The sequence below is a fragment of the Schistocerca piceifrons genome, chromosome 11 (genome assembly GCF_021461385.2).
Source record: "Schistocerca piceifrons isolate TAMUIC-IGC-003096 chromosome 11, iqSchPice1.1, whole genome shotgun sequence".
Classification (NCBI taxonomy): Eukaryota; Metazoa; Arthropoda; class Insecta; order Orthoptera; family Acrididae; genus Schistocerca; species Schistocerca piceifrons.
Window position 1 is genome coordinate 28396898 of NC_060148.1, and position 72089 is coordinate 28468986.

Below are 72089 nucleotides of genomic sequence, written 5' to 3' on the forward strand. Positions count from 1 at the left end.
ATTTTCTTTAATTATGTGCAAACCCCATCCATAATATTGAAGGATGAAATGTAGATGGAGCTTTTCAGCTTGTATAGAATATGTTGGACCATAACTTGATTTTATATCCATAACAATATAGAAAAAAAACTTTTTTTCTGGTACAGAGATAAAACATGGTGGACCTAACTTATTTGGACTTGCCGAATCTGAAAATGCAGTTAGATTTTCGCCATCACCCTCCAATTTTTTGTTACAGTGGTTTTTAAATGCCTATATCTAAAAACAGAGACTATGGTGATCTACACTAAATTTAGGCAATATATAACACACTTAATGCCATAAAACTATCTTACTCTAGTGTCCTGGGCCTAATGTACATTTTTACAAGAAAAATTGCAACATTCATTTGCTGATGATGTTGACAGTGGAGGGTTGAGTCTTTGTGATAACTTCCATCTGTGGGATGCATATCTTTGACGCTTCAAAAGCCAACAGTAGTCACTTAACATTGAAGTGCTCCACTTACCTTTGTTAGTGGCTTTCCATTTGCAAAATGTCCTGATGGAACCTGTGTTCGTCACTAACTGCTTCCAAATTGGTAGGGAAGAAATCTAAATGAGAATGAAGGAAGTGCATTTTAGTGTCATTCTGCATCCAAGATTTTCATAGTTCTCTAGAAGAGTTCCCACTCATACATCATTGTTTTCTGCTCTTGTATTCCCTAGGAAACCTGCAATGACATCCTTAAAAGAACGCTAGGCTGCAAGTTCTGACTGACTTTTCTTCTTCTTTTTTTTTTCTTTTTTTTTTTTTTCAAAGTTCTTATCATGCATTGACTAACTAATTTGTGGGCCAATAAAAATCCCCTCTTTCAGTTTGGCATCACTTAATTCGGGAGCACTTCCCATAGATAAATGAAACCATTAGCATTTGTCTCCATTCCCTTGACAGAATTCTTCATTAGGCCAAGCTTAATATGCAGTGAGAAGCCACATTAACGTTTTCTCTCCCTGGAGCCAATTTGTCTCTTGGTGGCCACTGTTTAACTGTATAATGTTTATCTGATGTACGGCTGTCCCAAGGACAAAGGAAATAGCAATACCTTGTGAAACCACTTTGGAGACCAGTTAGTAAACCAATGACCTTAAGATCACGGTGTATTTTCAAATTTTTTTGTCCTTATACTTAATAGCTTCAACTGTCTATGACAAATATATGTAGTTCTCTTTCATAGTCACAGAGTATCCAACAGGTCCAGATGGAAATGTATTACCATTATGCAATAGTACAACCTTCAGACTTGTCTTGGAAGTGTCAATAAACAAGCACCACTCAGCAGCATCGTATGTTATGTCCAACTGCTTCATTAATCCTACTACATCACTACAAGCACAAACGTTACCTACCGTGCGGTAATATGTCATCAGATCTTTACTACATTGCCTAAAGCGAGTAATTCTTGTTTCTTCATGAAGTACGTTCCATTCCTTAAGACATGAAGATAAAATTTCTACGTACTCTTTGGATAAGCATAAATCACAAACTAGGTCATTCAAGTCTACTTGTGTAATTCAATGTGGTCTTTGTTCTGGATAGTGCTCCTCTTCCCTTGATTGACATTGTGCTTCCCCAGAGTTTTCATATTCATGATCACAATTAGGTACTTGTTCCCATACTAGTGGAGGAGTTGCAATTGGCGGGTCTTCACCGTGGGGAACAGGGCTAATTGCTGAGGGTGGGTTAGGGTACTTAATAATCTCCTTATTCTTTGATGAAAAGCCAGTTACTGTAGTCAAACAGAAGTAGCAGTCATCAACACGATTTTGAGGCACTCACCAGATCATCGGTATGCTAAATGGTAAGTGCTCTTTTTTTCCTTTCATCCATTGTGTTAGTTTAGAATTGCACCTAGTGCAAGTTATATGAGGTGTCCAATCTTTATCCTGATCCCCCAGTTGGCATCTGAAGTATAAATGATACGACGTAAGTTAGAAATTGGTCGTCTTTTTTCCCTTGGCGTGAATTCACCACACATATAACATCAATCGGGATGGTTTGTACGTCCACATTTTGATTTCTTCGTGTTGTATTTTCAATGCCTACAAAACACTTTTCTTTTGTATGAATTTAGCTGGATCAATTTCTGAAAAAGAAAAGACTTGAGGTAATATAGAAGGAAGAGTAAGCAAATGTATGTGACATGACATTATAGAATTAAGTTTTATATGTACTTTGTCTGTACCAAAACCACTGTTGACTAGTGTAATGGTAGCATCTGCATGTTATGTCTTACTGCTCATTTCCATTTTATCAATTATGCTGCACTTACATGATTTGGAAGTTTTAAATTGTTTTCTATTACTAAAAATTTAGCTACAATATATGTCAAGGACGGTGGTGTGCTAAAGTGACAAAAATAGTTGTTTCATGCCTTCTCCCTATGATTTCATAAATCCTTTATGGCAGACCACTCAGTTTTAAACATACATGTCTTAGTTACTTGATGCACTATTATGTTTTATACACCAATGTGAAACAACAATATTTACAGACATGTTGATCACTTAGAATTGTATACTAGTGATTAGTAAAACAAGTTTTGTAAATACTATTTAATGTATAATTAGTGTATGCCTTACATCACAATATTTTATGAATGGATGTAGGATATGTTCACGTGTCTTTCACATCTAACTTTCCTTCCGCAGTTACGTCTTTCACATTCTTCATAAATAATGAAATGTACATTATCTTAGTTTGTTATAGGTTCCTCTTACAGAAATACTACACTGAGAAATAATGGGATTATGTATAAGTATAAAGGAGACACTGAATACGTTTATTGCATCTTATTGAGGTGGTGCATTTCTGTATCATGGGTGATCAAAAAGTAATGGGAATTTTTCTTATTCTTAAAGAATCTTCATTTATTCATCATCATCATCATCATCAACAACAACATCACTTTTGTGCCCTCCAAAGTAATCTTCCTCACTACCAGCACCGTTTCCAATCTTGGAAGATCTTCTGCAGCTCACTTTTCGTTACGATGTTCAGCTCCTTCAGCGATTCTGTATTTATCTCAACAACAGTGGTAAAATAACGATTTTTCATGGTTGTCTTCAGACTCGGGAATAGAGAGAAGTCTCAGGGATTCATGTCCATTGAGGCAGCATAATGGTTTTGTTTTTTGCCAAAAAATCATGAATGAGCATTGAGATACGAGATGGAACATAATCACGATGCAATTTCCACAAGTGGTTTTGCGACAGTTGTGGTTGTTTTCTTCGAATTGCTTCATACAAATGACACCTAACTTACAGTTAGTATTTATTATTGATCGTATGACCATAAAGCAGGAGCTAATGATGCACTATCCCATTATAATTGAAAAAACAGTGAGAAGAACCTTCACATGTGATCAGACTTTTTTGGTCTTTGCTCTTCAGGCAGTTTCCATTGGCACGGTTGGGTCTTAGTTTCAATGTCATACCTGTATACCCCTGTTTCGTCACCTGTTATAACCTTCTTTAGAAGTTCTGAACTGTAGTCGACTTCATTCAGCAGTTCCTGAATGATTACACAATGTCGTCTTTGGTCAGAATTCAACAATTTTGGAGCAAACTTTGCTGCTACACATTTCATTCCCCAGTTGCCTATTCTCTTTTTATAATGAGTTTTTGCTTACAGTGGAAATTTATTTCTGTTATTAATACGTTACATTTTGCACACTCAAAAAAATTTCTTGGCGTGAATCAAAGGACATGCCAACATCATCAGCAACCTCTCTGACAGCGATTCGATGTCCAGGCTGGTCGTCATCTTCAATGTCTTCTTGACACTCTTTGAAACGTTTATACCACTTGTAAACTCTTTGACTTACTTTGCAGGATGAACTAGGATCAGAATACCAGATCACCAATTTTTTTAAAACCTAGTGCTGGTCTGGAGCAGGTAACAGAGGATTTAGGATCACTTTGCAAAGATTTCACTAAGGAAGGCGCTGTGGTTATAGTGGGTGGGGCAGGTAACAGCATTGGCAGAGATCCTGGCTACAGTATAGAGTGTGACCTGGCAAAGATTGTATCAGCATCGAAGCATACTAGTGTTGAATTTGTATCTGTTCTTGGACGCAATGACCGACCACATTTGAACTCTTCTGTCAAAAGAGTTAATTTGGAGCTGGAACGGCTGCTTATGTCGGGTGCAGGGTCACACATTGGTGTGGTTCCTGTTGATTCTCTCAGTAGGTGGGATTATACTAGGCATGGCCTTCACCCCAACAGGAAGGGGAAGGGTAAATTTGCTGGGAAAATAGCAGGAAAGTTAAAGGGGGGAGGCACTGTCATGAGTGGTAAAATATCAGTGGGTATGGGGTTCAGAAAAGACCCTTTTTTAGGGTAGGGAGGACAGAAAGCAACCAAATTATAAGAGAGGTTAGAACAGAGAAAAACATTCAGCTTGAGAAAGAAACCAAAAAACATAATTCTAGCTTATTACATCAACATAAACAGCTATTGGTTAAGAATTTTTAACAGTCAACAGATATTTTAACTCTACCCAATTTTAACTCAGTCAATGTGAAATGTTGGCTATCTTTATTGCATCAAAATATTCGAGGACTGGGAAATAAAATTAATGAATTAACTATCTACATAGATGAATTAGAGTCTTCACACCCAGCTGACATAATCTGCCTCTCTGAACATCATGTGACCACTGGTATAGAACTTTTAAGTGTTACAGGGTTTAGGTGAGCATCTCACTTTTGTAGATCAGAAATGGAGAAAGGAGGAGTTTCCACATTCATCAGGAACTGTCATACATTTAAGAACATAGACATTCATAAATTTTGCCTAGAACAGCATATGGAAGCATGTGCAACAGAAGTAGAATTTCACAAAAAATCCTTCATAATATTAAGTGTATATCGAGCACCTGCAGGTAACTTTCATCTGTTTGTAAACCACCTTGAAGCTGTACTGGCCCATTTAACAACCAAAAACAAAGAAATAGTGGTTGCTGGTGATTTCAATGTAGATTTCCTTAAAGACTCTCCCAATAAGAACTTATTTGAGTTAGTAACACTATCGTTCAACTTAATTCCCACTGTAAAAGCCGGCCACGGTGGCCGAGTGGTTCTCGGCACTTCAGTCCGGAACCGCGCGACTGCTACAGCCGCAGGTTCGAATCCTGCCTCGGGCATGGATGTGTGTGATGTCCTTAGGTTAGTTAGGTTTAAGTAGTTCTAAGTTCTAGGGGACTGATGACCTCTGCTGTTAAGTCCCTTAGTGCTCAGAGCCATTTGAACTTTTTGAACCCACCGTAAAGTTCCCCACTAGGGTAGCCAATTGCTCACAAACAGCCATTGATAATACCTTTATAGAAAAGTCCAATGAACAAAATTATATTACAAAACCAGTAGTCAATGGCCTCTCAGACCATGACATGCAGTTCCTTCTGTTAAATGTTAATACTGGACAGGATATAAAATCTGTTAAACCTGAGCTGAAGAGGGTAATCAGTAAGCCAAAAATTGATTATTTTAGGACACTCCTCAGAGACATTCACTGGACTGATGTTTACAGTGCTCATGGCATGAATGAAAAATATAACACTTTTGCTAATAAAGTGCTTACCTTATTCGAACACTGTTTTACCCCAAAACTTAACAAAGGTTAGAGCAAAGTCTACAGAGAAGCCATGGATTACTCAAGGAATAGGGGTATCTTGTAAAACAAAAAGAAAACTGTATCTGTCAATCCGAAACAGTTACGATGTTGATGCTATAGCACATTACAAGAAATACTGCAAAATATTAAAGACTGTAATACGGACATCAAAGCAAATATATTACAAGGAAAAGATAGTCATATCAGATAACAAAATAAAGGCAATATGGGATATAGTGAAGGAGGAGACCGGTAGAACCAGACATGAACAAATAGCATTAAGAGTAAATGATACATTGGTGACAGATGTGTATAGTGTTGGAGAACTTTTTAACAAACATTTTATAACTGTTACTGAAAAGCTGGGGTTGTCAGGTTCAGTAGATGCAGCTGTGGAATACCTCAGACCAGACATTTCAAGTAACTTCCATAATATGAATTTTACCCTCACTACCCCAGCAGAAATAATTAATGTCCATCATAAAATCTTTAAAATCAAAAATATCTAGTGGGTATGATGAAATATCAGCTAAGGTAATTAAAGAATGTGATTCTGAGCTAAGTAACATATTAAGCTATCTGTGTAACCAGTCATTTATCAGTGGAATATTTCCTGAATGGTTGAAATATGCTGAAGTTAAGCCACTGTTTAAGAAGGGAGATAAAGAAATAGCATCAAATTTCCATCCAATTTCACTGTTGCCAGCATTCTCAAAAATTTTAGAAAAAGTAATGTACAGTCGTCTTTATAACCATCTTATCTCAAATAACATACTGTCAAAGTCACAGTTTGGATTTCTAAAGGGTTCTGATATTGAGAAGGATATCTACACATAACAGTGAAAATGTGCTTAATTCATTAGACAAAAAATTGCAGGCAACTGGTATATTTTGTGATTTGTCAGAGGCATTTGACTGTGTAAATCACAATGTCCTTTTAAATAGAATAGAATTAGTCTTTCAGTATTTTTCATACAATTGGATTCGTCAAAGTTTACAGAGGGTTTTAGTTTCAGTACAATATTCACAAATAAATTAGAATATTATAGTGTAACAGGAAATGTTGCAAAATGGTTCAAATCTTATATCTCTGGGAGGAAACAAAGGGTGTTATTAGGAAAGAGACACGTATCAAGCTATCAGGCATCATCCAACTGGGAACTAATTACATGTGGGGTCCTACAAGGTTCCATTTTGGGGCCCTTACTTTTTCTTGTGTACATCAATGACCTTTCATCAGTAACATTACCAGATTCCAAGTTAGTTTTGTTTGCCGATGATACAAACATTGCAATAAATAGCAAATCAAGTGTAGTCTTAGAAAGATCAGCTAATAAAGTATTTGTGGACATTAATCACTGGTTCCTAGCCAATTCTTTGTCGCTAAACTTTGAAAAAACACACTACATGCAGTTCAGAACTTGTAAGGGGTGTCCCATGAGTATATGCCTAACATATGATGACAAGCAGATAGAAGAAGTGGACAGTGTTAAATTCTTGGGATTACAGCTTGATAATAAATTCGACTGAGAGGAGCACACCACAGAACTGCTGAAGTGTCTTAACAAATCTCTATTTGAAATGCGAAATTTGTCAGACATAGGAGACATAAAAATGAAAAAGCTGGCATACTATGCTTACTTTCATTCCATAATGTCATATGGGATTATTTTTTGGGGGCAATTCATCAAGCCAAGCTGAAGTTTTCCGGGTACAAAAACGTGCAGTAAGAGTTGTATGTGGTGTGAACTGAAGAACATCCTGCAGAAGCCTGTTTAGGGAACTAGGTATACTAACTACTGCTTCCCAATATATTCATTCCTTAATGAAATTTGTCATTAAAAATATATCACTTTTTCAAACCAACAGCTCAATTCATGGAATCAATACCAGAAATAAGAATAATCTTCACAAGGATTTAAAGTCACTTAGTCTTGTACAAAAAGGTGTACATTATTCAGGACCACACATTTTGAATAACTTGCCAGCAGCCATAAAAAGCTTAAAAACCAATGAAATTCAGTTTAAGAGAAGCCTAAAGGATTTATTGGTGGCCAACTCCTTATACTCCATTGATGATGAATATCTCAGTAAAACCAACTGATAAGCACAATATAACTTCTGCACATTTCAGTGCAGTAATGTGTTCATTGTAAATAAGTATTATAGTAGTTGTATTACACGTTTATTAACTTATAAATAAATAAATAAACTTTTTTATTTTAAACTCAGTGCATTAGTATTTGTAAAATGACCCTTTCATATAGTGTTCATTAAGAAAATGACGATCATTCCACTTGGGACCTGTGGAATGGTACATTAGCTTATTTTAGTCGTAAATATTTGTCATGTATTGTTGTTTTTCTGACATGTTCTACATCCTGGAGGACCACCTCACTATGGATCAATTGGAATGAAAGTAAATCTAATTTAATCTAATAATAGATTTGCCAGAAGCCACAGTCTACATTTCAAATGCTGCACTGCACTTTATTCTATTTTTCAAGCAAAATTTAATACAAACCTTCATCCATCTTTTTCAAAAGTAAAAATTCACTGAGCACTTGAAAACACCTGTAACCTTTTCAGCTGTCAACAATAAACTAAATATTCAAAACAAGTGAGACTGCAAATACACAAAAATGTTCAAATGTTTGTGACTTAACTGCTAAGGTCATCAGTCCCTAAGTGTACACACTACTTAACCTAAATTATGCTAAGGACAAACACACACACACCCATGCCCGAGGGAGGGCTCGAACCTCCGCCGGGACCAGCCGCAAAGTCCACGACTGCAGCGCCTTAGACCGCTCGGCTAAGCCAGCGCAGCTACTGAAAATATACATCAGGAATATGTGTACCAATAAAATAAAACAAATTTGAAAAATGAATGCATGAAGCCCCCAAAATTCCCTTATTTTTCAGTCACACCTTGTATGTACTGCATTTTAGGTAAAGAATATGACAATATACATCCCTCTCTGATCCCCATTTTTCCTTGATAAAACTAAAGGCATGCAAAATATTTTATCACCATGACATGTTGTTCTTATAACTGTTCATAATGTGTGTCACTTAAAATACATACTTGGATTTATACCTTCAATATGTTTAAATACTGAAACCGTTCTTCTTGATTTCAGAGATGTGCTGTTAGGTACCTAGGCACTATCTTTAAAAAAGGTGACAGAACTGTGATAACTACTATGGAACATCCCTTCTGTCTGCTGCTGGAAAAATATTTGTTCGAATTCTATGAGACCTCCTGGTACCTCTCACTGGAGCTTGTTGACTTGAAACACATTGTGGATTTCGACCTAATTGCAGTACCACAGATGTGATTTTTCCGTGCCAGACAAATGTGGGAGAAGTGTAAAGAATGACTATGTCCTCTATACATGATATTCATAGATCTTGTAAAGGCTTTCAATTCAGTCATGAGAGATGCCTTGAGGAAGTTCTTAGCTAAAATAGGTTGTCCTGTGAAGTACATTAGCATTCTTAAGACTACTGCATGTGCAGTGTTACGTGGCTTTATGCTTAATTTCAGACTTACTATTTTATCAGTTGATTTGTTTTCACCACGTAACGCCCGCTGTTTACGTCCTCCTTCGTTGCTGAGCGATGTATCACTTTTCGTTCTGACACCGTAACTCTTCCTTTCCTATATCTTTACTACTTTTTATCTATATAAATGGTGAACTATTGGTTTTGCCGTTTAACAACTTTTTAATAACTGTGGAAGTATTACAGGCATTCGGTCCTACTTACTGTGTCACCCGCCTATTCGTTTTACATGAACCTTTCGCGACTCGATCGATCTGTTTACAAAGAGAAAGCAGAAAATCTCTTCCTTTCACGTTGTCCAACAATGATGTAGGAAGCTCGACGCCCTCGTGGCCCAGGCTCTTCCACGGCTCGCAGTAGTTTGCAGCATTCATTTTATTCCTTGCCCACTTACCGCTACGTCGAACTTTCGTGGTGATCGTCAGGCAACGTCTTCCACGTTATCTGCAACATAAATAAACTTTCTTCCCACAGTATTTCTGAAAACCCAAAAACAAACTTAAAGAACATAATAATAATAACTGTTCTTACAATTATTTGTATAAGTCTCGGTCGATTTAATGAGGGGTGGGACAGCCCTAAGCCATGTGACACCACACATGATAACGCCAGCAATAGCCCCAGAGAGAATTTTGAAGTCACAACAGATGTGAATTAAGTTTGTGTGATAGTTCCCACTTTGTTTTCAATATTTGTTGGACCTATACTCCATATTGTCCACAGGAACCTGCCATAGGGCATAGAAATAGAATACATTACTGGTTGTGATTTGTTCAGTCTCAACAGATTATGGGCCAAGACTAAAGTATCCACTACAATCATCATTGAACTTCATATGCAGATGATGAAGTTGTTCTTGCCAATTCAGAAGCAGATCTACAAGCTATCCTCAAGGCATCTGTTGAAGCATTGTAGGTCTAAGCCTTAAGATCCAGAAGATGCAAGTCGTATGTTGACCTGCACCCGTCTCTGTTGCCATACCCACAAGAATCACAGTCCAAGGCAAAGTCCTGCAGAACATAGAACACTTTCTGTACCTTGGCAGCCATCTTTCAGCAAATGCATATATGCTGGAATACAGTATCGCCTCAAATGTGGCAGTATGGCTCTTGGTTGTTTTCATGTAAGGGATTTTGGTAACCGTAATATCAGCATTAAGGCCAAGCCCTATGTTACCATATACCATCTTTTCGTATATAGGTTCAAAATACAGCAGTTATCACCCATAGTTATAAACATGAACTGAAAATAGTCTCTACAACAACATTTACATTGTTGAAAAATAAGCAGAATTCAATTATAATCACTATACTTGACCTATATAACTCCAAATGGGTGTGCTACTTAATGAAAGCCCACTGAAAGCAGTTCTGTGCTGGCATAAAATTTCATTCTCTATCTCATCCACTTTATGACCTGCAGCATTCAAATTATCTAACTGTGTAACCACATGCTCAACAGGTAAACTCAGAGCAAGTTCCATTATATTCCTTTTTCTTGATTAACAACGCAACACTCTTTGTCCATATTCAAGTTTGCAACTAAATCATTATTTGTCATGCTTGTTCTAATGTAATCTATTTGAGCACCATATTCTCTGCATTTGCCCTGGAATTTCAATTTACCTGCACCATGAATAACTACATCAGTGGGTTCATTGTCACTGTATAGCACTGTAAGACCCTAATCTTTTGGTGCTACAAATAACTATTCATTACCTCTTACTTGTGTCCAAACACTTTCATTTACTACAATATAATTTTGAAGACAATATTTGCATTTCCCTGTAACATTCTTGCTTCCCACATCTCATGATCAAATGTTGACAAGAGAACAAATGTCTGTTTACACACTCTGTGGCTTTGATCTACCTATTTACGCAATAACTGATCATTACTCAGCTTCACATACTTCCTTTTAGCATCATCTGTTAACAGTATTTATTTCTCTGGGGCTATATACATAAATAAGTTCCCTTCCATTAACTTTTACAGGAAGTGGCCAAATTTTGTGCATGTCAAAACATTCTACTATCTACCAAGGGAATATTTAATACATAACTTAAGATATTTCCAGCAGTGCATACATCTAGAATCTAGATCGATTACTTTAAGAAGTTGATAACCATTGTGCCCTGTAAGTGCTATTGGGAATCTCTTGCCATCTTTTATCAAATGTAGATATTTTGCTATTTGCACAGGATTGATTAAGTGTCGTTCCAAAATACCTTTTTGTGCATTTACAATTGCTGTAATTAGTAAATCATATTCCCATTCAAGCTCACTGAAGGTAGCCATCAGTTGCTCATTAATGGTTATCAATATAAGAGGGTCACTCCAAAAGAAATGCACACTATTTTTTTTTAAATTCGTCTTTTATTCTACATGTTCGAAAGTTTCACAGTGTGTAGATGCATCCTTTAGGAACAATATTTTCATTTCTCCACATAATTTCAATCCCTCTCAACTGCCCTACACCATCTTGGAACCAGCGCCTGTATACCTGCGCAATAAAATTCTGGACCAACCAGTTGGAGCCACTGTTTGGCAACGTGCACAGAGGAGTCATCATCTTCAAACCTTGTTCCACAAAGAGAGTCAGTTTCCCAAAGAGATGATAGTCACATGGAGCCAGGTCAGGACTGTAAGGCGGGTGTTTCAGTGTTGTCCATCCGAGTTTTGTGATTGCTTCCACGGTTTTTTGACTGACATGTGGCCGTGCATTGTTGTGCAGCAGCAAAACTTCCTGCTTTCGCCGATGTGGTCGAACACGACTCAGTCGAGCTCGAAGTTTCTTCAGTGTCGTCACATATGCATCAGAATTTGTGGTGGTTCCACTTGGCACGATGTCCACAAGCAAGAGTCCTTCAGAATCGAAAAACACCGTAGCCATAACTTTATCAGCAGAAGGTGTGGTTTTGAATTTTTTTTTTTTTTTTCCTTGGGTGAATTTGCATGATGCCACTCCATTGATTGCCTCTTCATCTCTGGTGAAAAATGATGGAGCCATGTTTCATCACCTGTCACATATCTTCCAAGAAATTCACCTCCACCATTCTCGTGCTGTTCCAAAAGTTCGCTGCATACTGTTTTTCTTGTTTCTTTGTGAGCCACTGTCTACATCCTGGGAACCCACCTGGCACAGACCTTTTTTAAGGCCAACACTTTCAGTATTCTGCAATCACTTCCTTCCCCTATCCCAACGTATCATGATAATTCGTTCACTGTGATGTGTCTGCCAGCAGTCACCAATTCGTTAACTCTCTACACATTGTCTGGAGAGTGTGCAGTACGGGGCCTGCCACTGCGAGGACAATCCTCAATATTGCCGTGCCCGCTTTCATCACCTAACCTGCTTGCCGACCGACTAACTGTACTGCGATTGACAGCAGCATCTCTGTACACCTTTTTCAACCTCTTGTGGATATTTCCCACTGTCTCATTTTCACAGCTCTCTGTAGCCTTCTGTCAGTGCTATTCTTGAACTGTGTGATGAGCTGACTGTGCCTTTTCAGCACGTGTATAATGACCTGTTTGTTTCTCTCTATGGAATTTTCTGTTTGATTAAAAATTGCTAACATGGCTTTTGCTATTGTAATTTTCCCTCTGGTTAACCTTAACATCTATTTTTGCTGTCCGTCTGGCACATCAATTTTTGCCTTCAAACAAAATGCATCATCTTCATCTTGATTTTCCCAACATTTGGTATTCCACATTCTTTATTGATGACGAGCTAATTGTCCTTAGACTTTGAGATTCCTCTGTTTTACCAATGTGCCATTGTAATGACTGTTATGCACTTTCACACTCTAAAGCACTCATGTTAAGTAGAGTTTATCTTCTCCGGCAAAATCCTACAGCTCTGGTATTTCATACTTTAGTGTTTTCAAATTTATTCTTCAATTGTACTAAACTGAAATAACTTAATATTCTCCATGTTACACTGTAAAGATTGACTTTCCCCATGTCATAATATAATCATGGGACGACTGGAGTTTTGTTAACTGTCGATTCAGATGTTGTGCTACTGTTTGGACCAAAGTAGTCCTGAATGCTAGTACATTAATTCCCATTACCAGATGTGTTGCCACCATCCTGTAATTAAAAGAATTCTTTTCGTGATTGCTGTGTACTGTCACATTCTTATTCCCTCTTAAGTGTATGACCACATTTGGTTCCTCAATTTGTTTTACAATATATGGGCGTCACCATTGACTGTCAGTTTGATCTTCTTCTAGTGTACATTTGGTCAAATAACAGAACTTTATTTTGTGGTCAGAACTCTTTTGGATGTTGCATTCTGTCATATTATTTATTTTTCAATTTAGTCTCAGTGTTAAAAGTTTGTGTACACAGGTGCGTAGTTTTTATTTGCTCTTTTAACTCAAGCACATAATTTTGATAACTGTAAATTATTTTTGCTGGATTCTTTTGTAAAACTTCCAGTATATATCTCTCCTAAATAACTCATGAGAAGTGCACCAAGTTGCACTATGCAGTATGTGTTGAACATGAAAACCACATACAGGATCTAGGTAACCCAGTCAATCTGTGCTCAGTCAATGTAATGTCTGACTTTTGCAGTTAAGGTTCTGTGCATTCTTTGTAACACTCCATTACTCAGTGGGTGGTAGTACATGGTTTGGATTTTCTCTATATGCAGTAGTTGCATACTCTTCGCATTGTTTCACTAGTAAAGTAGTATGGGTAGTATGCCAGACTTCAAAATAATCTTCTCCACTAGCACGCTTGCTACCATTTCTGCATCTTGTTTCTCGATAGGTTATGCAACTAAAAGTTTCATCAGAGCATCCTGAAAGGTAAAGATCTACTTAGTACTCCGAACTGTTTAGAAAAGTGGATCTATGATATCTGTATCGCATCTTTCAAAGACATGCTCAGTGGTTGTTATTTCCATTACCATTTTCATTTTATTCTGAGAAATTTTGTTGTTTTGACAGCTTTCACATTGGCGAATATACTGTTCTTCAGCTTTTATGCCCTCCCACATACAATATTTCTGTATCCTATCATAGGTTCTCCCTTTTGCTTGATGACCACCAGTAGGTGGATCATGGCTTCCCGATTGCTGTCTTTTCTTCTGGAGCCAAGCTAGCAGCTGGTTCCCGCTCAGTTATGTTCTCCATTATGACTTGTATGTTACCCTCACCCATATGGTGTGGGTTTCTGTCCTCGTTTATCTTTGTTTCTCTAGAAGGTCCATCAGCATCACCTCTTGGGAGGTCAGGTTTCTGATTCTAGAGAGCTACCATCTGCAACTTGATTTCACTTACCACTGTATGTAGAATTTGATAATCATTCTCTAGTTTCAGTCTAAATTTCAACAATATTGATGACAGATCTGAAATGCAACTTAACCCACGAAAGTGGTTTGTGATCTGTACATACTAAAATTTCGGCCAAACAAATACAGTTGGAAATGTTTAACTGACCAGTATATGTGTAGCATCTCCCTCTCAGTTGTGCTGTATGACCATTCTGCTTTGTTTAATTTTCTGGTAGCATATAAGTCGTTGCTTATTTTTCCTCGGATCAAAACGACACCAATTGAGCTCCGGCTCACGTCGGTAGCAACAATAAATTCTTGGGTAAAATTCAGATACTGCAAAATCTGAGGACTTAAAAGATTCTTCTTCAACTGCTGAAATACCTCTCCCTGTTCCTTTCCCCAGCTGTATGCCACTCCTTTCTTGAGGAAGTCCTATAGGGGTTTTGCAATTTTACTATAATTGCTTATAAAATGATAACCCACGTAGCGCCAGAAACGCTTTTAATTGACTGGTAGTCTTTAGCTGTGGATGTTGTTTCACTGCTTTAACCTTTTTGGATCATGTTGAACCCATCTGCTGTAAGAACACCCTCAAAAATGTAACCTCTTGTGCAAGAATTCAGATTTATCCACTTGCAGTTTCAAATTAAAGCATCTAAGTCCCTCAAAGACCCCTTCAAGATGGCTGTTGCATTCTTCTAATGAGGAGCCAAACATTACTACATCCTCTAGATATATATGAAACCTTTTCTTCCCGCAGCCTCATGAACACTGAATTCATTAATTTCTTAAATGTACTGGGGCTGTGTTCAGATGCATTGGTATTATGTTATATTCATATTGTCCATATGGCATACTAAAGACAGTTTTCTCTTGATCTTTCTCATCTAACAGTACTTAATAATACCCCTTCGCTAAATCAGGTGTTGAGAAATAATTTGCTCTACCTAGTGCATCCAAAATTTCATATATTCTAGGGAAGGGACACACACTTAGGTGCTTACAGTATTCTACAATCCATTTTTGTTTCCCACTTGCATTCATTTGCTTTGGGATCATAAGTAGAGGAAAATTCCACATGCTATTACTCAGAACTATAATGTCGATTTGCAACATTTTTTTAATTTCCTCCTGCGCGACCTTTTTTTTGCACAAGTGATATTTGATACGGTCTTGAGCATATTACCCCACCTTCTGCTTCTGGTATCTGCTTCACTGCACATCTTACAACATAAGTATACATCATCTAATTGCCTGGCGATTAAAATATTTCATTGTATGCCGTACAAATTTCCATAAATGACATCTCTTTTCTTGCAGTGCAAATGTTCAACTCTTTAAGATTTTCTTTTAACTTAACTGTCCCTGGACTTTATCTCTGCTTTTACTCCCTTCATGTGTCACACTTTAAATGCCTTCTCAGGTGGTACTCTTCAGACACCAGCACCGGACACTTCATTGATGTACTCTCTTCTGCCACATTTAGCACACTCATTACACATTTTCTGTCTAACTGTTACCAACGCATCGGGTATATAGACTCCTGACCTTATTTCTTGCTTAGGAATGATTGTTTCCAACACATTCATTGCATCTACTTGCACTCTAAACATTGGTTCCTCTCTGTGGCCTGTGATCAATCTCTGCCCTGTTCTTGCCTCTTCTCTCACAGGTTCTCTCCCGCACTGGCATTTCCTTGCTCGTGCGGTTTGCAGCTTCTACCACCGTCGAACTGACTCCAACCGCAGTTGATAGAACTTTCGTCTGCCTTGTTGATCTGAATGCGGACTGACCTTCACTCTGCTGTCTCGTGGCTCCTACTGTACTCCATACAATTCTTTTCAGTTTCACCGCTCTTGCCACTTCCACGTTAACATTTCGCTTTCCCGCACCTCCTGCCACCTTCAAACTGGATCTTCCCGTGTTAGACGTAACTTGCCACTGTTTTGCAACTCCTATCACTACCGAATCGACACATTGGTGCGTCACGTTTCCTATCGCACTTGTACTAATGCGGCGATTGACCACGGCCTCTGCAGTCTGTCACTAACACCTTTTCCACAAAATTGTCTCTCCGGGAGGGGATGTTCCCGTGCTGTTCACAACTCGATTCACTTTTCACAAATCTGTACACTTTTTGCACCGTAATCCATCACATGATTATGTCTAATTAGAAAATCTCTTAACAGGCCCTCCAATGGCAGACCTACATCTGTCCCAGTAACATGAACTTTGTGCCTCACCAACATACTTACTGCAACCTGCAGTTAAATATCTGCAGCAGATTCTGCCTTAGCAACAGGATTAGTGAGTCCTCTGATCCTTCTACTTTCACTCGGATCGCACATTCCGGCATTCCGTAGACTTTTTCTTTTAACTAAACTTATTTGTGCACCATTATCTATCAAAAACCTCATTGAATTCTGTTTTCCTTTTTTACTCCACAATTCTATAAACTTACTGTTATTCATGCAATCAGCTGTAAAATACTTTGCCTGACAAGGTGCAACAAGACTGCCTCGTTATGCCTCTTTTTAGTTTCCCAGCCTCTTATTGCTTCTTTCTTTTTAGTTTTCCAGACTCTTGTTCTTTCTTTCACCAACGTGCACGTTCAGTACATTGCTTTGCATAGTGGCCTCTCTTATTGCATTTAAAACATGTTATGTGCCCTGTGACCAAGTAACTTACACTGGGAACCATTCACTGGCTTTAACGTGTCCATTTCTCAGCAGTTTCCGGTAAATTCCTGGTTTCATTCTGCCAGTGTTAACTCCTTTTTCCATTCCAACTCTGCTATCCTATCTGCCCTTCCTTTTTGCTCTCGAGTTTCCTTTCCGATCGTGTCTCAGTCCACCGTATCTGTCTACGTGCGTGACAGTCTTTTGCTATGTACCCTGACTTACCACAAGCATAGGTCTGTCCTTAACTTGGCATTTCGACTACTTTTCTTACCATCAGTTTTTCCTTTGCCAGTGAAGTACCACTCTTACGCACAGAGGCAATATCGGCAGCTTCGGAGTGTGCTACTGTCCCTCTTCAAGCCCTCACTATTGTTTTAATACATTCATCATAAAGATCCCGTACGAACATCACTCTGCCCAATTTCAGAACCAGAGCGATACTCCCACCTAGCTTCTGTCATTACACCACTAACGGCTTCTCCGAAGTGACGCTGCAAGGCACCGGTGCTCGAACCTCACCGTGCGGTGCTTCCACCACATTCTTGTCCACTTGCAAACATCGTGCGAGTGTAAGAGTTGAACATACGCTTTACAAGCAACATTTCTGCTAAAATATCGTGTATAGCTGGTTGTCAGATCTCCGACTAACAATTTACTCCTGGCAGCTACAACTGTTCCAGACTTAAAAAACTTAAGCAAACATCGTGCCGATCTGAGACCACTAAATTGAACGCTCTATCGCAGTTACCTAAAAACTCATTCAGCTGTACTTCATTGTCATTAAAAGGTTGTGGCAGAAACCTTAATGCGTCACTTAAACTAACGTACTGCCCGGTAGACGACGACTGCGCAACATTACCGTCGATTGCTTCTACCTGCTCGTTTCGCGGCATGCTGTACCGACAAGTTTTCCCACCTGATTCGAGTGTGTCTGCAGTCTGCACTGCCTTCTGTGTCACCTCCCAGCCTCGTGGCCCTCGCTGCCATCCCAGACCGGGCCAGCAGTGCATCTCTCGTTACCTGCTTCCTCGCATCTGGCATGCCCCTCTCCTGTACATTGACCGTCTACGAGTAGAACGCCGTGCTCCCGCGCCTCCAGAACGGCACGTTCCCGTGGCTTACTGCCACCTCGCGTCGCACGTAGTAAAACCGGCACTGTGGTGGACCTTCCCGGCCCGAGAAGATATCGCACCGTGTCCCTCTGGGCAGGCATCCTGTCACGCCTCGTCGTCGATCTGCTTCTCACGTAGTCGACTCTGTAACGAGCCTTCCTGTCCTGTCAGAATCGTCTCCTTCGGGTGCATATGCCTCGAGGCAACTGGGAAGTACAGGAAAAATCTGGGAATTTTTTCATCCGGGAAAAACCCGGGACTTCTGTATTCCATAAATGTTTAAATATCATCCTGTAAATATCATTTCCATGCCGACGACCTCCAGCTCTACCTAAGCGTCAGACCTGAAGATGTAAACACTGCAATCGCTCAGATGAATGATGAACTGTCTTCAGAGGTGACACGGGCGAAAAACCTGGGGCTTAAACTAAATGCAAAAAAGACGCAAGTAATCTTAATAGCCCATCAGAAATTAACAAGTTCAGATTTCCGCGAACGGCTACCTCCTATTCTGCTCGACGGTACTCCGATACCGTATCAGAAAACAGTGAAGAACTTGGGTGTAACTTTGGATGAGCATCTCAACTGGGCGGAGAATACAGTCGCAGTGTGCCGAAAGACGTCTGCTTGTCTCTGTGCTCTCAAAAAGTTTCGTAACATATTTCCACAGGACTTGAAACGCCAGCTCGTGCAAGCACTCGTTCTACCGAACCTCCACTATTGTGATGTGATCCAACAAGGCACGAGTAGTGAAAACAAAAGACGGCTAGAGCTAACCGTGAATACCTGTGTGCGTTACACTTGCAACATTCACCGATACGATCGTGTTAGTGCTTCGTACGCCCAGCTAGGGTGGCTGCGGCCAGACAAATTGCGTGACTACCACACTCTGTGTCTACTTCACCGACTCCTTGTCGCACGAGCACCCCAGTACCTTGCTTCAGAGATTAAAAACCTGTCACGCCATCATAATCGAAACACGAGGTCACTCTTATTTGGTATCCTAACTGTGCCCACTCACAAAACAAAAACTTTTGCAAACTCAGTTGCCGCTGTCCGCCTCTGGAACAAACTGCCCCTTACCTTGCGCAAAATTCGATCTCCTGCTGCTTTTAAGAAGAAGTTGAAGCATTTCCTACTATCATCCTCATAAAGTTTTCCACAAAATTAATGTACAAGGCCAATCCTCTCATCTGTCAAATAGCAAAGCTAGCGTCTCCTACCTTCCTCTTCATCTATCTCTATTAGCCACGCAATCTTCTTTTCCTTTATATTTCCTTAATTATGTATCATCATGTCTCTCTATTCTTCTCCTCGCTTCACCATGAGTCTCCCTCATACTCCCTGCTGCCAGCACTCCTATCTAAAATCTGTCTCTTCAATAATGTCTTATTATCACAGTACTTACGATCTACGAATATATATATGTATTTTTCCAGGTGTACCTTTCTAATTGTTTATTTCACTTTTTGTACTAGATGTCATTTAACATGCCTACTTAAACATATGAATGTAAAATAAGTAGAATGCCTGGTTAGATGTAACAGAGGGCCTGATGGCCCTAATCTTGCCAGGTTAAATAAATAATTAAATAATTTTTTGTAATTGTGCCTGGAAAGAACTGTTAATCTAATAAAGAACTTTACTGCAGCCCACTACTGCAGAATAATATTTCAGCTGTAAAACGTAAATGAAAGAATAACACTGACACAAAACTTTAGTTGCAAAGAAAATACTCCATTTACAACAGCAAAACACAGTGCACACACTCAAGATTCTACTAACAGCAAAGTGTGTCAAAGGCATTAGGCTGAAAACCAGGCAATACTTTGTAACAACAAATTGCTTTCGATGAGCGTGACTTTGGAACTGTTTACATATCTAACACGTCTCAGGAAAATACCACAATCGGTGATTTTCAAAGTATTACTTTCAAAACTAATTTTCTTTTGCGCGAGGTGAATTGCATTGCATATGATAATGTTTCTTAAATCACAGAGCGTTTGACTCTCACTCAAAACTTAATACTTTGAGGAGCAACCACTCAGAAAAATTTCAGGCCCGAAAGACCAGCCATTTGTGTCATTAATTAAAATTGTACTCGTACATTTGTGTGTAATATGTCTTGAAGGGTATCACGTGCTAAAAGAAAATAAGATTAGTTTTTCTTATTTGTTTAGTTATTTCATAGATTACAAATTATACAGTAGCAATGACAAAGTATAATGATCCTTTTAAAAAAAGTACAAGGTTCTTTGGCAGTTTCACACTTAATTGGTTTTTATGTGGAACTGTCAAAGTGCTGGACAGGACGTGTATTGAGCCAGTTAACCCGTGAAATGTTCATTGCACAGCAGTGAAACTTATAATAGTGCTTGTCAGAAGTATTCCGTTGCTGCAATCTGAGCTGTGTCATAGGATCCTGCCTAACCACACCCTCATAAGAAAGAGAAAAAAAGAAATTTGATCCAATTCATTATATATGAAAGCTTAACCTTTCCTGTGGCTTTAATGTATGTTTATTTATTTAAACCAATAACTATCTGTATTTGTATGTTTGTTCTCCTTAGCAGTGATGTCAATTTTGGCTTGCTACGTCAAGTGTCCTACGCTCAGAATATCGCCTGTCATCGGCTGGCAAGATCACACGACACGAGCTACGACGGGCCGACAAAAGTGCTTTGCACAATGCAATCTCAGTTTCAGTGCTTTGGAAGTTACTGTGCTGTTTGTGGTGGAATTCGTATTTATACTTCCGTAATACAAAAATATGCAGTTACACGTTACCAAACACCTAAGGTATTTCTAAAACGTGCTCTTTTGCCAGGAAGTTCTATGTCCACGAGAAAAACATTACCGTTCAAAATATTGACGAGTTTTACAACTCCGGTGGAAAGTATATTGTCAGCTAACATGGAAAAAATGTACTTCCACCCAGGAAAGTGTGTATTTTTAACCGGGAAATGTCCTCGTCTCAGTCTCAGCTCTCAAAGCTGTCAGTCCTTTTCCGACTTCGTGCCGACTACCATCAGAAATCGATAACGCCCTACATTTATTTCTCAAATTCGAGGCCTGGCTGATGCCGGTATTGCGTAGAGACGCAGTAAGGCTGTGGCTATCTGATAGCCGATGCCTGACAATAGGGCTACCTATTCTAGCCAACCACTCACCTGACACCAAAAATTTTGTCATCTGTAGTGTCCTGTGAGAGGGTCAGTAAGGAAGCTGACACTATCTCCATTTACGAAGTGGCTCATCCGAGTCATAGCCCAGTTGTCTGAGAATACCAGCTGAAATATTTGCAGATAAGGAAACTCATTGGGAAAAGGATGAGAAACTCCGATAGATGGCTGAGACTCGACAAGAAAGTACGGTAAGAAACTACTGTCAAATCCTACACATTGACTACGTTGTGCAATCGTGCACTTACCCTGGGGGCGGAGTAATGCGGGTCCAGCGTCTGCGGCACACCGACTTGAACCCGGGATCTCCTGCTTACATGGCAGATGCTCTATCCATCTGAGCCACTGAGGACACAGATGAATAGCGCGACTGTAGGGACTTATCCCTTGCACGCTTCCCGTGAGACTCACATTCCCAACTATCCACAATTCTACAATTCGGGAACAAGTCACTATCTTCGTATTTATAGTTAAAGGCTACCCAGCCATTGACCTTCGTCTGTGCGAATGCGCACAGATTGCCCAAACTCTTATGGGAATCGCCAAAGCGTGCGCGAGTAATGAGTGGGTGGGCAAGGTACAATACATATGTAGAATTGTGGACAGTTGGGAATGTGAGTCTCACGGGAAGCGTGCAAGGGATAAGTCCCTGCAGTCGCGCTATTCATCTGTGTCCTCGGTGGCTCAGATGGATAGAGCGTCTGCCATGTAAGCAGGAGATCCCGGGTTTGAGTCCCGGTCGGGGCACACATTTTCAGCTGTCGACATCGAAGTATATCAACAACACCTGTCGGCAGCTGAGGTTGTCAGTTAGTCATCATTTATTCCAGGGAAAAGCTGCACAGTCATCAACAGTAACTGTGCTCTCGAGAACAAGTTACTGTCTTTGTATTTATTTGCAGTATGTGTGAACTGAACAACCTGTGCATAATTTTCACAGTCCCTCAGTGAACTTGTGAGATGTCTGTTTTCGCCTGTTGCCAAGTCTCCCTCAAAAAGCATACTCCGTATGCCATACTCTGCATTCTATTGTTGTGCTCGAGGCAAATACAAAATTGGCTTCCCCTGTGACTGCTTACATTATTGCATTTTGCACTTTTACATTGAATCACTTACCTGGGTATTTTTGTCATTACACTAAAAATGTTTACATCAAACGATCACTGTGATGACCTTTAATCTGGAAGCATTAGAATGATTATACTCTTTACTTTTGCATGGAATTTAAAATTTGTAGAAAGAAAATAATTTGTTGTTCCTCTTCACATTGTTGCATATTATGTGGCTCAATACATATTTTTGTGTTATGTCCAGATATAAAATGTATGTGCAGCATGTATTTTAAATTGTATTATCTCTTGTTCACCTCCATGGAAGTTGATTGCAACTGTCAACAATGGTACTGAGTTTGAGTGTGTTGTGTATCCTGTAAGTGAAACTGGTGGCTTTTTGTTCTCTTTGTGGTGACACAGTACACTTTTGGTTTTTAGAAGCCATCAGTTTTATATTACGGGCCGTGCCACGTGTGGTACTCATCTATATTCTTCAAGAAAGTGTCCACTTATATTTCCTGTGATGCTTCTCTGACCCAGTCTACACCTCTCCACTGCTGGTTCTTTATAAGGCTGACCCTAATATTGTGCAAAATCTTCTCTTATTTGCTTTCAGCTTCTTGCTAGTAAAGCATAGAAAGGCTCTCTTGAAGTAGTAGTAGTTTGACCATGCTAAATGTTTTATATGTTCACCATATGTTGTGGGTTTTCTATTATATTCTTGTCTCCCTATTAACTGTGAGTAGATTAAATAATTCTTAAAATATGAAGCAACTGTGAATATGTGAAATAATTCTTAAAGTAGGAAGCAGGCCCATTAATCTGCATAGAAGACAATGGACTGTTTCGGAAAGTTAATGTATGTTACTACTGAAGCACAAAAATGTGAACGTTCACTTAATAACTGTGGCACATCCAATCAGCAAATGATAATGCACAGCTTCTGTTCAACTGAACTGCTCTGTAATATTTCAGTGTATTATTTCAAATAGTTTTACTGGCAAAAGTTCTTCGAAGTTTCACTGTAGAATCTAAAATGTGATAGTCTTCGCAGTTCTTCCTAGTTAATAGGTTCCAGGGCACCTTTGAACATTAAATTAAAACAATCGGTAGCCATCCATAGGTGTTACAGTTTGTTGCAAAGTGAATACACACATAATATTCTAAGATCGATCGGTTTGTGTACAACTAGTTTAAGATTCTAATTTGAGTCATTAACTGAATTGATCCCTGTCTGTCACTTTTAAAGAAATCAGTTATCACTGTACTAGTATGACTAAAGCATTTCTTCCAATATAATAAATAACTAGCTTAACATCCGCTGCTTTGCTCGCGTATACTGCACGGCCTGCAGAGATTTTTTTAATCGAATTTGTATGTTCACAAATTGCAACATCTCCTAAGCTTTTCACACATATAAGCACGGTGTTTTCCGAATGTACTTCTGACCAAACAGCGATTCTGGTAGCTGGGGTCCAAACTTTCTGGCAATTGTGCCTTTTGTGTTCTTTTGGAGATATTTCCATAGCAGCTTACATCCTGTAACAAATATTTCTTTATATCTAACTGGGAAGTGAAATACCAATTTTCATAAAATTAGCTTTAAAATTTTGTACGTAATGAAATATTTTCTTAATGTGCGGAAAGTTCTTGTTGAGAATTACAAATTATTTAGGAATAAAGGAGATGACTCACCAAAAGGTAGAAGCGCTTCGTCGGCGGTAGGTACACAAACAAAAGGTATAAAGCTCTGTTAGCTTTCGGAATGAACTTCCTTTTTCAGACTGTAGGAAAATACTTTTTCAAATTGTAGGAATATACACACACACACACGTGCCTGTCTCTGAACATTGTGCTCAGTCGACTGCCAGCTCTCTTGTGGCCCAGGGTGAATGTACTGGGGTGGGGTGAGGGTTGGAGAGAGGCAAGAGGCAGACACGTCTGCAGTGATTGGAACTCCCACGCCCAGTACGATGAAGGCCTCACAGAGGCCATCGCAGGCAGCCGATACCTCCCTGACCTGATAGGCGAACAAATGTCCCGTGCCATATCCCCACACACCCTAATCCTCACATAGGAGCACCCCCCTCGTTCACCCAATACCACCCGGGACTGGAACGACGGAACCACATCCTCCGTCAGGGCTTCGATTATCTATCGTCGTGCCCCGAAGTGAGGGACGTCATACCTGAGATACTTTGATCCCCTCCCAAATTGGTGCTCCACCACCCGGCCAACCTTCACGACATCCTAGTCCGTCCCTATGCCACTCCCACCCCCAATCCCCTGCCACAGGGATCGTACCCTTGTGGAATACCCAGGTGCAAGACCCGCCCAATCCACCTATCCAGCACCCACTACTCCAGTCCTGTCACCGGCTTATCCTTCCCCATCGCAGACTGAGCCACCTGTGAAAGCATCTCCAATGAGGGATACTTCCTATTCTAGAGGCACACCCACTCTGATACCTTCTACTGTAGATGCATTCCACTCTCTTAGATGCATATAAATTTGTGTCTATTTGTTCTCGTATCCCTCACCGTACTTGTGACAGAGACGGGGTCGGCGGAGAAATGATGCCCTCGCAGGGAAAAAATTCAGTGCACTCGACAACAAAAAAATTAGTGTCCACCCGGGAACAAATCTACTACAAGAAATTTTATCCTTCCCTCCTGCAAAACGTTTTTAGCTATTACATATGTATTCTCTTCAGCCATATGACATACAGTATGTCCCACTTAAAACTGATACACCTTACATCTAAGATTCAAGTAATAATGAGCTAACTAAAAAGAATTGATAATACTGATGTTAAAAAACATTTAATTACCCGTTTATAAGAGACGCGGGAAGTTGTGGCTTCCGGCAGTCGGGGTATCGTCGATTTCATTTGATGACGTTACCAGCATTACACTGTAATTCTGCAGGTGTGATGTAAATTTCTCTAGTAATGTTTCATTTAAGATCATCTATTGTGCGAGGATTGTCAGCACACACTTTGCTTTTTGTGTGCCCATAAATAAAACTCACATTATGCCAAGTTTGGAGACCTCCACAGCCAGAGGACTCTACTGACAAGCCTGCCTTCAGCGAACATTGGTGATGTAGCACGTACTTTGGTTGGACGTGTGAGCAACTGCTCCACCTTGTTGGAATACTACACGCAATTCTCTTCATCTGTCAATGATGCACAGCAAGAGTCAAAGAGCGCTAGATATCTGGCACTGTTTAAAGTGCAGTTGAAAAATATGCGACCAATAATGCACATGCCGGACAGTGCACACTAAATACCTATCTTCTCCGAGTGGAGAGATTCTCTGTGCAGAACACGTGGGTTGTCCTGCAACCATTATCATCAGTTCTTGGAGTTTACAGAACCTGACTTCATCTGACTTGAAGTAAAGCAAGGGGTCCAAGTAACTATTAGTAATTTATGTTAACAGACAGTTAAAACAATGAACTTTTTTCTCTGGTCCTCAAATTTCAACTCTTGCACCACATTCACACAGTAGGCTTTTAATTTCATATCTCTTTGTACACAATAACACAACATATGACACACACCAACCTGCAGGAGCTTTTCATAATGTCCGTGCAAAATCTGTCTATAGTTTCAGGGATCCTGACAGTCAGTAGCCTATTCCTCTGCACATTTTGAGTGGACCACAGAGCCCTCCATTTCTTGTAGAAATCTTGAATAATGTCGGTCACGGTGAGGTTCTGACCAGAATTTTTGAAACGTTTCTTTACATTCCTGGATGAAACCTGTCTTTATGTAATGCTCCACAATATCACTTCACTGTTCTAATACAAACTGCCCCATTTCTGTTGTTGTTATTGTGGTCTTCAGTCCTGAGACTGGTTTGATGCAGCTCTCCATGCTACTCTATCCTGTGCAAGCTTCTTCATCTCCCAGTACTTACTGCAACCAACATCCTCGTGAATCTGCTTAGTTTATTCATCTCTTGGTCTCCTTCTACGATTTTTACCCTCCACACTGCCCTCCAATACTAAATTTGAGATGCCTTGATGCCTCAGAACATGTCCTACCAACCGATCCCTTCTTCTAGTCAAGTTGTGCCACAAGCTCCTCTTATCCCCAATTCTATTCAGTACCTCCTCATTAGTTATGTGATATACCCATCTAATCTTCAGCATTCTTCTCTAGCACCACATTTCAAAAGCTTCTATTCTCTTCTTGTCTAAAGTATTTATCGTCCACGTTTCACTTCCATACATGGCTACACTCCATACAAATACTTTCAGAAATGACTTCCTGACATTTAAATCTATACTCGATGTTAACAAATTTTTCTTCTTCAGAAACTCTTTCCTTGCCATTTACAGTCTACATTTTATATTCTCTCTACTTCAACAATCGTTAGTTATTTTGCTCCCCAAATAGCAAAACTGCTTTACTACTTTAAGTGTCTCATTTCCTAATCTAATTCCCTCAGCATCACCCGACTTAATTCGACTACATTCCATTATCCTCGTTTTGCTTTTGTTGATGTTCATCTTATACCCTCCTTTCAAGACACTGTCCATTCCGTTCAACTGCTCTTCCAAGTCCTTTTGACAGAATTACAATGTCATCGGCGAACCTCAAAGTTTTTATTTCTTCTCCATGGATGTTAATACCTACTCCGAACTTTTCTTTTGTTTCCTTTATTGCTTGCTCAATATACAGATTGAATAACATCGGGGATAGGCTACAACCCTGTCTCACTCCTTTCCCAACCACTGTTTCCCTTTCATGCCCCTCGACTCTTATAACTGCCATCTGGTTTCTGTACAAATTGTAAATAGCCTTTCGCTCCCTGTATTTTACCCCTGCCACCTTCAGAATTTGAAAGAGAGTATTCCAGTCAACATCGTCAAAAGCTTTCTCTAAGTCTACAAATGCTAGAAACGTAGGTTTGCCTTTCCTTAATCTTTCTTCTAAGATTTCTGTAACAACTCGTTAATATGAGGTTCTCACAACAACCGATGCACGAACACACAGGCGCACTCAACGTTCTGATAAAACACATTGCAACCAACTTTTGAGACAGTTTTGCCACTTCACAAGCCTTTCGACAAGACATGATCCACCATTACATGGTGCGTACTGGTTTTTTGTGGGACACTGTGTATATTGTTTACTATAGCTAGGAACCATGGACCATGGACCTTGCTGTTGGTGGGGAGGCTTGCGTGCCTCAGCGATACAGATAGCCGTACCGTAGGTACAACCACAACGGAGGGGTATCTGTTGAGAGGCCAGACAAACGTGTGGTTCCTGAAGAGGGGCAGCAGCCTTTTCAGTAGTTGCAAGGGCAACAGTCTGGATGATTGACTGATCTGGCCTTGTAACAATAACCAAAACGGCCTTGCTGTGCTGGTACTGCGAACGGCTGAAAGCAAGGGGAAACTACGGGCGTAATTTTTCCCGAGGGCATGCAGCTTTATTGTATGATTAAATGATGATGGCGTCCTCTTGGGTAAAATATTCCGGAGGTAAAATAGTCCCCCATTCGGATCTCCGGGCGGGGACTACTCAAGGGGATGTCGTTATCAATAGAAAGAAAACTGACGTTCTACGGATCGGAGCGTGGAATGTCAGATCCCTTAATCGGGCAGGTAGGATAGAAAATTTAAAAAGGGAAATGGATAGGTTAAAGTTAGATACAGTGGGAATTAGTGAAGTTCGGTGGCAGGAGGAACAAGACTTCTGGTCAGGTGACTACAGGGTTATAAACACAAAGTCAAATAGGGGTAATGCAGGAGTAGGTTTAATAATGAATAGGAAAATAGGAATGCGGGTAAGCTACTACAAACAGCATAGTGAACGTATTATTGTGGCCAAGATAGATACGAAGCCCACACCTACTATAGTAGTACAAGTTTATATGCCTACTAGCTCTGCAGATGACGAAGAAATTGAAGAAATGTATGATGAAATAAAAGAAATTATTCAGATAGTGAAGGGAGACGAAAATTTAATAGTCATGGGTGACTGGAATTCGAGTGTAGGAAAAGGGAGAGAAGGAAACGTAGTAGGTGAATATGGATTGGGGCTAAGAAATGAAAGAGAAAACCGCCTGGTGGAATTCTGCACAGAGGACAACTTAATCATAGCTAACACTTGGTTTAAGAATCATGATAGAAGGTTGTATACATGGAAGAACCCTGGAGATACTAAAAGGTATCAGATAGATTATATAATGGTAAGACAGAGATTTAGGAACCAGGTTTTAAATTGTAAGACATTTCCAGGGGCAGATGTGGACTCGGACCACAATCTATTGGTTATGACCTGTAGATTAAAACTGAAGAAACTGCAAAAAGGTGGGAATTTAAGGAGATGGGACCTGGATAAACTGAAAGAACCAGAGGTTGTACAGAGTTTCAGGCAGAACATAAGGGAACAATTAACAGGAATGGGGGAAAGAAATACGGTAGAAGAAGAATGAGTAGATTTGAGAGATGAAGTAGTGCAGGCAGCCAAGGATCAAGTAGGTAAAAAGACGAGGGCTAGTAGAGCTCCTTGGGTAACAGAAGAAATATTGAATTTAATTGATGAAAGGAGAAAAATATAAAAATGCAGTAAATGAAGCAGACAAAAAGGAATACAAACGTCTCAAAAATGAGATCGGCAGGAAGTGCAAAATGGCTAAGCAGTGATGACTAGAGAACAAATGTAAGGATGTAGAGGCTTGTCTCACTAGGGGTAAGATAGATACTGCCTACAGGAAAATTAAAGAGACCTTTGGAGTAAAGAGAACCACTTGTATGAACATCAAGAGCTCAGATGGAAACCCTGTTCAAAGTAAAGAAGAGAAAGCAGAAAGGTGGAAGGAGTATATAGAGGGTCTATACAAGGGCAAGGTTCTTGAGGACTATATTATGGAAATGGAAGAGGATGTAGATGAAGATGAAATGGAAGATACGATACTGCGTGAAGGGTTTGACAGAGCACTGAAAGACCTGAGGCGAAACAAGGCCCCCGGAGTAGACAACATTCCATTGGAACTACTGACGGCCGTGGGAGAGCCAGTCCTGTCAAAACTCTACCATCTGGTGAGCAAAATGTATGAAACAGGTGTAATACCCTCAGACTTCAAGAAGAATATAATAATCCCAATCCCAAAGAAAGCAGGTGTTGACAGATGTGAAAATTACCGAACAATCAGTTTAATAAGCCACAGCTGCAAAATACCAGCACGAATTCTTTATAGACGAATGGAAAAACTAGTAGAAGCGGACCTCGGGGAAGATCAGTTTGGATTCCGTAGAAATACTGGAGCACGTGAGGCAATACTGACCTTACGACTTATCTTAGAAGAAAGATTAAGGAAAGGCAAACCTACGTTTCTAGCATTTGTAGACTTAGAGAAAGCTTTTGACAATGTTGACTGGAATACTCTCTTTGAAATTCTGAAAGAGTCAGGGGTAAAATACAGGGAGCGAAAGGCTATTTACAATTTGTACAGAAACCAGATGGCAGTTATAAGAGTCGTGGACATGAAAGGGAAGCAGTGGTTGGGAAGGGAGTGAGACAGGGTTGTAGCCTCTCCCCGATGTTATTCAATCTGTATATTGAGCAAGCAGTAAAGGAAACAAAAGAAAAATTCGGAGTAGGTATTAAAACCATGGAGAAGAAATGAAAACTTTGAGGTTCGCCGATGACATTGTAATTCTGTCAGAGCCACCAAAGGACTTGGAAGAGCAGGTGAACGGAATGGATGATGTCTTGAAGGGAGGATACAAGATGAACATCAAGAAAAGCAAAACGAGGATAATGGAATGTAGTCGAATTAAGTCGGGTGATGCTGAGGGAATTAGATTAGGAAATGAGACACTTGAAGTAGTAAAGGAGTTTTCCTATTTGGGGAGCAAAATAACTGATGATGGTTGAAGTAGAGAGGATATAAAATGTAGACTGGCAATGGCAAGGAAATCGTTTCTGAAGAAGAGAAATTTGTTAACACCGAGTATCAGGAAGTCATTTCTGAAAGTATTTGTATGGAGTGTAGCCATGTATGGAAGTGAAACATGGACGATAAATAGTTTGGACAAGAAGAGAATAGAAGCTTTCGAAATGTGGTGCTAGAGAAGAATGCTGAAGATTAGATGGGTAGATCACATAACAAATGAGGAAGTATTGAATAGGATTGGGGAGAAGAGAAGTTTGTGGCACAACTTGACCAGAAGAAGGGATTGGTTGGTAGGGCATGTTCTGAGGTATCAAGGGATCACCAGTTTAGTACTGTAGGGCAGCGTGGAGGGCAAAAATCGTAGAAGGAGACCAAGAGATGAATACACTAAGCAGACTCAGAAGGATGTGGGTTGCAGTAGGTACTGGGAGATGAAGAAGCTTGCTCAGGATAGAGTAGCATGGAGAGCTGCATCAAACCAGTCTCAGGACTGAAGACCACAACAGCAGCAGCTAGGAAATCTTCTGGATTTTGGACACAAGGTCAGGGACTGCTCCTTATAAATTGCAAGATGCAGGTGTGCCAACACCTTGCAGCTAAGAGAGCTCACTGCACTTGATAATGTAGGGCTAACCCGTAGAAGAGCGGGAATACGTAAAGATTTTTTGATTTAAATGTCTTTGAAGACAACTCGAGAAGCTAGTTGTCTTCTGTGGACAAGTCAAGAAGCCAGTCGTCTTTTGTGGACAAGTCAAGAAGCCAGTCATCTTTTGTTACATCGATAACTCTTCCCACGATTCATTTGCCATTTTGTACGGTGTGGTAGAAGCACGTTTTATTCTGGTACCCGTAATTTTGACATTAGACTGCCATCGTTTGGTAACTGATGCAAATTTTTGTTGACTCAGGTGATGACTGATTCAGAGTGTGCTTTTTTTATTGTCCTTCAAACTATTGTGGTTATATTATGGCAACAGATAAAGCTTTCGCACCACAACAAGATGAATATTAATTCCGCGCATTTGACTACCTTCTTACAAAATTTGAAACGATTCACACAAATATAAAGTATAGATATGGTGCACTTCGTAACTTCCCAGAAAAACGTGCATTTGCATGCAAAATCTGAACAGTGCACATACAAATGGTGCCTTCAGATGCGTATTAATTTCAGCCCAATGAAAATCTTTTGCAAAAGGAATTAATTGATTCCCGCTATTTGCCCGGGTGCTAGTTGTGGTTCGTCATTCTAACATCGTTCAGTATACTGTAACATAGCCCACACTGAGACGGTTTTTTGATTGGCTAGACGATTATGTAGTCTATTTATTTATTTATTTGTCTATATAAGTTTCTTTAAGTACATATATTGTACACAGGATATTGGACAGAAAACCTTTTTAGCTATTGGATTTTCAAATGTCAAACATAAATTTTATAAATTTTTATGACAAATTGGATCTATACAGTTAATAATTACAAATTTTTGAAATACTGTATATTTGTAACTTATTTCTACAATTAAAGATACAATTTACATTTTTTCTTACATAAGATACTGTGAGATTGAATAGTAGCAGTTTTTCAGAAGGTAGGCTGTCAGAGACTTTTTAAAGCTTTGTAGTTCAGTAAGAGATTTTATATGTCTTGGTAATCTGTTGTAAAGTTTTGTTCCTGCATGATATACACCTTTTTGGTATAATGTGGTGTTAACAATGATTGACATGTATGTCACTGTCTGACCTGGTACTGTAATCATGGACACTTTTGTTTTGAGGAAAAAGGTTTTCTCTTCTCAGTATGCTTTTTTTGACATGCGTGACTACTTCCAGTATATAAATGCAGGGAAGGGGTAGGATCTTTAGATCTTTAAAGAAATGTTTGCATGATTTTCTGGTGCTCACTTGTTTCATTATTCTTATAATTGCCTTTTGTTTCTTGAAAACTGTTATGGCCTGATGTACATTTCCCCAGAAAATGATACCGTACTTCAGTATTGAATGTACACGAGCAAAGTATACAGCCCTAACTGTTTCTGCACTAGTACTGTTGCAGAGAATTCTTACCACATAGCTCATTTTTGATAGTTTTGAATTTAGGGCTGTGATATGAGTGTTCCATTTAAGATTTTCCTGGATATGAATCCCAAGAAATTTAGTTTCATTGACAGAACTAATGTTCTGGTTATCTATACATACTACAGGTTGTGCCGGATTTTTATTTTGATCAGTGTGGAAATTCATGAGTACCGTTTTTTGGGGATTAACTATTTAGTCAGTTCGAATGTGACAAACACCAGCGATAGTCTTATTAAAACAGTTATTACTTCGAAAAAGTGTGACTTGTATAACATCAAAAATAACTAAAATTGTGTGTCCAGATACGAGTGAGAATACTCACTGCTTACTGTAGAAGTGTTTCTCGTTCTATTTAGTGAGGAAGAAGAGGGGTGATACTGAGACTGGTTCTGACTCCCCGTCTGACGGAGCAGCAGCACCGGCCGGAGGTGGCGAAGAGACAACTACGGAGGGCGATGGAGCAGAGTCGCAGCTGGTGTCCCGGCGTGGTCTGCCACTGCTCGTGCTGCTGGCAGTCGGGGCTGCGGGGGTGGTCCACTGAGCTGCCTCCTGTGTGCACATGTCAAATTCTTGTCGTGTCTCTTACTGTGAAATATAGAGCATACAAACAGTACTGACCCTTTCTTTTCGACATTTTAAGACAGGCAAAATACACTCGAATTTCCGAAAGAGTGTAGAAATTGCTACGAAGATATACAGGGTGTTACAAAACGGTACGGCCAAACTCTCAGGAAACATTCCTCACACACAAAGAAAGAAAATATGTTATGTGGACATGTGTCCGGAAACGCTTATGTTCCATGTTAGAGCTCATTTTATTACTTCTCTTCAAATCACATGGAATGGAAACACACAGCAACAGAACGTACCAGCGTGACTTCAAACACTTTGTTACAGGAAATGTTCAAAATGTCCTCCGTTAGTGAGGATACATGCATCCATCCTCCGTTGCATGGAATTCCTGATGCGCTGATGGCGTATTGTATCACAGCCGTCCACAATACGAGCACGAAGAGTCTCTACATTTGGTACCGGGGTTGCGTAGACGAGAGCTTTCAAATGCCCCCATAAATGAAAGTCAACAGGGTTGAGGTCAGGAGAGCGTGGAGGCCACGGAATTGGTCCGCCTCTACCGATCCATCGGTCACCGAATCTGTTGTTGAGAAGCGAACGAACACTTCGATTGAAATGTGCAGGAGCTCCATCGTGCATGAACCACATGTTGTGTCGTACTTGTAATGGCACATGTTCTAGCAGCACTGGTAGAGTATCCCGTATGAAATCGTGATAACGTGCTCCATTGAGTGTAGGTGGAAGAACATGGGGCCCAATCAAGATATCACCAACAATGCCTGCCCAAAAGCTCGCAGAAAATCTGTGTTGATGACGTGATTGCACAATTGCGTGCGGATTCTCGTCAGACCACACATGTGGCGGTGAATCGAGGAAGTACAGTACATACTGACAAAACTAAAATGAGCTCTAACATGGAAATTAAGTGTTTCCGAACACATGTCCACATAACATCTTTTCTTTATTTGTGTGTGAGGAATGTTTCCTGAAAGTTTGGCCGTACCTTTTTGTAACACCATGTATATGTACTCTTCTTTTTTTTTCGGAAGGAAGATCGTCAAATTTTTTGTGAAGTGATGAGTTTACAAGTAAGAAATGAAGTAGATTAGAGAAACATTTGACACGCTTTTGACTGGTGCTAAAAATCGTGTACAGCAGATGAGGTGCCAATCGAAAGGAGCCTAGCCTTTGCTCCACTCAAAAACATTTGACCTAACATGATGGGTGCGCGACTGGCGTGAATACTAATGAAACACCAGTTTAATAAGTCACTGTTGGAGAATACTGACGCTAGTGCCAGAAGAATGAAAAAAAGCTGGTACAAGTCGACCTTGAAGATCTTTTTGGGTTGTGGAGAAATGCTGGAACATGTATTGCTATACTGAACTTACTACCTATCTTGCAAGACCGACAAAAAATGCAAACATATGTTTATTGTTTTTGAAATACACAGCTTTTACACTATATTGTACAAAAGACCATTGACTTCGGTCTAGGATCACACTATCATCAGGTCCACCGTGCCAAAGAAGTCTCGCGTCTGTCGGATGTCGTAATTTAATTTATTATTGATTGGTAATGGTGATTGTTGCCGACTTACGTGGCGGGCCTTAATCAAAATATTTCATTCAATTTTGATTTACAATGAAATGCTTTTGTGAAGTTCTCTTTTTTAACAATATAAATCTTCAGTGGAAATTGTTACTTTAATGAACGTTAGACTCGCTGAGTCTTAAAACATGAGCATATAAGTAGAACACTGGAATAAACTTTTCGTATTAATTTCCTCGGCTAGTCAGTTCACTTTAAAGTAAAAAATCTGTAGTTATTAATTACAATTGCGGCTCTCACACGCGCAACAGTATTTCTTCTTACCTCCGTTAACCATTGCATTGCAATCGGAGTCCTGGCTCTGGCTCTCGGCTGTGGTACTGAAAATAAGAATCTTAAAGCTATGTATTTTCTGCAACATCGGGCGGCTGTGGAGAAAAATGTATATTATGCTAATAGTGAGCGAGTTTCCGCTTCCGCTGATTTTTATAAATTAATATCTCCACGTAATGCCGTCTTTGGCTGCATCGGCCGCTGCGATTGTTGCACTGTAAATTACTCGAATGCAGGTTAATTCAAGGAAGGCGGACATGAAATCGGAATCTCCTCTTACAAATTAAAAGTGACAATAATATTAAATCAATATATTATCTGCTTAATTAGTACAAATATGCTTACATTTGCCAGCACTCGCAAGATTTCTGTCTACACGCAACCAAGACAAGAGAAGTGGGACGACTAAAAAATTAACAAAAGAGCGTATCTCATCGTCTCTTTAGATCATTTTGTTATATTTCTTTGTCCTCGAAACTTACACAGAGAAATTATTTTAATACGGACACACGAGAAAAATGTATGTTCGCCTGAGCGGCTGGTGTCCACTTATTATTCAATTTTTAAATGTCACTTCTTTATAATTTTAAGTGTTTTCTTATTATTTCACTGGGGACGCAATAGAAGAAAAAAAAACACACGTATAACAGTTGTGTAACATTAAAATACATTAACTATTATGTGAATGGACATTAATGTATCATGTCACGCATTAATATAAAAGAATACATCCAAAAAAGTCTCAGCCATGCATTTACACAACTGGAATAACAGTTATCATTTTAAGACTGTTCCATCACTAATATCAGCTTCACAAGGCAAGTTCACAAACTGATGTACAATTGCAGAACAATTTAGACCTACCATCATGTAACAACGAATCCCTTTTATTCATGCATATAAATATCATGTCTTTAAGAAATAAAATTGATGACTTGAGTATCCTCTTAGGAAAGAACAAAACCACCATACTATGTGTTAATGAACATTGGCTAAGTGAAGGTCAGTTGGATTTGTATGTACCACTGAGCTTTGATTTACTTACAGGATTCTGTAGAAAAACAGAACAGCGTGGTGGACTTTCAATATATATTAGTAGTGATCTAGATTTGCTATATAGTGTCTTTAACATTGCTGAATACTGTATAGAGAATGTGCTTGAAGCTGCTGCAATGCTACTTCCAACACTAAAACTCATAATAGTGTCAGTATACCATATTTCAGATAGTGACAGTGAATTATGTACACAGGTCTTAGAAAAAATGATCTTACACTTTGAAAAGTTAAGCAGATATAGAATATTAATATTTGGAGACATAAACATTGATATAAGGCTAAAGACATCAAAGTAGCTTTATCTACAGAATATGTTAAGATCACATGATCTATATTGCATTAATAACAATCCAACAAGGCAGTGATCCTGTCTTGATAATGTTATCACCAATGTTGAATAAGACCTGTATGAGCTAGGTTTGTTCAGTACCTTCTTTCAGACCATGAGGGGATATGGTTAAAATTAAAAATCAATAAACTTATATCTAACTGCCCCAAAGCAAAGAATATCAGGCTACTGTACGATCAAAATACTGACAACTACCGGACACAGTTGCAAATGGTTAGATTGAATGACATCCTACTTGATAGTGAAAGTGTTGAGGATGCATTTACAGTTTTTACCAATTTACTCGCACACACTTTCAAGACCTGTTGTCCAAAAGTTCTGAAAAGGAATACGGCAACAACCAGAAAACATGACTCTACACCCAAGTGGTTCACACCCACTCTTAAGAGGCTTAAGAGCATTGGTTATGATTTATTATGATTAATATAAAAATCATGATGCAGACAAAGCTAGTTATATTAAGTTAAAGAGTAAATACAGATCAGAAATCAGGTTAGCAAAGTGTGAGGCAAATGACAATTACATTAATAATTCTGACAACTGTAAAGCTGCATGGAATGCTGTAAAGACTGAACTGGGGAGAAGTAAGAACTGTAAAAGTGATGACTGTAATGTGAATATCACACCACATGAATTCAATGCCTATTTCATTAATGCTTGTGACATAAGTTCCTCTGCTGCAGCTGAGTCAAATAATAAACGTCAACAGGACCTAAAGGAAGCTGTACCTTTCCTACAACATTTGGAACACATTTCTCCTACATGGGAATGGAAAGAGGTCCAGTTAAGTGATATCATGAGATCAATTGCAAAACAAAGAAGTTCAAGAGCAGAAGACATTCTTGGTGCCGGCCGCGGTGGTCTAGCGGTTCTGGCGCTGCAGTCCGGAACCGCAGGACTGCTACGGTCGCAGGTTTGAATCCTGCCTCGGGCATGGGTGTGTGTGATGTCCTTAGGTTAGTTAGGTTTAAGTAGTTCTAAGTTCTAGGGGACTTATGACCTAAGATGTTGAGTCCCATAGTGCTCAGAGCCATTTGAACCATTCTTGGTCTTTCTAATTTTGTAATTAAAAAAATAGGAGATGTAATAGCATTTCCACTCTGTGTACTTGTAAATTGGATGTTTACTAGTGGTTGTTTCCCAATATGTTTAAAAATGACTGGTCACCCCACTACACATAAAAGGAGACAAGTCATGTCCAAGTAATTATCGATCAATTTCTCTTATACCCATTTATCGAAAGTAATAGACCATTGCATGCAACTCCAAACCCATAAGCATCTATCTGCCAACAAGCTCCTTAGTGATTCTCAATATGGATTCAGACCTATGTTATCAACTGTGAAGGCAGTGGGAGATATTCTTTCTTTCACTTTGTCTGCATTCGAATCCAAACTTTCTGTAAATGCCACACTTGTAGATCTAAGTAAAGCTTTAGATTCTGTCAACCACAGAATTCTATTAAATAAGCTCTGCTTGTATGGTTTTGAAGGCAAAGTACTATCTATGATTACGTCTTATCTGAGTGAGAGAAAACAAATAGTACATTTTAACAGAAACAAATCCAACACACTGAGTGTAATAAAAGAGACCTTTGCAGAAAAGAGAATGACTTGTATGAATATCAAGAACTCAGATGGCAACCCAGTTCTAAGCAAAGAAGGGAAGGCAGAAAGGTGGAAGGAGTATATAGAGGGTTTATACAAGGGCGATGTGCTTGAGGACAATATTATGGAAATGGAAGAGGATGTAGATGAAGATGAAATGGGAGATACGATACTGCGTGAAGAGTTTGACAGAGCACTGAAAGACCTGAGTCAAAACAAGGCCCCGGGAGTAGACAACATGTAATGTCTCTTGCAGCGGTCTCTCCGCGATATTTTCAGAAATTTTAGAAATTATATAACTCAGTACATATCTCGTAATATCTCTTCTTATCTTACCGATTATCAATGCAAAGTAGTTTCAAGCCCAATTATTCCTTGGAGCGTCCATTTACTCCATGGAATAGCTTCTCTGCTATCTATGTTTTCTCTTATGAAAAGAATAGGAACTTCTTGCCGATTAGTCATGAAAGAAGGATATGTATGTATTGTTGAGCTAGTCACCATCTTGATGAGATTCTGTATGAGAAGGAATTTAATACATGAACTAAACTAAAGTAAGTGTGTTCGCGTATTATTTAACGGATTATTATTATTGACAGTGTCTGCTTACTACGTTGTGTTGCACGGGATCAGTGGGGAATGTCTGATTTACACTGGACGAACCTGCCGTTTTGTATGCTCAAGATATCCAGTTACTTCAAATAAATAGGCTAACACGGTCTTACCAGCAGATCTCCGGTCTTCCCCATGTGATCACCGAAAGTTAATAATTATTACAAATGTTTCCAGGAGATCGACTGACAATTTTCGTCGCACCCAGACTTCGAAATTGCTTCACTGCCTTATGGAATTTAAGTTAAGCTTAATTTAATCAGGATAGAACAGTATTGAACTGTGTGAATGTGATAAGCCTGCTTTGTCAATGAAAATTCCCTTAATATACGCATGTTTTTTACTATCCCGATCAGCCAAGCTAAATCAGGCCGGTGTGAGAAAGGTTCTTTAAATTTTAGAAATACACTCCTGGAAATGGAAAAAAGAACACATTGACACCGGTGTGTCAGACCCACCATACTTGCTCCGGACACTGCGAGAGGGCTGTACAAGCAATGATCACACGCACGGCACAGCGGACACACCAGGAACAGCGGTGTTGGCCGTCGAATGGCGCTAACTGCGCAGCATTTGTGCACCGCCGCCGTCAGTGTCAGCCAGTTTGCCGTGGCATACGGAGCTCCATCGCAGTCTTTAACACTGGTAGCATGCCGCGACAGCGTGGACGTGAACCGTATGTGCAGTTGACGGACTTTGAGCGAGGGCGTATAGTGGTCATGCGGGAGGCCGGGTGGACGTACCGCCGAATTGCTCAACACGTGGGGCGTGAGGTCTCCACAGTACATCGATGTTGTCGCCAGTGGTCGGCGGAAGGTGCACATGCCCGTCGACCTGGGACCGGACCGCAGCGACGCACAGATGCACGCCAAGACCGTAGGATCCTACGCAGTGCCGTAGGGGACCGCACCGCCACTTCCCAGCAAATTAGGGACACTGTTGCTCCTGGGGTATCGGCGAGGACCATTCGCAACCGTCTCCATGAAGCTGGGCTACGGTCCCGCACACCGTTAGGCCGTCTTCTGCTCACGCCCCAACATCGTGCAGCCCGCCTCCAGTGGTGTCGCGACAGGCGTGAATGGAGGGACGAATGGAGACGTGTCGTCTTCAGCGATGAGAGTCGCTTCTGCCTTGGTGCCAATGATGGTCGTATGCGTGTTTGGCGCCGTGCAGGTGAGCGCCACAATCAGGACTGCATACGACCGAGGCACACAGGGCCAACACCCGGCATCATGGTGTGGGGAGCGATCTCCTACACTGGCCGTACACCACTGGTGATCGTCGAGGGGACACTGAATAGTGCACGGTACATCCAAACCGTCATTGAACCCATCGTTCTACCATTCCTAGACCGGCAAGGGAACTTGCTGTTCCAACAGGACAATGCACGTCCGCATGTATCCCGTGCCACCCAACGTGCTCTAGAAGGTGTAAGTCAACTACCCTGGCCAGCAAGATCTCCGGATCTGTCCCCCATTGAGCATGTTTGGGACTGGATGAAGCGTCGTCTCACGCAGTCTGCACGTCCAGCACGAACGCTGGTCCAACTGAGGCGCCAGGTGGAAATGGCATGGCAAGCCGTTCCACAGGACTACATCCAGCATCTCTACGATCGTCTCCATGGGAGAATAGCAGCCTGCATTGCTGCGAAAGGTGGATATACACTGTACTAGTGCCGACATTGTGCATGCTCTGTTGCCTGTGTCTATGTGCCTGTGGTTCTGTCAGTGTGATCATGTGATGTATCTGACCCCAGGAATGTGTCAATAAAGTTTCCCCTTCCTGGGACAATGAATTCACGGTGTTCTTATTTCAATTTCCAGGAGTGTATTAAATTTGGCTTCACTGTGACAGGACTCATTTTTGAGCATTACTTAAACATTGTGTGAATTTTATGTTGCATGTGCATGAGAGCAAATAAGACGAGGCCTGTTCCAGAAGTCACAATTTCGCCACAACCTACGAGAACGTCGTTCAGGCCAGACAATATACAATTAAATTTTTATAGATAGAAATTTATAATAACTATTTAAATGTCTATCGGGTTGAACTTTAGATAGGAAGTGTTTAATAGAAGTGAGTATTATGCAAAGTTTAGGTCAGTGACATTATTAACTCAGATGCGAGTGACTTTATATGTTTGTTGTTCTGTGTATTAATGGTTCTTACTAGGGCGGCTTATAAAATGGCAATGCAACAGCAGAGCGAATCACAACAGCCCTCAGCTGTTTCTGAGGTTAGTGAAACATTAGACGCTAGCTTAACTGAAGTAGTGCCTAGCGGCAGCATTAGTCAGGCCCCACAACAAAGCTTAAGTGTTTCGATGTCATCTGAGCAGGACGAAATAAACCCATTGACTGTAATCATGCAGCAGTTAACGCTGTTAGCCAAAAATGTAACAGACTTAACTAAAGCGCAAATAGAGACTAAAAGGGAAATAAATGAACAATTAGCAGCCAATCAAGTGAAAGTCCAAGAGCAATTAGAAGCTAATCAAGCGGAATTAAATAATAAATTAGTAGAGAGTTTTCAGAAACTTGATGATAAATTAAATAAAACTGCGGAAGAATTGAAAATTCAGAATGAAAAGACAGAATTAAAATTAGCTGCTCAAATTGAGCAAGTCACTCAGCAGTGTAATGAAAATGCGAAGAAGTTACGCCTAGAGCTAACTGAGTATGTTGCTACTAAGCTTGATACTATTAAAGAGCAGGTCGAGTCAATCCCACAGATAGTTCAAGCACAAGAACAGATGCAATGTTCTGTCGCGGTAATTCCGGTATTAGTTGAAGTTCAAGATGAGTTAAAGCAACAAGTAAACGAGATGTCAGCAGATATGCAGGATTTGAGACAATCACCAGACAAGATCCCGAAGGACATACAAAATTTGGATAAATCCATAAATAACATAAAGGAGAGACAAGACGAGGTTGATCATAAGGTAAACATTCTCGCGGGAAAATTCTCGCAGTTAAGTTTAGAAAGGAAAAGCATTTCTCCAGACAATATTGAACATACGGTCAGAGCAGCTATACAATCTATGACCGAGAGTTCTGAAGAAAATTTATTTAATAAAGGTTTTCGAGAAGCCAAAGAACAACGAGGCGAAGAATGGAAAGAAAACATTGAGAGATCTTTAAATCTATCTCGAGAAGATTTGTGTTCCACCCAAGGAAATGAATCCATGACAAGATCTATCAATGAAGCTACATTACTTACCCGATCAAGTACAGACAGGGACATTAATGCACACGTTCGTTTTTGCAATCAACATCAATCACAACACTATGAGGGTAGTCATAATGCCTGTAATTGTAAAAGCAATACTGAGGAGAAAATGCTGAAACAACGTCAATTCCAGATCTACAACCCAGACAAGAAAAATGTTCATCCCGTAGTGTTTATAAGAAGTTTTGGGGGAGTATCGCCAAAAAATTGGAGTGAGTGGCAAAAGGTTAGTTTCGTGACCGGTTATATTCAGGGGTCAGGAGCTATATGGGCATCTGATATGATATCAACTTGGGACACATATGAAGATTTTGAACGAGCATTTTTATCCAAATACTGGTCCGAAGGAGTACAAGAACGTTTAAGGCAGGAGGTATTATACCCGGAACCTTTTTCTTTTTCACGTCGTTCTTTAAAGAAATACTTTGAGAAATTATAAACAAATCGCGGTATTGGGATAAGCATATGCCTCTACAAGACGTGATTGGCATATTAAAATCTCGACTTCTGGCCAGCATCAGATATAGAATGCTGTATATTAATGAGCATGACCTTGACTCTTTCATGACTACGCTTGACACTATAGATATGATCGAGGAAGATGAACATCGGCCAAGACAACCGGTTATGCAGAGGAGAGCGATTGAGGCGCCAAATGCAAACCGGAATGGAAACGGATTTAATAATTATTATACTAGGAATAGTCAGAGATTCAACGGAAACAATTGCAACAGAAATGGAAATTTCAATAACAGTGCTGCGAGGGGCAGATTCAAAGACAATCGAACAGGTCGCAGATACAACCCAATGTTTGGAAATGCAAGAGATTATCAGAACCAGCAGTTTTCAAATAATAATAATGCGTACAGAAATTCTGACACTCGATTTGAAGCAAATAACACAACCAGTCATCAACAACAACCAGTCATAACAGAAGTAGTAGATGATTCAAGAGGAAATAATAATCGACATTTAAACTGAAGAGGGCCGCTTTATGCTCCGGAAAGTCGGCTGGGGAATACAAAAGGGGCAAACCTGTTTTAAACGAAATTAATTCCGTGGCAATGTTGAGATATAATGAAGGCGAATTAATGACAGATGAATTGACAAGAGACATAGAGGCCTGTGTAGTCGAAGATAAAAGGGTTCCTGTGTCTGAGATCATCACAGAAGTGGGATAAATTTTAACCAATGTTGTATTGGACACAGCTTCATCTACAGACGCAGTATCCAGAATTTTGTTTCGCAGAATTAGTAAAATTAAGAAAATCCCTGTCCTACCAGTACAAAATTGTCGATTTATAGGTGCAGTGGGAGCAAAATCCCGGAACGTCAAGATACAAACGCTTATAGAGATAAAATTGGGAAATGTAGCTAAACAATGCACATTCCTTGTAGTGGAAAAGTTGTTAGTAGATTGTATTCTTGGCATTGGAACTTTGCAAGCCTGCAATTGCAAGTTGGACTTGGTAGAAGGAAAGGTGCATTTTAAAATCGAAGATCAATTTGTTACACTGATCTTACTGAGAAAGGAGGCAGTGTATGAGCGATATTTCCGTGGTGCTGCTGTGCAGTTGATTTGTGCTGAAAATAATAATATGTGCCGACTACCGATCAAGTCAATTCAAGAAGAGGATTTCAGACAAACAGAAGATTGCTGAGTCAGATTGCCTAACGGATAGTCAGAGGGAACAATTATTCAATATATTAACAGAATATGAGTCAGTTTTCGATGAAAAGCCCGGAATTATTAGAGGATATGTTTGTACATTACAGATTAAGCCCCATAAGACATTTTGCCGCACACACTATCCCATTCCCTGGCGATTAAAACAACCAGTTCAGGAAGAGATACAAAAAATGTTGAACTGGAATCTTATTGAACCGTCGAACAGCCCATATTGTTCTCCGTTGCTTGTTGTACCAAAGCCAGGAGGAAAAGTTCGATTTGTATTAGATGCAAGGGAAATTAACAAAATTATAGTACCTGTGCGCACACATCCGGAGAACATCGATGAGTTAATACAGAAATTTCAAGATGTATCCTATTTAACCAGTATTGATTTGAGAAGTTCGTTCTGGCATGTCCAGTTAGACAAGGACTCAAGAAAATATACTGCTTTTATATATGGAGGGAGAAGCTATCAGTTCAAGGTCGTTCCGTTTGGTCTCAATATCAGCTCTGGAGTTTTTATTTCTGCGTTGGACTATGCCCTAGGACCAGAACTACGTAGTCGAATAACAATTTTTGTGGACGATCTATTAATTGCCTCTAAAACTTGGGAGGAACATGTACAACTTATTAGGAGGATTTTTGCTGTGTTCAAACAAACTGGTATAACTGCAAATCTAAAAAAATCCCAATTTTCTCTACAGAGAATTAAATTCTTAGGACATATGATTAATGCAGAAGGCATTCTTCCAACAGAAGCGAAGATTAGTGCGATAAAAAATTTTCCAACTCCAAGAAACAGAAGACAACTGAAAGGCTTTATAGGCATGGCTTCATTTTTTCGTCGATTTATAAAAACTCAAACAATGAACTCTGAAGCACTAAACCGGCTCCTGAGGAAAACTGTACCATGGCAATGGTCTATTGATTGTGAAAAGGCTTTTTGTGAAATTAAGGATCAACTGATAAATGCTCCATTATTATACCACCCTGATATGAATGTCGGATTCTGTTTAGCCACTGTTTCATCAGATGTGGTATTAGGATCTTGTTTATTTCAAATTAGGCACATCGATGGTGTAAAAACCTTTTGTCCAATTGCATTTGCTAGCAGAGTTTTATCCACCTGTGAAAGAGCACATACCACTACGGAATTGGAAGCTTTAGCAGTTATTTGGTCTTTGAAAAGGTTTAATTATTATGTATATGGCTCAAGGATAGCCGTTTATTGTGACCACCAATCACTAACCTTTTTACAAACTTGTAAGTTGCTGCATCCTCGCTTGTCAAGGTGGACGCTGGCGCTGCAAGAATATCAGTTTCAAATTATTCATGTAGCCGGAAAAGAAAATATTATAGCTGACGCGTTGTCAAGATCTCCAGAAGGAATAACACCTGAACTGGATGTAAATAATAAGGCACAATTTCCAGTGCTTCTTCTTCAAGAAAATAATTACAAGTTATATTATATTCATTTATGTAAGACAATGGCTCAGCTTCAGAAGAAGGATCGACGATGGAATGCTATAATACGACAATTCAATCAACAAAATCCTATGGTCAATTTGGAATACTACCGGCTCGTGAATAATATTTTATTTTTTAAATCTGGGAAGGCTGAGAATCCAAAGTGATGTGTCTGCATACCCGAAGAATATGAAGAACGATTAATTTGGTTCACACATTTGACCTGGGGTCATGTTGGTGTTCTTAAGTGTGCTAATAAGATTAGATATTATTGTTACTTCCCAAATATAAGGCGAAAAGTGCACAAAGTCATCCAGAAATGTATTCTCTGTCAAAAGGCCAAGCCGGACAACAAGGGAAATAAAATTGCGCTTCACTCAATAATACCTGAAGCACCAAGATCACTTATATCATGTGATATTTGTGGACCACTTCCTAGAGCCAGAGGTGGTGTTAAGTACATTATTGGATTCTGTGATGTGTTTACAAAATATGTTAAACTATATCCTATAAAATCAGCAACTGCAAGAGCTGCTGCAGTAAAGTTTGTAAATCACTACATTCCTAATGCAGGGATTCCAAAATCTATAATCTCCGGCAATGCGAAGATATTTACTGGATATTTATGGAGAAAATTAGTATCACAACTAGGAATAAAACAGATATTTACATCTTGCTATCATCCACAAGGGAATTTAATTGAACGGGTTTTTCGAGAACTAAACAGGTTCATGAGAACGTACTGTCATGATAAACAAACTACCTGGATAAACTATTTGACCGAGTTTGAGCAGATTTATAATAATTTACCTCATAGTTCTACAAACTTTACCCCGAATGAACTGATGTTCAGGGATAACGAAAGAAACTTTTGGGTAGATAACTTGCCTAAACTCGAGGACACCAAAATGTCATGGGAAGAAAAAATTCGCAATGCTCTCATTAATATTACAGAGAAAGCAAGACAGCGAAAGGAAATCCATGACAGAAACATCAAACGGATTCCGACTTTCAATATCGGACAAAAAATTCTTTTAAGAAGACACATCAAGGTTGAAGAAGACCATCAGAAAATGGAATCTAATTTATACAGGTCCATATATAATAGTTGATATACCGAATCCTGGTGCGTATTTATTAGCATACCCGGATTCTGGAAGAATAAAAGGGTTATTTCCCCATGTAGACCTAAAGAGGTACTTTTAAGAAAAGTGTTTCAAATTAAATGAAAAGTCTGTATGAAGTATTTGGGTGTTAAAAATGAAGTTCGAAGGACAGTATGCCTCAGCTACTGTGATAGGTTAAATGACAGCATGCCAAGCATCTGTGATAGTTCAATGAACAGTAAGCAATTGCTTCTGTGATAGTATAGGAATATTTAAAAAAGTAAGTGGAACTGTAGCTATTGCTGCTGTGAAGACTTACGGTTTATCTGTCTACACGATGATCACTAAAGAAGCTTGTGCGTATGAAATAATATACATTCAGGGAGTGTTAATCTCCAGTGAGAATAAAGTTTACTGAAACTATATGATCGAATACGGTGCTTGCGTGTGAAGTTAGTGTTTGTAAACTGACAGTTCACAGGAGAACAAATGAACCGCGTTAGGAAATTAGAATCGATTTAGGAAATTAGAATCGATTGCTACTGTCCTCAGATATAAAGACTCGCTGGGTTTTTTTTTTTTTTTTTGCGCGAGCTAAATTCTATTCAAGAGAATTTAATTAACCAGCTTAGTGTGTGTTTATAAAATTAGAGTTAATAAGAAAGTTCTTCATTGAATTTTTAATAATGTGTCATTTTCCAGTTGGATTTGTTTATTGTTATATTGCATTCATATATGTTCATGAGAAAATGCGGCATTTGGAATATAAAAGAGAAAAATTAATTTCAGCTGGAGAGGTCATGCAGCAAGACTTAATCAAACGTTCTCTTTCAGCAAAATTTCATTTTAATCATGTATGAGTAAGATATAATTTTTTTTTGGAAATTGTCTCCAATAATAAAGTTTTTAACATTCTGACATGCTATCCACATTCGTGCTTGAAACCAAATTAGGAAAGATTCAGATCTACTTCCACCTGGAAAAGCCAACGAAAATTAAATAAATAAATAAATAAATAATAAAAACCAGGATTAGAACCTTTCGGCTTACTCAAGAAGATGGATGAAATTATCCATGTTTTCAAAATTGTTTTCCGATCTGGAGTTGTGATATTGTGCAACTACAGTATCAATTAAGACATCTAAGTGTGGAAAGTATAAGACGAATGGATTTTCCCATTCCTCAGATGGAAGATTGGATGGATCAGGTCCATATTTGAGTTCAAAATGAATCTGGAAAATTTCGACTAACCATTCTCTTCCAGGAATCTTTAATAGTTGACCATTCCTTAGACGAATTTCGATTGTTTCATGCCACAATCCTGAGTACCTGTTCCTGAGGTTCCTTCTGGTCTCTCAAATCCGTTACATCTCCTGTGCGGTACGCCAATGCGACGCCTGTCCTCCGTGCCGTGTCCCATGTTCCTGTTCGATCAGTTTCACCGCAGTTCAGCAAGACATCGATGAAGAAAATTTTTCAGAAGATTGTAAAAAAAAATTTGCATGTGTAAAGATTTTTTTTGGCTATGAGGCAGATTTTATCTTTCCTATGAATTCTAGAATATCTCTCAAATTTCTAAATTATTCTGTCTTTCCTATCATCTGTGATACCTAGTTGGGGTCTAAGCCTCCAGGTTTTGTGGGGTTTCCCTGTGAAGGCCAGTTCCTGAATAGGTAGACCTGATTAACAACTATATAAGTCCATCTTCCCTGGTTGTGTACGTGGGATGCGGGTATGCCCCAGTACACGTGAAAGCAACAACTAGGTATCTAGGTAACGAAGATACCAAATCTCTTTCAATTCTTGTAATCAAGAAGAAAAATTCTTACTAACTTCTGAAAATTTATAGGAACGTATGTTCCAGAAATTCTAACGAGTTAGCTAAGCCAATAGTTAGCTCGCAAAGTGGATATATATCAACTTTGCTCGCTGCGAGGGGCGATGTAATGTCTCTTGCAGCGGTCTCTCCGCGATATTTTCAGAAATTTTAGAAATTATATCTTGAAATATCTCTTCTTATCTTACCGATTATCAATGCAAAGTAGTTTCAAGCCCAATTATTCCTTGGAGCGTCCATTTACTCCATGGAATAGCTTCTCTGCTATCTATGTTTTCTCTTATGAAAAGAATAGGAACTTCTTGCCGATTAGTCGTGAAAGAAGGATATGTATGTATTGTTGAGCTAGTCGCCATCTTGATGAGATTCTGTATGAGAAGGACTTTAATACATGAACTAAACTAAATTAAGTGTGTTCGCGTATTATTTAACGGATTATTATTATTGACAGTGTCTGCTTACTACGTTGTGTTGCACGGGATCAGTGGGGAACATCTGATTTACACTGGACGAACCTGCCGTTTTGTATGCTCAAGATATCCAGTTACTTCAAATAAATAGGCTAACACGGTCTTACCAACAGATCTCCGGTCTTCCCCATGTGATCACCGAAAGTTAATAATTATTACAAATGTTTCCAGGAGATCGACTGACAATTTTCGTCGCACCGAGACTTCGAAATTGCTTCACTGCCTTATGGAATTTAAGTTAAGCTTAATTTAATCAGGATAGAACAGTATTGAACTGTGTGAATGTGATAAGCCTGGTTTGTCAATGAAAATTCCCTTAATATACGCATGTTTTTTACTATCCCGATCAGTGAAGCTGAATCAGGCCGGTGTGAGAAAGGTTCTTTAAATTTTAGAAATATTAAAAACATTCCATTAGAACTACTGATGGCCTTGGGAGAGCCAGTCATGACAAAACTCTACCATCTGGTGAGCAAGATGTATGAGACAGGCGAAATACCCTCAGTCTTCAAGAAGAATATAATAATTCCAATCCCAAAGAAAGCAGGTGTTGACAGATGTGAAAATTACTGAACTATCAGTTTAATAAGTCACAGCTGCAAAATACTAACGCGAATTCTTTACAGACGAATGGAAAAACTGGTAGAAGCGGACCTCGGGGAAGATCAGTTTGAATTCCGTAGAAATGTTGGAACACGTTGTAACATTACGAGTCAAGACAGCTGTAACGGAACTTGAATAGCGTAAAGTTATCGTTAAAAACGCACGCCTCGCGATTTGTTACGATTTGGTCGGTCATAATAGTAGTAACATACTTTCGAATACAATTAAAATATAATGGCGATACCTGTTTAGTGTTATTGGAAATAATATGGAATAAATTAATGAGTAAGGTAGCCGATCCTATAAGAAGAGGTAGAATTGGGCACATTAAGGTGTTTTGCTTTATATCGACTAAGCCGATGATACGGCGTCTTTTTTTTCCATTTACTCTTAGAGAGGAAAAAAAAAAAAAAAAAAAAAAAACAAGTAACAAAGTGCTAATTGTGCGTTGTGAAAAATATAGGGGCGAATTTTAAATAGCTACAGTGTATAATCAGACTAACAAATGGACATTCAGTTACGCGAAATAGCGGACAGTCAAGTGTGTTGAGTACACCTACAGGGCGGTCAATTCCGGGATAAGTCTATTCGCATCTCGTGAGGGACGCAGTATTGAGACCGGTTTTTTTTTATTATATCACGGTTAACGGGCTTCAATTTATAAAAAGGAGAAAAGCTGCATCATTATCATTGACTGTTGGTGTTAAGCAACCAAAACTGTTCATCAAAGGGTTTCGGTGAATGAGTGGTGAATGCGAAATGAAACTGTGAACGAAGTTATGTTAAATAAAGCAGAAGAGACAAGACAGTTTGGTCGTATCTGTTATTATTCCATAAACCGTAACATTTATTCTCGTTGTACGAAGCCTTTATAGATGATCGTTATGACAATTTGCTTTGAAGGGATCTCGTTACGAGTTAAGTTTTGGGGACCTGGTCAACAGGGGATAGTTCGTAGATCTTAACTACTGCAGCTATTCTGGAATCAGGTGCTACCGTGACCGTTGTGTGTTGTCTATGGCTTAAGGTCATCATATCTCATGCTCTAAGATCGACGCGCCTTTCCTCTTGGTATAACGGTGTCTCACGGTAACCACGACAACGCCGACGGCGAAGGAAGATACGGTAGAAGTGGCGCCCCAACGTGCGGCTCGATCGAGGAGGATTGCTGCATCGAGTCGAGTGTCATCCGGATTCACGAACCTTAGAGTTGGGAAATATTATAGCAGCCAGTGAGTCTGTCCAATGAAAGAGGTATTCTTCAATAATCACTAAAAGTGAGCGATACTACCAGGTATGATTAAAATAACTGTATAATTATTAAAAAAAAAAGGGAAGTTGAGACTTGTGATTTCGGTAGATAAATATATATATAAATACATAGTGAAAATAAGTGTATGTCTTGGTAGTGAATAATCGTGTCAAAACGAACGAAAAGAATACATGATAATGTGCAGTTGAGTAGAGTAATGAGTAGAGAGAGAGAGAGGAAAGTGAAGAGGAAAGGGATGATGCATCCCATGAGCTCAATGTGGGACAGGAGACTTGTACAGATAATAATACAGTTATTGATTTAGAGCCGTTAGGAGATTCAAATACAATGATAAGTAAGGTAAGCAGCGTGCGAGAACATAAAGATCTTGAGGTTTCGGAAGTAGATCAGCAAGTTTGTCCTCAAAATGGAAATATTAATCAAAAAATGTTTGATATGCTGGTATCAATAAATACTCAAATGGGTGTAATGAATGGAAGACTTGGTTCACTAGAAAAAGATAATAAGCAATTAAAAGAGGACAATCAAAAGTTAAATGAAAAATTTGAGGCCAAATTTGGTTCATTAGAAGTTAAAATGGAATCTTTGGAAAGCAAACTGAACACCTTTGATTATAAACTGGAAAATACTAAGAAAGAATTAAAGGCGGACTGGGAGACTCAATTAAATGCGAAATTTGGAGAACTAGATGTAGAGTTTTCTAACACCTTAGAAAGGCAATATAATAATTTAATGGGAAAATCCCACGACGTAGAAAAGAAATATGAGGTAGTTTCGAAGAGTTATGATGGCCTGTCCAATAGGATGGTTAAGTGTGAAAGCAGCTGTTTCAATGCTAGCGCACAGATAGAAGAGCTTTCGAAACAAATAGTCGAGTTTGAGCCTGATGCTCATAAGGGGATTGACAAGTATTTAGTAGATCAAACTAAAAGACTTGACGAAGATCTATCTGAATGGATAGAAATAAAAGGAAATGAAATTGTAGACAAGGTTAAGACTACTATTGGATCCCAGCCAAATGAAAATATCAATGAGCACCTAAGTAGAAATGATGAATTAATGAAGCTCTTCACTAGCGAATTTCAGAAAATAAAAGACAAAATAGTTGACGAGTTACCTAAATGGCAAAAGGAAACCAATCATAAATTGGCGGAGTTAGAACGAAAGTCATCACAAAATTTGTTGACAGAGGACGAACGTTCGGAGAATAGGTCGAAAAACAACCGAACATGTGATAATACGAAGTACAATTGTGGTGAAAATTTGCATTGGGAAGTTGATGATTCGGTTGGTAAAGATGATTCCTTTGGTCAGCGAGGATATTTGTCTTCTTTAAAAGTGGAGAACAGCATTTTTAAAAGTAGACAATTCCCAACATTCTCCACTGAAAAGAACAACCTGCATCCGAAAATCTTTATCAATAATTTCAAAAGAACATTTCCGCATAGCTGGTCAGAACACGACCGACTTCAATTTATAGTATCCAAAATTACCGGAGAAGCCGCATTATGGGCCGCCAAAGTAAGTGAAAGTTGCCATACTTGCGCTGAGTTTGAACAACTTTTTTTGACTAAATACTGGTCGTCGAGTAAACAAGAGAAATTAAGAAAAGAGGTTTACCAACCAGAGTATTTTAACAGTAAAAGGAGTACTTTAAGGCAATATTTTGAAAAGTACATAAATAAGACACGTTATTGGGGTCATCCAATTTCTCACAAAGAAGTGATCAGAAGTGACTTCTGAAATTTTCCCGAAGAAGTGATCAGAATTTTGAAGGGAAGGTTGCCCATAAATATACGTGAAAAGTTAATAAATGTTCCTGACCACGACGTAGAACAATTCTTGTCGGTGATTGACTCTATAGATATGATTATGGAAGACGCAAGACAAATGAGTAGTAATCAAATGTCGACTCACACTCATAGTAATACGAATAATTATAATAATAATTTAACGTATTATAATAATAATACCGAAAACCAGATCAAACCCGCATCACAGGAGCATGGACAATCTTCATCCTATGGTTGCAATAAAAACAATGATTATAATAAATATAGAAGAGAAACTTACTGTGCTAGAGGTAAACCTTGATATGATGACGCGAATGTGCATAGTAGTGATATTAATAAGAGTAACAGGTACCCAAGTGATGAACCCAATTACATTCGACCTTGGGGAGATAATTCGAAGCATAATGTTCATCGGCAGGATGGAACAAATGCCTCAAGTCCTCATCCAGCACAAGGAGCTATACCAGTGGGCGAAGGAGCCTCCAATGTGCGACGGGGTGAATACCATAACTCGGATCATACTGTACGGATTGTGGAAGTTCATGAACCCCCACCGATGACTCAACGAGATAGATTAAACTAATACCAGTCACCAAATGCCTTCCTAGGATGACTGGAAAGGAGAAGGAAGGCAGGCATCAATTTGAACTGAGAGTATTAAGGTACAATAATGATCAGGATATAAGGAATGAGTTAATTGAAGAAAAACCTGAAGTTTCTAATAAATGTGGACAAATTTTACAGGCAATAATTCCAACAAGTATAAATAATGTTGATGTTGAAATATTAATTGATACTGGAGCAACTATTAGTGTCATGACGTTGGACTGTTTAAAACAGATAAGCCGATGGGTAAAAATGCCCACTTTTCCCATCACAGGATGTACCGTGTCTGGCGCGTTCAGCGCAAAAATGCAAAAAGTTGTGAAACAGGTACGTGTTGACGTTACAATACAGGGGGCTCAAATAGAAAGTACATTCCTGGTTGTTCCTAAAATGACAGTACCATGTATCTGGGGTTTGGATTTTTTATGTGAGACCGGTGCAATCATTAATTTAGAGAAAGATGAATGTATATTTAATTCCAATGGTAATGTTTTGACAGCCACCCTGAGAAAGGGCCGAGTAATTCCAAATCAATTGTGTATGAATCTAATGGTAAAATATGTCAGTATTGAAGATGAAAATATGTATGATATATGCCTTATTGAATGTTCTGAAGAAATGATGGATAAAATGTCATTGCATGAAAAGGTGTTAGAATCAGAATATTTATCTGTTATCCAAAGGGATGAACTGTACTACTTGTTGGAAGCATATCAGTCAATTTTTAGTAAACGTCCGGATATAATAAAAGACTTTGAATACCATATAAAGACGTATGCACATAAACCCTTTTGTCGTATTTCCTATTCTATCCCATGGACAAAGAAGTAGTCAGAAAGGAAATCAATAAAATGTTAGAATGGGGTATTATTGAGCCCTCAGATTCTGAATATTGTAACCCAATGGTGACATCAGATTAGTGTGGGATGCCAGAGAGATCAATAAGATCATTATACCTGTACAAATGCGACCGGAGAACCTAGAAGAGTTAGTACAAAAGTTTTATGGTGCCCGCTTCTTAACTTCTTTGGATATGCGTAGTTCATATTGGCAAACTAGAATATCGAAAGAATCTAGAAAATATAGTGCATTCGTTTTTCTGGGCCGAAGTTACCAGTTTACTGTCATGTCATTTGGGTTGAAAATAAGCGGTGGTGTTTTCATATCGACATTAGATACCGTACTGGGCAGAGACCTTTTGAATGAAGTTAGTTTATATGTGGATGATTTGCTAATTGCTTCTGAAACTTAGGAGGAACATTTGGACTTATTAAGAAGAGTTTTTGCAAAATTTTTGGAATACGGAGTTACTGTAAATTTGAGCAAATCCAAGTTTGCTCATAACCAATTGAAATTTCTGGGACATATAATCACTCCTGAAGGGATAAAACCAAATCCTAAAAAGATGGATGCGATTAACAGATGTGCTTATCCAAAGAATAGAACGGAATTAAAGTCATTTATCGGCTTAGTTTTATTTTTTCGACGATTTTTACCCAATCAGTTAGGAAGCCAAGACTGTTTGTTACGGCTGTTAAGAAAAAATGTCATGTGGGAGTGGAATTCCGAATGCATGCAAGCTTTTGATAACATCCGCAATGCTTTGACTAATGCTCCACTGTTACATCATCCGAGACTTGATCAAGATTTTTATATTGCTGCGGATGCTTCTGAAACAGGATTGGGTGCCACTCTTTTCCAGATGGACAATCCAGAAGATATCAGTACCATCAAGATAATTGGGTTTGCCAGCAGAACACACTCTAGCTGTGAACGTGCATATTGTACTACTGAATTGGAAGTACTGGCCGTGGTCTGGTCACTTAGAAAGTTTCGCTATTTTGTATATGGAAAGAAGATCATTATATTCTGCGACCACAAAGCTTTATCTTTTATTTTAACAGGAAGGATGTTCCATTCACGTTTAACCCGGTGGGCCTTGCTACTGCAAGAATATGATATTACGCTCAAATACATCAGAGGGAAAGACAACATCATAGCCGATGCTCTTTCAAGATTACCGAAAAGAAAGAATGCTGACGAGTGTGAAGAACGGACTATTGACTTTAAAGTCATGAATTTATCAAGGCAATACTGTGAGAGGCAGATTTCACAGCTATCTCGAAGTCTTCCACAACAGCAAGAAGATGATAAGTTGTGGAAAGCCATTAGGCATGCTGTTGAAAGCAAAACGCTAAGTCACTCTCAAGAACAGTATCAATTAAAATCCGGAATATTGTATCGGAGGAAGGATGAAGAAGATGTTTGGAACGTTTGTGTTCCAAATAAATATTTAGAATCACTAGTATGGTACACTCACTTGAATTGGGGTCATTTTGGTGCCGCTAAATGTACAGCCAAAATAGCACAATACTGCTATCATCCAAATTTGCGACGTATAGCTACAAATATTATTAAGAAGTGCAAAATATGTCAGAAGGCGAAACCCATAGACTATTGTCGGAAGATAGAATTACATCCTATCATCCCACAACAACCTTTAATGTTGGTGTCATGTGATGTCTGTGGGCCATGTCCCATGACACGTGGACGGTTCAAATATGTATTGGCTTTCTATGATCTCTTTTCAAAATATGTGAAATTATATCCTTCGAAAAATCTCCACGTTCGACCCATGTTACGCAAATTTATCAACAACTATATAACTGAGCTTGACAGACAACGCTGCTTATTATACAAGCAAAGTATGGAGAGATACTATGAAAGAACAAGGAATCCAGCACATTTACATCTCAAAATTTTACCCTTGTGGAAATCCGGTTGAAAGAATCTTCCGAGAGTTGAACCGATTTTTACGGACGTACATACCCAAACAACATTATAAATGGATCGATTGGATTTATGAATTTGAGAAAGTGTATAATGACTTACCACACTTATCGACAGGTTATTCACCTAACCAAATAGTATTTGGTGAAAGTATTGTGCCAGAATGGATGAAGAAATTACCTGCAATAGAACAAAAGATTACCAAGAAAGAAGATATGGTGAAGAAGGTCTACAAAAACCTGAAGCATCAAGCACAATTGAGAAAAACCCGTTTTGATAAAAATGTGAAGAAAGTAGTCACATATGATGTAGGGGAAGAAATTTTATTGAGAAATCACCCAAAAGCATCAACCAGGAAAAGACTGAATAAGAAATGGCAATATTTATATACAGGTCCATATAAAATAATGAAAATACCTCATGAAGGGAGCTACCTCCTGGCAGATTGTGATACTGATGTAATTAAAGGCTTGTTCCCTCACATAGACCTGAAGAAGTATTATCAATAATGAGCAAAATATAGATTCAAGAAACACTGAATGATACCAAGACTACACTCAGTGGACTAAATAAAAGCACCAATGGATAAATACGTACTTATACTAACTTACAAAGAAAATTAAAGAATGTACCGACGATTTCCATGAGATACCTTCTTGGTATCAGCAACAATGACGCCGCTGAAATACGATTTATCCTCTCACCGAACAGCGAGGATGGATGATTTAAAAGTGGAATTAAGAGGAAAAGAAAAGGACCAAATCCTCTCTGGTTAAACAAGTGGCCTGATAAGGGTTTTGGCCTATGATGCCAAACGTCGAACCCGGCTGTGATCCCTGCCTTGCACAGTCAGTTGAAGAACTGAGGGCTTCATCCAAGAAAAAAAAATGTGGTGTGAATATGAAGTGATTAGTGCGAAGTGCTTCTAAGACAACCTATAAACAAATGTGGAATTTAGTTAAGGGCATTTTGTCTAGGCCCATTAACTCAACTTAAATATTGTAGAATGTATGTACTGACTTGTTGAGTGAATCTGAGAGTGAGTGTATTCGCCGAAACAAATACCCTCTCCTGTCACAGTACACAAAAAAAAAATAAGCCTGTTCTGTCTGGAACCCTCTTCAAGACATCACAGTCTGGGGGGGGGCCGTGTAACATTACGAGTCAAGACAGCTGTAATGGAACTTGAATAGCGTAAAGTTATCGTTAAAAACGCACGCCTCGCGATTTGTTACGATTTGGTCGGTCATAATAGTAGTAACATACTTTCGAATACAATTAAAATATAATGGCGATACCTGTTTAGCGTTATTGGAAATAATATGGAATAAATTAATGAGTAAGGTAGCCGATCCTATAAGAAGAGGTAGAATTGGGCACATTAAGGTGTTTTGCTTTATATCGACTAAGCCGATGATACGGCGTCTTTTTTTTCCATTTACTCTTAGAGAAAAAAAAAAGTAACAAAGTGCTAATTGTGCGTTGTGAAAAATATAGGGGCGAATTTTAAATAGCTACAGTGTATAATCAGGCTAACAAATGGACATTCAGTTACGCGAAATAGCGGACAGTCAAGTGTGGTCATTAAATTGAGTACACCTACAGGGCGGTCAATTCCGGGATAAGTCTATTCGCATCTCGTGAGGGACGCAGTATTGAGACCGGTTTTTTTTTATTATATCACGGATAACGGGCTTCAATTTATAGAAAGGAGAAAAGCTGTATCATTATCATTGACTGTTGGTGTTAAGCAACCAAAACTGTTCATCAAAGGGTTTCGGTGAATGAGTGGTGAATGCGAAATGAAACTGTGAACGAAGTTATGTTAAATAAAGCAGAAGAGACAAGACAGTTTGGTCGTATCTGTTATTATTCCATAAACCGTAACATTTATTCTCGTTGTACGAAGCCTTTATAGATGATCGTTATGACAATTTGCTTTGAAGGGATCTCGTTACGAGTTAAGTTTTGGGGACCTGGTCAACAGGGGATAGTTCGTAGATCTTAACTACTGCAGCTATTCTGGAATCAGGTGCTACCGTGACCGTTGTGTGTTGTCTATGGCTTAAGGTCATCATATCTCATGCTCTAAGATCGACGCGCCTTTCCTCTTGGTATAACGGTGTCTCACGGTAACCACGACAACGCCGACGGCGAAGGAAGATACGGTAGAACGTGAGGCAATACTAACCTTACGACTTATCTTAGAAGAAAGAGTAAGAAAAGGCAAACAATCGTTTCTAGCTTTTGTAGACTTAGAGAAAGCTTTTGACAATGTTAACTGGAATACTCTCTTTCAAATTCTGAAGGTGGCAGGGGTAAAATACAGGGAGCGAAAGGCTATTTACAATTTGTACAGAAACCAGATGGCAGTTATAAGAGTCGAGGGGCATGAAAGGGAAACAGCGGTTGGGAAAGGAGTGAGACAGGGTTGTGGCCTCTCCCCGATGTTATCCAATCTGTATATTGAGCAAGCAGTAAAGGAAACAAAAGAAAAATTCGGAGTAGGTATTAAAATTCATGGAGAAGAAGTAAAAACTTTGAGGTTCGCCGATGACATTGTAATTCTGTCAGAGACAGCAAAGGACTTGGAAGAGCAGTTGAATGGAATGGACAGTGTCTTGAAAGGAGGATATAAGATGAACATCAACAAAAGCAAAACGAGGATAATGGAATGTAGTCAAATTAAATCGGGTGATGCTGAGGGGATTAGATTAGGAAATGAGACACTTAAAGTAGTAAAGGAGTTTTGTTATTTAGGGAGTAAAATAACTGATGATGGTCGAAGTAGAGAGGATATAAAATGTAGACTGGCAATGGCAAGGAAAGCGTTTCTGAAGAAGAGAATTTTGTTAACATCGAGTATAGATTTAAGTGTCAGGAAGTCATTTCTGAAAGTATTTGTATGGAGTGTAGCCATGTATGGAAGTGAAACATGGACGATGACCAGTTTGGACAAGAAGAGAATAGAAGCTTTCGAAATGTGGTGCTACAGAAGAATGCTGAAGATAAGGTGGGTAGATCACGTAACTAATGAGGAGGTATTGAATAGGATTGGGGAGAAGAGAAGTTTGTGGCACAACTTGACTAGAAGAAGGGATCGGTTGGTAGGACATGTTCTGAGACATCAAGGGATCACCAATTTAGTATTGGAGGGCAGCGTGGAGGGTAAGAACCGTAGAGGGAGACCAAGAGATGAATACACTAAGCAGATTCAGAAGGATGTTGGTTGCAGTAGGTACTGGGAGATGAAGAAGCTTGCACAGGATAGAGTAGCATGGAGAGCTGCATCAAACCAGTCTCAGGACCGAAGACCACAACAACGAGTGTAATACAAGGTGTGCCACAAGGGTCCGTGCTTGGGCCCTTGCTTTTCATAATTTATGTAAATGATTTATCCAAAATGATGCCTTGTAAGTCCATAATATATGCAGATAACACCACCTTTCTGACAGTAGATAGGGCCTTGGACATACTCAAGCACAAAAGTGCAGAACAACTCAGAATATTCGGTGTATGGTTCGGAGCAAATGAATTACAAATCAACCACTCTAAAACTGTAAACATTCTATTGAGCCTATGTAACAATGACAACTGTAGTTCCTCAGTTAAGCTTCTTGGCATTCATCTGGACCTAAAATTATCCTGGGAAACTCACACCAACTATGTATGCAAAAAGTTATCCAGAGTCACCTATCTGCTAACTAAACTCAGGACTTGTGTGACAGAAGAGCTACTGCTAATTGCATATTATGCCTTATTATGCAGTGCTGTTATGGGGCAACACCTCTGGGGCAAAAAGAATTTTTCTTTGGCAGAAAAAGGCCATTAGGTGTATTGCTAGAGTTAGAAACTATGTATCATGTAGAGACTATTTTAAAGAGTTAAAAATACTGACACTTACATCACTGTTTTTTCTCATTTGCTTAGTGCACATAAAGGAAAACCAAGAAAGCTGTAAGCTGTGTGAGTCTGTACATAGCCATGACACACACCAAAGGCAGATGACGGACATCCCAGTTACTAGGCTTAAAAAAACCAAAACAGTTACACATACACAGGGATACAATTATTTAACATGCTACCACCTACAGCACACAGTGTATCACTGAATGTCTTGAAAAATATTACAAAAAGGTGGCTTGGACAAAAAGCATTCTATACAATCGAAGAATTTAAAGTATGTAATAAAAATGATCTAATCTATTAAAACTACTGTATGACATGACCACCATATTGCATGAGCACTTCTGAAAATGTTATTGTATCATGCGGTTGTGCTTTATTTACATACTGTATTTTGACTCACTAGTTAACTGCTATGTGACATGACCACCTTATTACATAAGTTCTTCTGAAACTGTTATTGTACCATGTTGTTGTGCTTTATTTATGTAACGCATTTTCCCCAATGGTTAACATGTATCAAGCCTGTCTCATTTATATTTGTTAAAATGTTTTTCTTAGCATGTGTATTGTGTTACACATACAGTATCTCCTTTTGCCATTCTGCACGGCACTTTTATGTTTAATAACTACTAAACATGTGTAGTATAAAACATATTTACTCATTCAGAATGTTAGAAATGTAGGACTTATTTTGTAATTATATAATGTATGTAAAATGACATCAATTGCATGAAAAATGCTTAAAGATGGATCAATAAATCGTGAGTAACTGTAAGTTCTATTGACCTCAGAGATGGTTATGTGTGGGCTTGTTATCACGCACTGAACAGATTAGTTACAAGATCACTCGAAAAGATATAACAACAACTCGTTAAATTGAGTGTCAGCACATCACAAATACCCACACTGCATGTAACACAAGTACTAGGTTTACAATATCATTAATTACATCATAAACTATGTGCACTTTATGGTCACTGTATACTTTTGATGAAAACATGACTCATCTAAAACAATGTGTGTGTGTGTGTGTGTGTGTGTGTGTGTGTGTGTGTGTGTGTGTGTGTGTGCGCGCGCGCGCCATATATACATGACATTGCAAAGTATGATTGTGTTATTTGTGTACACACATGATGGTCAAAACCAGTCTAAAGTCTGAATAGCATGTCAAGGTGTCACAGAGTCGGTTGTGCTGAGAAATAATTGAGAAAAAATTCAATACTTAGGCTGTTTCAGAGTTAATTGGCATCGAAGATGGCCAGTCACGCCATAGTGCGTGCAAATTCGAGAAGCCCACAATTAGTGTCAGTTGTCCTGATTGGGCAGAGCAGATTATAGCTCAGCATTGGGTTCAGGCTTGATCCTTACTACTATCTTATATCAAATTTTTGTATCGCTCTCTTGTTGAGTTTTGAGAAACAAATGAACACATTTGGCATCACAAACCGCTTAAATTTGCGTGCGGAACAGCCTAATTGACCAAATTCAATGATAATTAACTTGTAAATAGCACAACATATTGAATTTTTTTTTTTGTTTTTTATTTTTTTTTTATTTATTTTTTTTTAATAATAATAATCATTTCTCAGCCCAACCTACCTTACAACGTGTAAGAAAATCAAACACCTACAGCCACCCTTACAATGTTTATTGTTTGGCTACCAGTTTTGGTGCTTCAATGCAGGCCTTAGCTGTTGCCAACATCATCCGTATACACAATGTATCAGAGGCCAACATCTATAACTGGTTTTTGCAGATTACCTGCAACCGCAATGTTGTCCCTCCAAGGGATGGGATGGCGAGGCGCGGCGATTCGACCGCACCGAGAATTTCTCGAGCTTCTAGTTCTCAACCAATTCCCGAGAAGCTCACGAGAAATGGCTCGGCGGCGTGTGCCGCTGCACGCCAGTTGGCTGCGACACACATGCGGCGCCGCTCTTTTATGAATCGAATGCCGCCGCTAGACAAACACGCTCGCTGTGCTCGTAACTAGTATGTCTCAGGTTTCATTCGAGTAAAGTTGTTATTCAAATCAATATGGACACTCGAAAACGAACGTCACGTTGCTAGCAATGCTTTACGGGGGATGGAGATAACGTTACCTGCAACATTTGTCGTAAAAATCTCCGTAATGTATCAAAAAATACAACGGGCACGATTACACATCTTAAACTGCACAATTTATCGAGCAATAAAACAGCGACGTCCTTGGATGCAGAGGCTCATTCTTCCAACAGTGCGAGGCAGACAAAATATCCAGGTACGTATGGTACAAAAGGTCAATTCCGTGCAAACGTTCGGATAGTGTCCGAAGCGGTCCGCCACGCTTAAACATTGAATTTTTAATCGTACTCCGATAACATACAACATACCACACAATCAAACCTATACTATCCTAGCTTTTGCACGATACAATAAGTAATTTTATTGGACTAGTTTCGAGCATAACGTATCCCCTCGCAGGAGCACTGATCTAAATCTTACGTTTCTCTTCATAAATGGAAGTAATCGGCAACAACAGCTAGATGAAGCACTAGTGGCCATGATAACACGACTTTCAACCGCTTTCAATCGTCGAGGACACTGGTTTTCGACGTTTTGTTTCACTGTTGGACCCACAATACTCGATGTTGTTGTTGTTGTTGTTGTTGTCTTTAGTCCTGAGACTGGTTTGATGCAGCTCTCCATGCTGCTCTATCCTGTGCAAGCTTCTTCATCTCCCAGTACTTACTGCAACCTACATCCTTCTGAATCTGCTTAGTGTACTCCTCTCTCGGCCTCCCCCTACGATTTTTACCCTCCACGCTGCCCTCCAGTGCTAAATTTTTGATCCCTTGATGCCTCAGAACATGTCCTACCAACCGGTCCCTTCTTCTTGTCAAGTTGTGCCACAAACTCCTCTTATCCCCAATTCTATTCAAAACCTCCTCATTACTTATGTGATCTACCCATCTAATCTTCAGCATTCTTCTGTAGCACCACATTTCGAAAGCTTCTATTCTCTTCTTGTCCAAACTATTTATCGTCCATGTTTCACTTCCATACATGGCTACACTCCATACAAATACTTTGAGAAACGATTTCCTGACACTTAAATCTATACTCGATGTTAACAAATTTCTCTTCTTCAGAAACGCTTTCCTTGCCATTGCCAGTCTATATTTTATATCCTCTCTACTTCCACCATCATCAGTTATTTTGCTCCCCAAATAGGAGAACTCCTTTACTACTTTAAATGTCTCATTTCCTAATCTAATTCCCTCAGCATAACCCGACTTAATTCGACTACATTCCATTATCCCCATTTTGATTTTGTTGATGTTCATCTTGTATCCTCCTTTCATACACTGTCCATTCCGTTCAACTGCTCTTCCACGCCCTTTGCTGTCTCTGACAGAATTACAATGTCATCGGCGAACCTCAAAGTTTTTATTTCTTTTCCATCGACTTTAACACCTACACCGAATTTTTGTTTTGTTTCCTTTACTGCTTGCTCAATATACAGATTAAATAACATCGGCGACAGGCTACAACCCTGTCTCACTCCCTTCCCAACCACTGCTTCCCTTTCATGCCCCTCGACTCTTACAACTGCCATCTGCTTTCTGTACAAATTGTAAATAGTCTTTCGCTCTCTGTATTTTACCCCTGCCACCTTTAGAATTTGAAAGAGAGTATTCCAGACAACATTGTCAAATGCTTTCTCTAAGTCTACAAACATTAGAAATGTAGGTTTGCCTTTCCTTAATCTATTTTCTAAGATAAGTCGTAGGGTCAGTATTGCCTCACGTGTTGCAACATTTCTGCGGAATCCAAACTGATCTTCGCCGAGGTCGGCTTCTACCAGTTTTTCCATTCGTCTGTAAAGAATTAGCGTTAGTATTTTGCAGCCGTGATTTATTAAACTGATAGTTCGGTAATTTTCACATCTGTCAACACCTGCTTTCTACCAAATCGATAAAAGTTGCGCTCATTTTATTACTTCTCTTCAAATCACATTAATCATGGAATGGAAACACACAGCAACAGAACGTACCAGCGTGACTTCAAACACTTTGTTACAGGAAATGTTCAAAATGTCCTCCGTTAGCGAGGATACGTGCATCCACCCTCCGTCGCATGGAATCCCTGAAGCGCTTATGCAGCCCTGGAGAATGGCTTATTGTATCACAGCCGTCCACAATACGAGCACAAAGAGTCTCTACATTTGGTACCGGGGTTGCGTAGACAAGACCTTTCATATGCCCCCATAAATGAAAGTCAAGAGGGTTGGGATTTTGTTAAAAGACATGTGGATCAAATTTAGCTCACTGAATCACCCTCTTATTCGCACACTTCCTGTCACAACGGCTAGTATAAATACCGGGCGATCAAAAAATCAGTATAAATTTGAAAACTGAATAAATCACGGAATAATGTAGATACAGATGTACAAATTGACACACATGCTTGGAATGATATGGGGTTTTATTAGAACCAAAAAAAATACAAAAGTTCAAAAAATGTCCGACAGATGGCGCTTCATCTGATCAGAATAGCAATAATTAGCATAACAAAGTAAGACAAAACAAAGATGATGTTCTTTACAGGAAATGCTCAATATGTCCACCATCATTCCTCAACAATAGCTGTAGTCGAGGAATAATGTTGTGAACAGCACTGAAAAGCATGTCCGGAGTTACGGTGAGGCATTGGCGTCGGATGTTGTCTTTCAGCATCCCTAGAGATGTCGGTCGATCACGATACACTTGCGACTTCTGGTAACCCCAAAGCCAATTATCGCACGGACTGAGGTCAAGCATGACGAAAGTGGCGGCTGAGCACGCCATCATCACCAAACGACGCGCGCAAGAGATCTTTCATGCGTCTAGCAATATGGGGTGGTTCTAAATAAACCCCATGTCATTCTAAGTATGTGTGTCAATTTTTACCTCTCTATCTACATTATTCCGTGGTTTATTACGATTTCAAATTTATACTGACTTTTTGATCACCCAGTACTACTAACAAGGGGAGGCCGCCAATTGAGAAATTCAGATTCATTTCATACTGCGCATAATAAAAGCTCACGGCCAGAGGTGTAGTGTGGCAAAGCACCAAGATGCACTTCTCAGCCGTTGTCTAGAAAATCGACAGTTAAAAGAAACCGTTCCGGTGAAATACTCTCTACGATTAATGATTTGCTACAGCGTCGTGGCGCAGCGGTAAGCGCTCGGGTTCGTAATCCAAAGGTCGCTGGATCGAATCTGACGCCGAGCAACTTTTTTTTGTTTTTAGTATTTGTTTTTTGTAATTTAAATGTGTGTGTGTATATACACACACACACACACACACACATATATATATATATATATATATATATATATATATATATATATAAAAATTCCCGGCAATCAGTTGCAACAATTATGCATATAATAAGTTGTTGAAAGTCGTTTGTCGTGGAAAAACTGGCGACTTCGAACATCATTATGTTTTCCGCAAACAAAGTTGTATTTCACAAATGTTATTAATTGTCTTCATAATGTTAACCGCGTATAGTTAACGGAAGACGTAGAAACGATATTCCGAAACGAATACTTATAGCGTAAGTCAAACGTTCGAATTAGAATAGAAACCCCACGAACACAAATTTGCTGTGGCGGGTATGAAATATAAACTCCGTCACTCGCTCGTTACACTGAAGGACAGATGTTGAATGGGCCGAAACGAGCCGCCGCATAACAGCGTAGTTGCCTGCTAACTTCGAAAGAAGGTAGATGCGGTCCCTAGCGCAACTTATAACATCGTCGAGAATCAGTGCGGACGTGAGAGCTTTGGTACACCCTGTTAAACAAACGGAAAAATGGAGGCGGTACAATTGGAGAGTGATCCGCCTTCACCAACATGCATAAGCTATATATATATTAATTACAAAAAACTAATAATAAAAAAAATGTTGCAAGGCGCGAGATTCGAGCCGGGGATCTTCGGATTACGAACCCGAGCGCTTACCGCTGCGCCACGACGCTGTAGAAAATTGTTAGTCGTAGAGAGTATTTCACCGCAGCGCTTTCTTTTAACTGTCGATTTTCTCGACAACGGCTGAGAAGTGCGTCTTGGTGCTTTGCCACATTACACCTCTGGCCATGAGCTTTTATTGTGCGCAGTATGAATCGAATCTGAATTGCACAATTGGCGGCCTCCCCTTGTTAGATTAATATACAGTCTTGAGAGAGATCCTTTTTTTGCTTAACACTGTCACTATTCCGTGCCCTAACATTGATTTTTAAGTACTTTTGCAGCTCTTGTGATGGTGAGCAACGATTTAAACTGGACAATACTAATACAGTGATGCCATCGATTGACCGCCATTACAGCAGCAATTTAACCTAAATTTACTACACAAAGTCTGATATCTTATAAAGAATCATTGCATTGTAAAGCCCATGTACCTGTAGGCACTGAAATACAGCAACGAATCAGCGATATGCCCATTTCTCCGACAGCTTACGTCATTAAGATAATTCTGCTTTCTCTTCTTGCTAGTAATTTAAAAAAATTAGCCTTTAATCTCGTAATTGAAGTGAAAGAGGGCTTACAGGGTTCATAGCTAAAAAAAAGGCTCTTGAAAAAAGATTTTTATACAGTAATATTTTACTGCGTATCTTCTTTACTTTTCCACATAATCACCATTCAGATCTATACATTTTCTGTAGTGTCGCACCAGCTTCTTTAACCCGTCTGCATAGAACCCTAACGTTCGGAACTGAACCGGTTGGTAATGCCAGTCTTGTGTTCATCGCTATTTTGAAATCTTTGTCCATCCAGCCGTTTTTCAAAACGCAAGAAGAGGGAATAGTTGCATGATGGAAGATCGGGACTGTACGGAGTGTGATTAAAAAAACGAAAATCTTGTATGTTCTCCTTGGTTTTGGCAGTAGTGTTCTCAATGGAGAGACGTCTACAGACGTTAAAGTAACCTCTGGCGTACCACAGGGGAGTGTTATGGGGCCATAGCTTTTCGCAATATATATAAATGACCTAGTAGATAGTGTCGGAAGTTCCGTGCGGCTTTTCGCGGATGATGCTGTAGTATACAGAGGAGTTGCAGCATTAGAAAATTGCAGCGAAATGCAGGAAGATCTGCAGCGGATAGGCACTTGGTGCAGGGAGTGGCAGCTGACCCTTAACATAGACAAATGTAATGTATTGCGAATACCTAGAAAGAAGGATCCTTTATTGTATGATTATATGATAGCGGAACAAACACTGGTAGCAGTTACTTCTGTTAAATATCTGGGAGTATGCGTACGGAACGATTTGAAGTGGAATGATCATATAAAATTAATTGTTGGTAAGGCGGGTGCCAGGTTGAGATTCATTGGGAGAGTCCTTAGAAAATGTAGTCCATCAACAAAGCAGGTGGCTTACAAAACACTCGTTCGGCCTATACTCGAGTATTGCTCATCAGTGTGGGATCCGTACCAGGTCGGGTTGACAGAGGAGATCCAAAGAAGAGCGCCGCGTTTCGTCACAGGGTTATTTGGTAAGCGTGATAGCGTTACGGAGATGTTTAGCAAACTCGAGTGGCAGATTCTGCAAGAGAGGCGCTCTGCATTGCTGCGTAGCTTGCTCTCAAGGTTTCGAGAGGGTGCGTTTCTGGATGAGGTATCGAATATATTGCTTCCCCCTACTTATACCTCCCGAGGAGATCACGAATGTAAAATTAGAGAGATTAGAGCGCGCACGGAGGCTTTCAGACAGTCGTTCTCCCCGCGAACCATACGCGACTGGAACAGGAAAGGGAGGTAATGACAGTGCCACGTAAAGTGCCCTCCGCCACATACCGTTGGGTGGCTTGCGGAGTATAAACGTAGATGTAGATAAAGGCGTGTGTTGCCATGTAGGGGGATTGTACCAGACGACAGTTTAATTGTTGACCCAGAGACAATGAAATCAATCAAAAGGACGCCCTTTCTGTCCCAAAAAACAGTAGCCATCGTTTTTCGGTTCGAGAACCGAGAGTGCTTAATTATTTTTTGGTTTGGGTGAACTTGGATGGCGCCACTCGCTTGACTTTTGTTTCTATACTGTGTCGGTATACGATATCCACGTCTCATCGCCCGTAACAACGTGGGTAAACAAATCATCTACTTTTGTCTATAGCGCCCCAAAAATTATCGAGTATCACACATTCTTTGCTCTTTGTGCTGATCTTTGGCAGAGGACGCGCTGCTGGCTAGAGGTACCAGTATGTACAGCAGTCTGGACCACCACCACCGAAGGTCTCGCTGTATGGTGGTACAGCAAGCAAGGTGTGGTTTTCATGAGCAGTAAAAAGGGCGGAAATGATATTTATGTTGATCTCTATTCCAATTTTCTGTACAGGTTCCGGAACTCTAGGAACCGAGGTGATGCATAACTTTTTTTGATGTTTGTATACCTTCGCTGGGAATTAGTACGTTTGAATGGTTTTACTTCTGGCCACTGAGTGGCGTGCATTTAACACTGGTTCGCAGGGTATCGTTGTAGATGAGTAAGCTTTGCACACTTCCTGACGAGCATTCTTCCTTGCAAATGCGACGGTAGTACAAGTTATTAGCAGGTGCCACAAGCAGTTAAGTTAGCAAAAGTCAGTGAGAGTTTCGGTGGGCCCCATTAGCGTCTGCTCAAAGTGAGGGTAAAATGACAAACATTCTTTGAACGTGTACTGGCTTGCTTGACAAATCCGTGGCTGGATAAGAGCGAATTTGTCAAACACGTTTGATCGTCTGCGTGGGCCCTGACAGCTGCTAACTCCAAAGCGAAAACGAATATGGAAGACTAAAAATGAGCCAGTAGAGGCCTAGGCCTCTTTGCATCCGAGCTTGGAATCATCACCACCTAGATTTTCGACGATTGAGCCATGATTTTACAACGTGGGAAACACGAAAAGATGAGTGCCTAGTTTATCCATTATTTCAAGTAATGACTTTATTAACTGTGCCACATAATATAGCTTTGTCGTTGCCCGAAAATGCAGTATTTAGCAGCGTGAGCAACACTACAATCATAATTAATTTTTGACCTTTGTTGTGGTAGGGTTGTTAGAAGCTCATTCTGAAGCAGATGCTATTCATGTATTTTGGCAGTAGTGAGAAGGGCCACAAACGCAGTTCTGGCACTCCCTTTGTCACTGCGTGTAAAGAAGAGGAAGAAAACAGGACGCTCGTCCAAGAAATGGCTTAAAATGAGAGAGAGATTTACCACGAAAATTTGCTAAAGGAAATATTACTCTCAGAACTCGATGATTACATCGACTTTCTTTGAATAGATAATGAAACTTTCAAAAACTTGTTAAGGTCCTAGTAAAAAACGAAACTAATTTGTCAAGTTCGCTCTTATGTTTGAAACAAACCCGTACGCGTACCAAAAACGCTTATCTATTAAACCTTACATCTGGAGCAGACGCGCTGTATTTTGGCCCCAGTGGAAACGGCTACAAATGAAGGTGAAGCATTACGATGAAGATGATAATGATGATGTTTGGTTTGTGGGACGCCCTTACAAAGTCCCAGTTTTTACACAGTCCAATTGAGCCACTGTCACGAATGATGAAATGATGAGGACAACACAAACACCCAGTCCCCGGGCAGAGAAAATTCCCAACCTGGCCGGTAATCGAATCCGTAGTAGCAAAAAACGGCTCTGAGCACTATAGGACTTAATTTCTGAGGTCATCAGTCCCCTGGAACTTAGAACTACTTAAACCTAACTAACCTAAGGACATCACACACATCCATGGCCGAGGCAGGATTCGAACCTGCGACCGTAGCGGTCGCGCGGTTCCAGACTGTAGCGCCTAGAACCGCTCGGCCACTCTGACCGGCCCGTAGTAGCATTTTGAAAACATTGACTCTGGTACGGTGTTTAAAGACGAAAACAAGACGCTGGTCCATGGAATGATTTAAAAGGAGAGGGAAATATATACGAGGCGTGTTTTTTAAGTAAGTACCGTTTTGAAATTAAAAAAAGACGTGCTAAGATATCATGATAATTTAATTTTTACATGAAAGCCTGTACCTTAATCTGGGCACTGACGCCATTACGGTCTGATTCTTCCTTGTTTACGTTGTGTGTCCCGCCGACTGTGAATCACGGGCTGTTATAAGATTTCTTAGTGCTAAAGGCCTAAAAGCGTTCATCGTGAGATCTATGCAGTTTACGGAGAAAACATTATGAGTGATGGAATGGTAAGAAAGTGCGTGAGAGCATTAAAGATGGCCGCACAAATGTGCACGAAGAACAACGGAGTAGGCGTCCTTCGGTCGTTAATGAAAGTTTGGTGCAGGAAGCGGACAATAAGGTGAGAGGAAACAGACGCTTTACGATTTTCTCCTTGCGGGATGCCTTTCCTAATGTTTCTCGTAGTGTTTTGTGTGGCATTGTGACCGAGCACGTGAATTACCGAAAATTGTGCGCACGTTGGGTACCGAAAATGTTGACGGATGTGCACAAAACCAAACGTTCAGACAGTGCACTGACTTTCCTTGAGCAGTGCCATGACGACAGTGATGATTTCTTAAGCCAAATTGTTACGGGCGATGAAACACGGGTGGCCTACGTCACACCAGAATCAAAGCAACAGTCCGTGGAAGTTGAGCAAGGGCATCGTTTTGCTGCAAGACAATGCCCGTCCGCATGTGGCGAATCGGACCAAAGATCTCATCACATCTTTTCGACGGGAAACTCTAGATCATCCTCCGTACAGCCCCGATCTTGCGCCCAGTGACTACCATCTGTTCCTGCGCTCGAAGAAACACCTGGGCAGTCAGTGTCTTCGAGACGATGACGAAGTCAAAACAGTGGTGATGCAGTGGTTAACAAGTCAGGCGGCAGACTTCTATGAGGAGGGCATTCAAAAACTGATACAACGTTATGACGAGTGCCTCAGTATTGACGGAAATTATGTAGAAAAGTAGATTAAGGTACAGGCTTTCATGTAAAAATAAAGTTATTGAGCTATAAGCACGTCTTTTTTAATTTCAAAACGGTACTTACTTAAAAAAAAAACGCGCCTCGTAATTACATCAACTACCTGTGACTGGACACTGAACCGAGTTACTTCATCCTCACACAGAAAGAGAAAACACATGTATGACAGTTCATTAAAATATCAGAACATGGGAACACACAGCCCACATCGTCCGTTTAAGAGCTGGAGAGTCTTGTTTTCTTTTATTTCATTGGCTACCCGCTTATATGTTATGCGTAAAGTAGTGATGTTGTTCACAACCTCTTTCTACGTAATATATGGCTGGGAAAGATGTGATATGTCTACGATTTCGGTAATTCTCACTGATATTTTGTTGTTATCCTTAATATTAGTTTCCATAGTTGTGGAAACGCACGATACAGTGAGATAAATAGTGATAAAACAATTTTTCACGAAATATATGCAGCGAATCATCGACAAAAATAAAGTCCGCCATCTTGTCAATCCTTCCGCAAATCAAAATTTCTCACAAACATGCTCTTGCTTGACAAGCACGTAAAGCAGCAGCGAATACTGTCAAATATTTGGTAAGCGCAGATAAGTTTGAAAAAAAAAGTTTGATCGTTTACAGGGGCCTTAAGAAGGTGGTATGGTGGGCTGATAATCTCGAAATGGCGTGGCAGCGAACCAAGGGCCTGTTACCAGAAGTCCCTACAGGACTTTCACACCCGCGCTATATGGAAGAGTCAGTTTTGAAAAATTTTAGTCAGATTAAGTTTCATCTTACAACCTCTTGTGAAATAAGGAAAATTTTAAATATTTGAAAAATAAATGTTCTGTTGGAGCAGATGACATCTCTAACAAGTTATTAAAACAATGTGGAGCAATTACAGCTGATGTTTTGAGTCACACATGTAATGCATGTACTAAAGAGTGGTTAGCCATCTCCACAGTAATGGGATACTTAGTAAATCACAGTTCGGATTTCAGAAGTGCTGTTCCACTGAGACAGCAATATAATATTTTATTGTCCACATAATAGGCAGAGTCTTTAAATAGTAAAATGTCACCAGTAGGAATATTCTGTGACTTATCCAAAGCATTTGATTGTGTGAACCATGACATTATGTTGGAGAAATTGCAATTCTATGGTATCAATGGAACAGCATATGGGTGGTTTAAGCCATATCTACGGAACAGGAAGCAAAAAGTCTCTTTATATGCTTCAAGTGATTCAAAGGAGTTTGCCACTTCATCTAACTGGGGTGAAATTACATTAAGTGTTCCACAAGGTTCGATCATGGGTCCCCCACTGTTCTTGATGTATGTGAATGACCTCCCTTCTTATGTGAAACAAGGTGCTGAACTGACACTATATGCTAATGATGCAAACATAATTATTAATCCAGTAAAAGGAAGTACGATAGAAAATGATACAAATAAAGTCTTTGGAAACGTTATTAATTGGTTTTCTGCGAATGGCCTTCCTCTGAACTTTGAAAAAACACAGTACATCCAGTTTTCTGCTCCAAAAAGTGTATTTCCTTCAATAAACATAATACATCAAAAAGTCAGTAGCCAGGCAGAGCATACTAAGTTTTTGGGTGTACGTATAGACGAGAATCTTAATTGGAGAATTCATATTTTGGATCTCCTAAAACGACAAGGTTCAGCAACTTTTGCAATAAGAATAATTGCCAATTTTGAGGATGTAGAAATTAGTAAGCTAACATAATTTGCATACATCCACTCTCTGATGTCAT

General features: G+C 39.5%; 1 long non-coding RNA gene and 1 other non-coding gene across 2 annotated transcripts; one reads left to right on the forward strand and one right to left on the reverse strand.

Annotated features, from left to right (window-relative positions):
* Positions 1–516: 516 nt before the first annotated feature.
* LOC124720468 lies at positions 517–44815 on the reverse strand. The gene is made up of 3 exons (XR_007006168.1): positions 44765–44815; positions 32857–33083; positions 517–593 (listed from the first exon to the last, which is right to left on the reverse strand). It is a non-coding gene; the product is annotated as an uncharacterized LOC124720468 (long non-coding RNA).
* Positions 22159–22232, forward strand: Trnat-ugu. Its single transcript has one exon. It is a non-coding gene; the product is annotated as a tRNA-Thr (tRNA).
* Positions 44816–72089: the final 27274 nt, after the last annotated feature.